We start from the raw sequence: 72,089 nt of genomic DNA, 5'->3' as shown, positions 1-72,089 counted from the left end.
ACTGTTGTGGCGGCGACGCCGGCGAGATCAAAGCCTGTCACAACTCTGTTTTTCAATGGCTCTGACATTAACTGAGGCGATACATCGATCTATTATGCCAAGATCTTAAGAGCATCAAAACACATATTTTGTTTGAATTTCTGATTTAAACGTACAAAATTTAAATGCTGAGACTTAGTTCTGTCTTCCTACACCTAGTATGGCTTGAGGGTAAGTAAATCATGGGGTTATTTTAATTTTTGTGAACTATCCCTTTAAGCAGCAAATAAGCGTATTAGAATGATTTCTGAAGTATCATGTGATGAACACTGAAGACTGGAGAATTATGCTGAAAATTCATGCATTTAAGCGGGTAAATATAGGAGAAACATGGGCGTCGGAAGCAAAAAAAATGTGGTGCGTTCTCTCTCAGAAAATGTTGGCTGCACTAGATGTCATTTATATTAAGTACTAATGAACTGCTTTGTTTACTTAACGTCTGGTTGGGCAAGACAAAAATACGGAAGTCACTAAACCATTAAGAGTGGCAATAGTGCAGGGGTAAAGCGCATGCGTCAAATTTGAATGCAAATCTATCTACGGTTCAAATTCGCCTTTTGCTGAACTCGCTCTACTCCCTTCTCCCATCACATTTCAGATAGGAAAGGCATTTATTTTCAATAAAACTGAAAAATGTCGTGTTCAATAATAAAGTGTTTTTCGGTTAGAGCTAAGCAAACAGACTTGCTGAATTAGACACAATAAAAGTGAGTGGGTCCCATATCATTGGTCGTAAATAGTGGGTGGATCTTGTCCCACCCACATACTGGCATGTAAACGTCTTCAGGCCAGGACTATTATCAAACATGTGAAGCTCACCTTGTCAAGCATCAGGATTGCCTCATTGGTCTTTGGGTCCATTTTAATGCTGAAGTATCCAGCCTCATTGCCTGATGCAATAAAGCAATTGGCCGCCCAGTTGTCCGTGTTCTCAAGATCCAGGTCAGTTGCTTTAAATCTCATCACCTCCACTTGAGCTGTATTTTCCTCAATACTAGCCTCAGACTACGGAGAGTGAAGAAAAATGTAAGTTGCAAAAATTCCAAGGGACCATGTATTCACTACAACAACATGCTAAAACCATGTGGATGTAAACAGAGTGTAGATATATTCTTACTGGGCCTTCCAATTTAGGCACATTATCATTGACATCATTGATCTTGATGGTGACTGTTCCTGTGGCGGCATTGCCGCCTGGGGCACCATTTAGGTCAGATGCTCTGACAAGCAGGATATACTGATCAACAGTCTAAAGAGAGAGACAGTGTGGAAATAAACAGGTGGAATCATTTACATACAACTGAAAGTGCTCAACAAAACCAGTCAATGTCTTTGTTCCTGTATTCATTTAAAAATACAATAACAGCCCACGTAGGGTGGAACATCTGGCACTGACACAGAGGAGCTCATAACTGCTGTCAATGAAGAAGTGCCAGTGCAAAAACATGTTGGATATCATAGCCTACACATCCGATACAGTGATCGTGACCACTCACCTCTCTATCCAGGTTTGGATTGATAACACGGACTGTCCCGTCATTGTCAACTCTGAACATTCTCTGCCCATCTGGTTGCTGCTCAACAATCTCATACTTGATTTGAGAGTTCGGGTTTCCTGGCTCATCAGCATCAAAGCAATTGATCTTCATCACTTGTGTGTCTGTGTCCATGATAAATAAAAGTACATATATTTTAGTTTAAAACAAGGTCTTTAAAAAACCCAAATGTGCTCTTCATAATCATTCTGGTTATGGATTATTTTTTTCAGTCCCCATTCCCCCATATATATATTTTTAGGGACTTACAATTAATTACAATAAATGAATGAAAAACATGCTCAACATAAAAGAGTTGTCTGCAAATCCTTCATGACCCCCTTGTAGAGATGTTATCATAATCAGGGTTTGATATTAACTTTTTCACTCACCAGCCAATTTGGCAACTTAAAATGATCAAAAATAAACCAGATTATCAAAGTCAAAGCTTGGATTTAAATATAACCTATTTATTATTCATCTGATTTTGAATATTTTGAATGATAGTCAATCACTGTTATTGGATAACAGTCAAATAAATAAAAAAATAGAAAAAAAGACAATTATATCACGTCTCTTTTACTTGCCTTGAGTTTACCTACAAATAGCAATAAAGATGCAAGGACACTTTTTTCCCAAAAGTTTAAGACATGCTGCATTTATGAGTTATGATTTATGAACGGTTTAGAAAAAGTGGCCTCTTAATTGTCTCCTAATGTTTGAGGACCCTTTTAGGCAAAGGGCTTATGCAAAAAACATAATTTATCAATCATACCCCACCAAATTGGCTAGAGTGTTGATACGCATTACCCGCCACGGGGAATTTTCACATGCATTCGGCAGGTTGGCGGGTGTTCATTTAAAATCCTGATCATAATCACCATTATGTTTATTGTATAAACAGTCACATTTCTTTAAGCTATAATAACTGCAGGTCACATACCTACTGCACTGAGTTCGTCTACAGCCCCTGCAGTCATCACACCAAAAACAGGAGCATTATCATTCTGATCCCTCACTCTAATTCTTAGCCCAATGTCATTCTCCGCAATTTTGCCATCTGTGAAGGTAGCAACCCCTGTAAGCTATGGAGGAGATGAAGATATGAATCGCAAGATCACTAACACTTATCAATAAGAATAGGTATTAAAGCAAACAGCATTAACAAACTCAGTCCCTTTTGTCATTTTACTTACATTATATTGTGCAATGGACTCTCTGTCGAGGATCCCTGTTATTCTTACGTATCCAGTTTCAGGATTCACCACAAATAAATTGAACGGCTCCATGTTTGCACCGACGCCCTTTAGTGAGTACCTCAAATTTTTCATTTGGGGGTCTTCCTTGTCTGAGCGGATCTAAATCAATTAGAAATACATACATTTTTAAAACAAAACCAACCAAGCCCACAGTGCCCTGACACATTGAAATGAAACATTTGCAAATATGAAATGTTTAAGATATTGATGCAATGTATATCATGTGATGTGTCGACTTCATTGTTGTAATCATGGCTTTATTTCATAATGGTCATTTTGTATACCGTAATCCTCAAAATATAACACAGCCCCCCTTTTTCAAGATGTACATTTTGTAAAAAGCCTTTTTAGTAAAGGAAATGTTTTTATTTGAAAATAATTAATACTGTATATTTTTCATATGTTAAGTTTTGTATTGAAAGATTGCTAAATAGTAATTTGGTGGAAATAGTAAGTTTGACAATAAGGTATGAGTATGTGTAAATCTGTGGAGGGTATGATGAGTGAGAATGGGTTTACCAAGAAGGTTCCTGAGTAAATATCAGGGAATAATGATTAAATTAACGTGTTTGAGAAAGAAATGAAGGAGAGGTGTTCTAATAAAGATGGTACATGTATGTAGGCTGTAAACTGAAGAATGTTTTTTATATATATCAGACCATTATTGTGGATCTGACCATTTTATTTTATTTTATTTTATCTTATTTTTTTATTATTATGTTTTTATTTTATTATTATTATTATCTTTACAACTGTTTTAACTATGCTTGTTTTAAATTTTTTATTCGTCCATATGGTATTCTTTTTTCTCATGCATTTGTTACCACTGTTTTAATTCATTTCTATGTAAAGCACTTTGAATTGCCATTGGGTATGAAATGTGCTATACAAATAAACTTGCCTTGCCTTGCCTTGTCTAAATACTGGTAAAATGAACCAATGATCACATTTAAAATAAACACTTTTATGCATACCATTAAAAATAACCTGTAACCTATCTGAATTATACCTATAACAATTAGGCTATCCATCTCATAGTGAAAACCATGTAACCCACCAAAATTTCATTAACAATAGAAGTGAAATCTTACTTGTTGAAATCCTGGGTACTTTTTAAAGATCACGTACAGGGAAAGTTTGGTCCCGTCAACAAGACACTCAAACGTGACAGTCACGCGGTTCTTAAGACGGTAACTTTTCTTTGACTGTCTTTTTACACTTGCTATCTTCTCTGACGCTGTATTTCTTGCCACACTCGTTTTACGCGCATTTGACAGCACCTATTGTCGTGGGTGTATTATTAAAGTCTAGACGCTGAATATAAGATGTTTTTCAGATGTATTTCTAAAGAAAATCCTTGTCTTTTATCTGGAACAATATGGTATTGGTTATGCAATTTATGCTGTAGTAAAACTGTGTAGTTACTGTGTAGTTGTATGAAGTATTATTACTACGCTGTAATACTACTCAGTACTTAAATATATAATTGCACTGTAACAATGATACAATTCGGTAATAAGTAATATTAATTAACTACATTTACTACTTACTATAGGGTTATGGTAGGATTAAGGTTTGGTTGAGGGTTAGTTGTATGTAATTGTGTGCATTATTAATGGTTATTACTATGTAAGCACATGTAACATTTGTAAAAAGGACACTATAAAATAAAATGTTACCAAACCAGTGTAACCGAGAACTTTTCATTTAATAATGCTTTAGTATTTAATAATATATTATTAAATAATTTGTACATAATGTTAGTTCATTGAAATCCAACTGTTCATTGTTAGTTTATGTTAGCTCAGGGGCATTAAATAATGTTAACAGATACAACTTTATATTTTAATGTAGGAAACATTTGAATTAACCACAACTAAGATTACTTTTGAAGTGTTTTTAATTGTTAGTGCATGTTAACTAATGTAGTTCACTAATATTAACAAATGGAACATTATTGTAAAGTTTTCTTGTACATTGAGTATACAGTAATAATTATGCAAGCATGAACTTGTTTGACGCAGAGAAAATCTCACTCACTTTAGCGATGAACTCTCTCTTGGTGTAATCGACATTCTCCTCTAGGATTTGGGGAGGGACGATCCATTCTCTCTTCTGTCTGTGGAGGGCCACGGAGTTGTGGAATCTGGCTTCAGCCTCAAACACATGCTGCGGGAAAACAGAAATAACTCTTTATGAAAACAGATTTAAGAAAACTTTTTTCAGTTTTTATATTTGTTACCCTTCCTGGTAGGAACGTTCTCATTAGAAGGATTTGTAAATGATTCATTACAAATTAGTTTTGATTTTAAATTATCGAAATTCTGGTTGCAACCTGCATGCATAGTTTGATACTAAAGTCATCCTGCCTGTGCAGGCACAAACAAACTAAAGATAATTATTATGAAATTCAATTGAAATTGGTTGACCGTAATCTAATGATATAAACCTCAAAAGATACGACTGCAGAAAAAGCACTGCAAAGAAGACATTACTTCAATCCACTTCAGTAGACTTTAAATTAAGATAAGATAAAATGAAGAAATACTTGGCAAAAGCTAAATGCATTCCATTTAACTCAAAATCACCTTATTAGACCACACACAACTAAGATAAAGCATGTGTGGTTGAAATTAAAGAAACCCTTGTTCCACTTTATATTAATTGTCTTTAATTAATTTGATACAACACAGGTAGTGTGTAACTTACACTCAATAGCTGCAAAAGTGTAATACATGTACAAAATTAGTACTTTGTACCGAACAAGTACATAATAGAAAAAGACACCGAATATACAGTATGTGGGTTTTTGTGATGAACTCAAGAGAGAGAGAGATGAATTACACCCTTTTCTCTCACTCTCACTTTCCCTCTTTCACACACACACACACACACACACACACACACACACACACACACACACACACACACACACACACACGGGCATAAACAGATATAACATATGCAAAATATTTAAAAAACAAAAGCCGGAACAATCAAGAAGAGCACTTTTTCATCTATAGGGGTTAGTGGTAACACACATGGTTTAAAACTTTCCACTCATGCCAGGAGGACCGAACTCAGTGTATTCACTAGTTGCCATATCAGCATTATTTAGAGGAAAAAAATTGCACAAAAATAAAAATCTTTGGAAGATATCACTGAGCATGTATTTGAGCAATGTAGCAAAAGTAAATTTCTTAGGCTTATTTTTCATCTCTGTTTTTGTTTATTTAAAATAAGACAAATCTGATATTATTCGAATCCTATAAATGTTTTTTTAACCATTGAGATCGTTCTTTAATACAGATCTAACAGCAGAAGACACGAGCCGCATTTTAAATCCCAGTAGCGCAGGTGGGGCATGTTGTCACACTGCTTTTTAATAAGCCTCTATTAGAACTACGCTATTATATTTTATACTTTTATTAATTCTATTGAGCAACCATGAGGAAAAGGGTGAATAATGACTGCGAGTCAATGTTCATTAGTTATTATAATTGTAGTTTAAGTACCGGCATACTGTATAGCTGTTTTATAGTGTTTGTTGTCAAACTTTTAAATATATATATTTTTTAATGATTACACATGCCATTATTTTAGCGGAAAATGTTGATAATTGTATTTTATTGACAATTTGTATTATTATTTTATCAGGTAACATTTTAAGCTCTCATTTGGTCATGTTACAATGTACCCCACCTATGGGGCATGTTGTCACACTTCATTTCCATTCTTTGGGCGTAAACCAAGAAAAAAGTACACACTGCATTAATGAAAGAAAACATTATAATTGTACTAGTTTGAACCCCAAGTGGATTTACACAAACTAAGAAAGTCAAAAAGGTTTAGGTCATGTCCCGCTCTCCCTTATCCACATACTGATCCAAGCAAAAACTATTTCTTCCCTGAGAGTCCCTGAGAGAAAATTTTCATTTTCATAAAACGCACTCATTTAGTAATCAACTGTTTTTTGAACTTATCTTAATAAGAATCTCAGTAAATATTATTTTGAAATTAAAAACAATGAGGTGTGCCAGAGGGAGGGGATTTCAACACTCCTAAAATTGAAAGACTTGCATATCCAGCTTGACTTCTGTATTCTGTCTCTATACCAGACAGAACTTGTTCTTAAATGCCCAAATACATCATGCTAACTATAGATAGGTTTCTGTCATTACAGTGTCCAGCTAAATATTAGTTACCAATATTACTAATTTAAAACCAGAAAATATTTGAAACACAATGTATTTAACATTTTTAATTTCACCACTTAAGTTAACTTACTAATTGACCACATACAATGGAAGCTAATGTCATATCATAGGCACCGTAAAAATTAAGACATTTATTAGACTTAAATTGGTTAATTGTTTATTCAAAGTGATAATATGCGATGTGGAAGTTCAATGCACTATATGTAACGTTACTGCATTCTTTTATGATGAAATGTAACTGTTTACTAAGCAATTTTGTAAATATTTAGTTGCCATGGTAAATTTCTGTAAAGGCCTCTGGCATTTTAAGAGTTAAAGAGAGACACAAGCACAATGAGTAACTTTTTCATATTAACTTTACGAACATACATATAATGAGTGCTATAAACAACAGGCTACCAAACAAACATGCTAAACAAACCCAGTTTCAGTAGTATTATGAGAGAGGCGCACGATTGTTTTGGTTCACAAAACGATACATTCAAAATGGAGAAACACTAAAATTTAGGAACGTTAGCTAGCCTCTGTTAACGTGCTTATCTGTTGAGATATTTAAAAAAACAGGACAAACTTACCGATAATCCAAAGCAAAGCAAAAAAGCGAAAGCAGGCGATATTCGCCGGGCCATGGCCGGAGAAGCACACACGGTATTCCCTGATCACCTGAGATCCACTGCTGACTTATGGAAAAGTTCGAATATATCCCGCGGAGGCAGATGTGAGTTCCGATGTTGTTTGATGCACGATATGCGAATGAGATCGATCCGGAGCGCTTTAGAGATACTCCTTATTCATTCTTTCTCCCACACCCTCACCTTGCGGGTTAAAAGGAGGACCTAACGTCACAAAGATGGGTGGGTGTGTGCGTGAGAGAGAGAGAGAGAGAGAGAGAGAGAGAGAGAGAGAGAGAGAGAGAGAGAGAGAGAGAGAGAGAGAGAGAGAGAGAGAGAGAGAGAGAGAGAGAGAGAGAGAGAGAGAGAGAGAGAGAGAGATATTATAATTTTCATGAGTATAATTTTCGCAATTACATTAGGCTACATGTATCATAAAGGGTGGCATGGGTGTTCTCATTTAGAGAAGTATTAACATATATCCAGAAGACCCATCCTTAACCCTTCATACGGTGTCATATGAGTAACATCACATGGAAAATTAACCTAATAACTGGATTCATTACCATTTGGACAACCACAGTTTTACAACAAATGCAATGGTTAAACTATGGTTAATGTAGCAAAACCATGGTTAATTTCAAGCTAAATAAATCAATTAAAAATATATAATATAGGCCTACTATTAGAAAAAAAAATATTATTAGGCTATTATATTTAAAATTGTTAATCTTGAGCAAAATTAATGCATTTTAATATATAGCCTAGGTAGGCCTTTAAAAAGTGTTATGACAGTGTTATGAAAAAATCGTTTCAGAAAGTAAATCTAATGCTAATTTCTACAAATTATTAATATCTTTTTCAGTAGGTTTTCAGTAATTAGTTGTAATTACTGTAGAGAATAATGGTAAAGGTTAGGTATGGCTATTTCATGAACTAACAAACATAAACAAAATATAAAATAAAGTGATAAAATAGCAAAATAACATTAAAATACTTGTTTTGAGGAGCTTACATGTTTTTAAAGAGTTTAGAAAATTACATTTAAATTTATTTATTCATTTCATTTTATAGATTTATATATATATTATAACATTTTTTTTGTGTGTGTGTGTGTGTGTGTGTGTGCAATTGACCCACCTGTAAATGTCCATGCTTCTATATTGCTCATTGATAGTCATTTTAAATGTGATGGTGTATTATGTCACGTAAATATTTTGACAGCATTAGATTTATGCTGTTTATTTGAAATAATAGCTACATCCTAAAATCCTTCAGAGAACAATTATTTTAATCACAAATAACCATCATTTAACATATCAGATGCCGTTCTTATGATAATCTATTGAGCTGTCCCAGGGATTAGCTCTATTAAAGATCAGAAGCGATGGACTTTGAGGTGTTCTTGATTATTAATCACACCTATATGAACTGATCTCTTCGAAACTCACACCTTAACATGTGCTTATTAAAAGTTGGTCATACTTAAAATGTCTGAACCAAAACGTGTCTGAGGGTTTGTCCCAACTAATCAGCAAATACTTTTCTTTTGTATTGCATGTACAGAATTATTTCCGAGAATAGTTGATCGTGTTTTATTTTGCATGTGAACTTATTTGGCTGTGATAGATGCACTTCTGTAGAAAAGAGAGGGCTTTTTGGGGAGTGGTGAAGTCACGGCATGTCTGCTTGCTTTAAGGAGGTGCAGGAACGGAGTGGGGGAAAAAAGAAGCGATTGGGCGAGACAACTTGTTTATTCTTTTTTCTGTAAATCTCTTTCACTGTCTCACTCCCAGTTACTCTGATTTGATGGTTTGCTTTTCTGACTTTGTCTGAGTTCGAAACGACCATATGAAGTCTTAATATAATACTTTAGAATTAAGTATGTTTTTAGAAATGTTAAAAGGGCCTTGGTGTCTCACTTTAAACCCTAACGCTCAAAATGATTCATTTGAGTTCAATTAAATTAACTCTTATGAGTATTTAGAACTTTCTCTTTTTTGAGTTTTCAAAACTGATACATTTTAAGTAATCTGAATTGTTTCATTGTTTTGGGTTTTATGAACTTAAACGAAACTTAAACTTAGACAAACTTAAATTGAAATGAAGCTGGGATTTCTATACAGCATACTTTGCCATGATACTCAAAAGGGAGAGAAAATGCTAAAATTAAGTGTTATATAATGATTTTGTGCAAGAATAATAATGCAAGAATAATGTAAGTGGGAGATTTAGTCGTGTTTACTGTTTTGCTATGCTAATTTCAAAGAGTGTCGGTTATGTTGGGTTTTGTTGGGGGTTACCATCAAAATTGGTTTGAGAACAGATATACATAATGTTCAATGTTTCAAATTTCTGTATTCATTCAGCAGTTGCTATCCTGCACATTATGTTACACATTTTCTGGGGTGTATTTCCCGAACAGAAAAAAATAAATAAATCTCTTGACAAACTAAAAGACATTAATGACATTTGTAAGCATTCAAAATAAAATATATAGATTGTACTAAATGTCAGCTTGCTTATTTTGCTCAAGATAAGGATTTATTAAGTCCACATGTCATGGAAACAAGAAACTATGCTTATAACCACAGGTCGAGAGCTGTCGTCGCAACCACACAAGTTTGCGATGCCGTTTGCAAATGTTCGTTGGAACTGGGGTTTCGGGAAACACAGACTCGTTGAACTATGTTGATAGCAAATGATTATAGTTGGCTAACGATGCTTTTGGGAAAAGCACCCCAGGTTAACAGTTACTGAATTAGCTAATTAAAGGAGTAGATAAAATGAAAATTACCCCATGATTTACTCACCCTGCAAGCCATCCTAGGTGTTATATGACTTTGTTCTTTCTGATGAACACAATTGAAGTTATACTAATAAATATTCTAAGCATTATAATGGCAGTGACAGGAGCTCAAAAAAGCACATCCATCCAAAATAAATGTTCTCCACACAGCTCACAGGGGTTAATAAAAGCCTTCTGAAGCCAATCAATGGGGGTTTAGTATGAAAAATATCAATATTTAAAAAGTTCATAGTTAAAGTAAAAAAAAGTCAAAGTAAAAAATAGTAAAAGTAGTTAAAAGTGAAATATGTATATCTTTCTTACCAAACCTTAATTTGCTTTAAAAGGTCTTTATACCCAGAGCCATGTGGAGTATGTTTATGAGGGATGGAAGCGCTTTTTTCAGCTCATTTTAAAGTGAACTCCTTTAAAGCTAATCAAGATTCCAACTATTAAAATATTTAAGTTGAGTTTCATGATAATTTTAAGTTAAATAAATGAATTGGTTTACTCAAATATTTTAAAAAGAGCAATTCAAATGTATGAGTACAAAATAAAAATCTGCTAGGGCTGCTTACTTAAACTTTTGAATTTCTTAACTTAATTTTTGTTTTTGTTTTGCCAACTTATTCGGGTTTACGGAGTAGTCTAAGTAGGGATAAGGTTAAGGATCTTCAAGGGTTGTTACAGGGGCCCTGCAGAGAGGGTCTGAATAGCAAGTCTTTGCCACTTGCACACATTTAGAGAATATACTGAATGTGACTTCCATTCGGATAAAGCCTTCACTGTCTGGGCAAGGCCATCATAAATCTGTTCCTCAGACACTACATGCTTAACAAAGACGCTCAAAGAGGAAGAAAAGAAAGAGAGGGATTCTGTGACATTTACTACTGGTCAAACAGTCTAGAAACATGAATCAGAAAAAAAATGGTAATAGTGCTACCATCTTTGTGAAACATTACATTGGTCTAAGGGTTAGCTTAGCAATCATGTAGCAATATAATAATGTTAAAAAATGTTTTCCAGTAAAAATCTAGATTTTTTGTTTTTCACACTAAGTTCACAAGTTTTTAACTTGTACTGAAGTTTAAACTTAAAGCATCACTTTGTCAATGGAGTAAGAGCGAATTCAAGATAAATTCTCACGAAAGTCTTTGTTTCATTTCTTTTTTTGTCTTCTTTTTTTTGACGGTGTTTTTGGATGGGGAAGACACAGTGTAATCAGAAAACCAGTCGCGCAGGAAACTCCCTTGACTTTGGATGGTAAACAGTCACAGGTCTGTATCTGTAGACGATGCATGCACACGCTTGTCACCTGTGCACAACAATTGTATGACTCATGATGAAATCAGTGAGAGCTATTGGGAGTGTCAGGCTGGCTTGTAGGCAGGGTGTGTTTGAGGGAAGGGTTGCGATCGCTCAGCAGACAACGCCCTAGTTTCCAGTGCTCAAACCGCCTAACCTATAGGATGCTCTCATTCTCATCATGTGCAGTGCTGAGATGTTATATCCATGCACTCATTTTTAATTAGCAGTTGTGGAGGCGCAAATCTTTACCCACCCCACTTATGGATGTGGCCAAAATGTTTTAAGTTGATATAGTCCCAGCTCTAGAAGGGGATTGTTTAAGGGTTAGTTTTGGTGTAGACCTGGAGAGGGATCTGGTTAGAATTAGAGTACAGGTTAATATTATGATTAAGTGCAGTACTAAATTAAGGAAAAGCTTAAGGGTGTGTGAACAGTGAGACCAGGTGTTACGCAAACATTTGTGAGGGTTATATGGTTAGGTAGAGGCTGGGTTTCCAGTTCCCAAAATCACTTTCATTCATAGAAGAAGGTGAAGCATTTTAGTCTTTCTTCTTTAATATGAAGGTTTACATGGTTAGGATTCGTTTTCGTTATAGGGTTTTGTTGCAATATAGTTTAATGTTACAGTTAGTTTTTAGTTAAGTTTTCGACTTTTTTATAAGTTATACAAGATACAACTAATTGTTCAGCTCAGTTTAACGTAATTTAAGTTGAAATGACTTAAACATCCAAGTTGATTGTACTTAAAAATTTCCGGCTGTAACTTTTTTCACAGTGTACTGAATTGGATCATCCGTATATATTTTAATTTAATAAATGAACAATCATTTATTCATTATTCAATTAAAATATGCAAGGATTATTCAATTCAAATTGATTTGTACTATTTTATTGTTTATTGTACTATTAAATTTTCATTTTTGAATTTGAATGGGAATGACACGGAGAGGATTTTATGGAATTGTAATTTTTGTATGTGGTGTTCTTCCACCCTGGGCCAAAAAAAAAAAGAAAGAAGTTATTTTATTAAAAATGATCTAATATAATTCCAGTTGTTTTCAAATTTTTCTAAACTTTCAACATCTACAAAGTTGCTTTTATTATCATAAATGAATGCATGAATGAATGAATGAATGAATGAATGAATGAATGAATGAATGAATGAATGAATGAATGAATGAATGAATGAATATTTCTTTAGGAGATTTGGTATGAATTTGATTTGTTCAGAAATGTCAAATTTTCCAAAAAAAAAATTAAATAAGTATGAAGTTCCAAACAAACCACTGTCAGTCTCTTCATAATCATAATAAAATCATAATAAAAGGTTCTATCGGCGCTACGTAGTTGGAACCCCTGAAAGGTTCTCTGCAAAAAAATGCTTTTCTTACTTAGTATTGTTGTCTTGTTTCTAGTCCAAACATTCTTAAAACAAGAAGTATTTACTAGACAAGCAAAAGTAATTGTCTTATTTTGGGAAAAGAGAACTCAAAATTAAGAGAGTTTTTGCTAAGATAAGAAATGCATTTTTTTCATGCATCATTTTTTTTGCAGTGCTCTATATAGAACCCTTTTTAAGTGCCAAAAGGTTCTTTCTTGTCATTATAGAACCCTTTTAGCATAAAATGGTCTTTGGAGTATACTCAACTATATTCTATAGGCTATAGAACCTTTTAAGGGGTTCCAAAAACGTAGTGCCGATAGAACCTTTTCTTCTAAGAGCGATAGGGTGTGAGCAGATTTAAAATTCATATGATTTAGCCACCAATTCACCAAGTGTGAATGAGATTGTGTTGCTACATCCATTTCTTGAATTACATTCTTAAATACAAACTTTTTTCCTTTCTATTTTCTCACCTCAAAATGAATTCCAGCTCAAGAAATATAAAAGGCTTTCTCAGTTGACTGCACGATCCTGCTCTGCTCGACAAATATATTAGTGCCACCTGTTGGCAGTACTAGTGCCACCATTCATATTTAATGCACAACAAACTACTTGTTTTTGTGTGCAGGATTCTTGTCAACCTTTACTGTGTAGCAGTGTTGAGGCGTTTTAACTGAAAAACATAAATAAAATCACATACATAAAAAAGATGAACTTTTAAGTGAGTCTCTGATATCTCTGTGCAGGCTGTGAATGTTTGTCTGGTGTTTACCGATTAATGTTTGGCCTTTGACACGCCCTGCATTTCACTACATTCCTCTGACAGTTTTTTTTTTCCTTCTCTCTTTTCACCCCATAATTAGTTTATTTCTCTCTGTCTCGCTCTGTCACTTCCTCTTGCAAGTTTTCCCATTGTTTGTCTCATAACAGCATTCTGTTAATTCATTTTTCCAAAAGTTTGTTACAGTGCTCCGTGTGCCACAATCCCTATTTCCCTTTCTCTTCCTCCCTCTTTCCTCTCTTTGTGTGAGTGCACTCTTTCCTTTTACCTTCTTTGTCTTTGTGTCGCTTTAAGAGCACTGTCAAAAGAAAACAGCTCCATGGCAACGTCTGAGACTGAAACCTGAGCTAGTGATAAGGCCATAGAGGTGGTAGGCGTGTCTTTCTCTCAAATAAACAACGTTTCCTAGCAATCAGCCATGCTTACTCAGAGATTTAGACAAACTTTTTGCTATTTTTCTTCACCTAAGGCTAGTAAATCTTAATTTGTATTTTCTTTTTCAGAACATGATTTCTGTTCATTTCATATTAGCACAATATTCTTTTTTATTAATTAATTTTATTTTACTTATTTTATTATATATATATATATATATATATATATATATATATATATATATATATATATATATATATATATATATAATATTATATTTGTTTATATATTTATATTATATATTATATATTTTATATATTTATATATTTTATATTTCACATTATATTTGTTTAACTTCACTTTATATGTAATTTTACTGTAGAATATGGTACAATTAATGGTTTTGGAAGTATTTTATTTACATTTTAAATCTATACTATAATATAAAAATAGGCTATATCAACATTTATTGTTAAGATAGTTTTTTGTATGGAAAAATAAAATAATGAGCCAGCAATTAAATTGTACATTTACGGAAAATATATTAAACAGTAAAAAAAAAAAAAAAAAAAGAAAAAAGAAGAAAAAAAGAAAAAAAGGGCAACTGTGTTTTTTTTTGACCCCAAAAAATACAATAAAAGCATAAACATAGGCTATTTACAGAACAATCAGTACAGTTTACAATATATATATATATATATATATATATATATATATATATATATATATATATATATATATATATATATATATATATATATATATATATATAAAATTAGTGTAATTTTAACTGTAAATAACTTTGCAGACAAAATTCCCAGCATAATATTTGTTTTCTTCTTATAATTATATATATATAATTATATAATACCCCAAACAACTTTCCGCTGTAGTCGCAGCAAAAGGTGGCGCAACAAAGTATTAACTTAAGGGGGCCGAATAATTTTGCACGCCCAATTTTTCAGTTTTTGATTTGTTAAAAAAGTTTGAAATATCCAATAAATATCGTTCCACTTCATGATTGTGTCCCACTTGTTGTTGATTCTTCACAAAAAATTACAGTTTCATATCATTATGTTTGAAGCCTGAAATGTGGCAAAAGGTCGCAAAGTTCAAGGGGGCCGGATATTTTCGCAAGGCACTGTGTGTGTGTGTGTATATATATATATATATATATATATATATATATATATACACACACACATATATTAAACAGTAATATTGTATAGTATCATTACAAAATAACTGGTAACACTTTACAATATTAGTTAATTAAGTAACATGAACTAACCATGAGCAATACATATGTTACTGTATATGTTCATCTTTATACACTTTTGTTAATAAAAATACAGCTCTCCATTGGTTCACAGTACATTAACAAATGTCAACAAGATTTTAATAAAGTATTAGTAAAAGTTGAAAGTAACATGGGCAAATATTAATACATGCTTTATAAGTGCAGTTCATTATGCTAACTAATGCAGTTCAATAATGTATGTTTATGTATAATTTTTATTTGTATTACATTTTTCCTCATTATACTACTCCAGTCTTCAGTGTCACATCATTCTAATATGCTTATTTGCTGGCCAAGAAACATTTCTTATTATAATTAATGTTAAAAACAATTGTGCTGCTTAATATTTTTGTGGAAAAAGTGATATTTTTTTTCCAGGATTATCCAGTGAGTTGCTATATTTCTATAATATCGCAAAAGTACATAAAAAGATGTTACAAATTGAGCATCTCAAAAAAAAAAAAAAAAAAAAGTGTGTAAAGAGGCAGAGAGAAAGAATCAGAGAAGTGACGTTAAGACATTGAGTGCTATGAGAAGTCAATGAGGGTGAAACTACTGACTCACTGGCTGACACCTGTCATCACCTGTCACACATCTGCACTTGAATATCACACCCAAAGTACAAGTGACATTTGATGACGACTTCCAGTGCCCACAAACTATATTTTAATGCAACAAAAATGTCATGTACTTTTTTGTACATTCTGATTCTAATGTTCACATTACATGTATGTTTCATTTCATCATTTACTGCAAAGTGGGGGAAAGGAAATGGGAGGGAGAGTCACATACCTACCCTCAGCAACTGAACAAATCGAGCACAGAGTGATATCTGTTACTAGACAGGTATTGAATTACAGCATGCATCAGTACTCATGCAGGCAAAGCGCATTACCATAGACAAAGGGGTGCTACACAATACGGAAGGTTTTATAAGGCAACAAATAAATCTGGAAGTTAACGTGGTTTGTGGTTCATGCTTGGGGTTTTGAGGCATCTGGGACATTCTCTGTCAGCGTTTATCAATACCGTCAACAGTTATCACATCCCATCTCACACTCAGTTTAGTGACTGGTATCTCTCGATTACTCAGCTTCACTCTCTCTCTCTTTTGTCTTTATCTTTCACACTGCACTGTAAAAAAAATCGAACTTATGTTTTGTATGACAAATTCAGCTTTTAAAATGTATTGAACTATTTAACATGAAAAAAGTTGAGAAAACTCAAACATGTTATGCAGCTGGTTGGCTTAAACTTTTATGTTTTCTCAATTTTATTTTTATTTTTTACGGTGTGGTGTTGTGCCCTATTCAGGATTGCAGAATTACATATTCGGAATTACATCAATTTGAGTTCCTCAATTTGAATTCAGGCAGGAAAATGAATGCATAACTTTAAATCTGAATTTAATTTAAGAAAGTATAATTATGAAAAATGGAATGAAAAAGTGTACTTTTTAACAATATATTAATAAAAGATTTATTAACATTTTTACTATTACACATAAACACTCAGCTAATGGAGAGTTTCCAAAAACATTATTCAACAGTTTATTTATATTTATATTAGCTTTCATTATATTGGCCCAAGGACACTTCGATCCCAGAACATTGTAATTTATTTTTGTCAAGTTTGATGAGTTCTGAAAACAGTGTGATGAACTTTCTGTGGTGCTGTATGGCAAAATAAAATCTGTATTAAAGTAAAATATTAAATGTCTAATAAGCTGACAAGTTCAAGCTACAAATATTTTACATTAAACTCCGAAAATTAATAATGTAATTTGTAAAAACAAAACAAAATTAAATTGCTCTGATGTTCCACTTTGAATTTCTGTTCTGCTTTGAATCTGAATTGTTTCCAATTCACAAAGCCCATTTCTATAAGTCCAAATTACAACTCCTAACTGTTCGTGAGCAATTCTTAAATGCACATTTTGCCCAACCTTGATTCACACACTTTTTCTCATGATTCAGCTATAATGACTGATCTTCGTGTGGTTTTCATCTGTCAGTCAGGTGCTGGGCATCAGCAGGTGTGGCAGGTGCACACCCAGATTCAAGAAAAGCTTCAGGGCTTGAACATCACCCAACAAAAAATGTTCATGGCCATATCTACAATATTAGGATTATTGTTTCTTACCACAAACAAAATGGGATTTTTGTCACAGTCGCCCCACGACTATGTATTGTATTTTTAATGAAAAACATACCCTAATAATTATTGTTTTATTTAATAAAATATATTATTAAATGTCCTTTAATGTGGCAATAAAGAGCATATTATTTTAAAGAGATTGTCAAATTGGTGGAGTAAAAAAAAAAAGACAATAAAAATAAATAAATATTAGTATTAAAATAAAATAAAAATAATGCAAGAAAATATTGAATTCACATTTTACAGTTCCACCCAGCTTCCCGCTCCCACCTCGTCTGCCTTTGCCATCAGCTCCTCCTTTGATGATTCCACCTTGGACTTCCAGTTCACCAGCTCTGCCCTGTTGTGTCAATCCCTAGCTCCACCTCAGGCCCCCGAGCACTGCACGCTACCTTATGATGTTTGTCCTCTGCTACATTGTGGCACATCATCCCTCAAGCTCCGCTGGGCTCCCTCGTCTCTCTGGCTCCATTTTGGTCAGTCATCATCCTAAGCCCTCCACCCTTTTGGCTCCTCCAGGCTCTTCTTTCCCTCCGGCTCCACCATTGTCCTTGCTCCTTCTGTCTTCACTTCGCTCCCGCAAACCTCCGGTTCCACTTCGGCCCTCCGGTCCATTGGTGTTGCCCTGGGTCTCCTCAGCTTTGCCTGGGTCTCAACCACACTTGACTACACCTCAGCTGGTTGGGCATCAAAAACAAAGATTTTCATGAAGATTGAAAAAGTATTTTTATGACAAACATACTCTAAGCATCCTCGTTTTAATTACAAATTTAAAAAAAAAAACCCCAACAACTATATTTTGCATTGTATAATAGAATAGAATATTCACCAGCTCTTGGCCCACACCAGGGTGGTGGTCGATCCCTAGCTCCACCTCAGGTCTACAAGCCCTGGACTCCACCTCATCATGTCAACCCGTTGGCTCCACCTTGACTCCATGCTCCCTTTGCTCTATTGTGGCACGTCATCCCTCAAACTCTTCCAGGCTCCCTCATCCCTCCTGCTTCATATTGGTCAGTCATCACCCTGGTTGAGACACGGACTTTCATGCCTCTGGCTACACCTTAGTCCCTCCACCCCTTTGGATCCACTGGGCTCTTTCTTCCCTCTGGCTCCACCAGTGTCCTTGTCCCTTCTGTCGCCACTTTGGTCCCGTGAGCTCGGGTTTCGCCTCTGTCCTTCACTTCATCGATTTTGCCCTAGGACTTTGTCTCCTCAGCTCCACCTGGGTCTCTACCACCCTTGTCTCCATCTGAGTGAGTCGGACACCAAAAACAGAGATTTTTCTAAAGACTGAAAAAGTATTTTGATGAAAAACATACTCCAATAATCCTTGTTTTATTTACAAATTTAAAAAATAATAGTTTACATTGTATAATGGAATAGAATATTACAACATGTCATTCCATGTGGCAATAAAGAGTGCATTATATTATATGGGCTTGGATCCACATTGGGCTTATAGTTCACCAGCTCTTTCCTGGTGTGTCTGGACTCCACCTTGTCATGTCGACCCATCTGCTCCACCATGATTCTATGCTCCCTCTGCTCCATTGTGGCACGATCATCTCTTAAGCTCCCCCGAGCTCCCTCATCCCTCCAGCTCCATCTTGGTCAGTCATCCCCTAGTTGAGCCAGAGACTTCCGGTCCTCTGGCTACACCTGAGTCTTCGGGTGCTTTCACACCTGCCTCATTTAGTTTGGTCAGTTCGTTCCTCTTTGGTGCGGTTCGTTTGGTCAGGTCTGAAAGCAGCAATCGCACTCGGGTGCACACCAAAAGCGGACCAAACAAGCGTACCGAGACCTCCTTGAAGAGGTGGTCTCGGTATCATTTCAAACGAACTCTGGAGCGGTTCGTTTGTGGTGAGAACGTGATCCGACCTCGAACAGAACCAACTGCAAAAGTACAGATCATTTTTGGACTGAACCAGCTGCCGTAGTTAGCTGTGCTGACATTGTGTACATGACATTACCTGATAGATCATTGGCAATATTTTCGGAAGATGAGCATGTCAAGAGTTAATAATTAATGCACGAATCCTCTTGAAGGGACGAGCGATGCGCGGTCGCCGTCTGCAGAGAATAAGAACGTTGTCTTCACGTCGCATCCAGACTTCATTATAGAAAGGTATTTGCATACTGTGGTAAATACACACAGTGTAGTAGATTATGGCCAGGGACAAAACCAGCCCGCGCAGTCGTCTCTTCATAGTGTTATAGTTTGCTGGCTTTGCCTCTTCTGTTGGAATTTTGTCACGTGCTTGCGTTTTGGTTCGTTTCAACTGGTTCGGACCAAAGCAATCAGTGTGGTGTGAAAAGGAACCAAAAAAGCTGAAAAATGCAACAATGTATAATTGTTTGCCCTTGGTTCGGACCAAATGAACCGAACTAGAGATGTGAAAGCACCCTTCGTCTCCTCAGCTCTGCCTGGGTCTCTACCCAATTGGCTACACCCTGGTTCTTACCTCCTTCGGCTTCGCAATGGGCGCCATCTTGATGGCTTTGTCGGAGGTCACTCCCTGGCTCCTTCCACCATCATCTCTTGTGTGGTCCCTTCCGTCCGCTCCTCCTGCTCAGCCCCCTCCAGCCTTCCTCTATTAGACTTTTGTTTATTGGTTGGTTTTGAATTGTTTCCTGTGTCAGTATTTGTTACCGTACACTGTAAACATTTTTGGTTTAACTTAAAAAAATGCAACCAGGTAACTTACTTTTTAAAGATTTTTTTACCGTGTAGTTATTCATTGTTTGATTAATGCACTGCACCTGTTTCTCCTTCCTTTTTTCTTGATCTACATTTGTAAATACAGGGGGGTTTCTAGTGTTCTTTGTCTGTTTTTGTATTTGGATGTTCTGAGAGTGTCATTTTGAGTTAGTTTTCATTAAGATCAGTTGTTGCGTATATCCAGCCTTTATTTAATCCTTGCAGCAACACCTTGCTTCAGTTAGAGTGTTTGCAAAAAATCTACTGCTATGTCATACAAATCTCTGCCGAGAAAAATGTGCTGTTTTGAGCATGAGTGAAGGACAAGAGGAAAAGGGTGGTCAAGGGATGGAGACTGATAACATGCAGTTCACCTTAAGGTGCTTGTGTCGCAATAACACAGTTATTTGGGATTCAGGGTTGGTGAACCAATTAGAAATGGATCGACCTATGCTGTTGTTCCCATGGAAATAGGACATGCTGTGTTCCTTCTGAGAACATTCCCATAATATTTTCTCCAAGCAATTTCTGTTGACTGACTTGAGCTGAATAATGACTTTATTAATGAATTAATTATTATCTTTTTAGAACTGCTTTACAGCAGAAATTGATTTGCATTGATTCTGGTATTGTATAAAGCATTATAAAATAAAGGTGACTTGACGTGTTTCAATAGACATGCATTTTTGAAGGCTCAGAATGCTGTGTTTTAATTATGGGTTGTAGACCGGTTATACTAGTATACAAATTATAAATTAGCATTTATCATTTGATAATTCCGTTACATTAATTCCACTTATTTGATGACAAAAAAGCTGCCTTTTCAGTGACAAATATGCATTTAAAGACATTAAGACTTAATGAATGAACATACTGTCAGTGATTCAGAACCAAATAGGCCAATCATCCTTTGATCAGTTCTAATTCCCTTACACAAAACAACACAAGTTAGTATTCTTCATAAAGTGGATTTGCATAAATTAGTCACCTACAAGATGCAGTCACCAATGGTTTCACTCTCTCAGCAAACTCTCTCTTTATCATGTCATTGCACTTGTACAACAGGCATCTATGTGCTGTAGTAAAATGAAGGTTGTAAATGTGTAACAGTTCAGTGAACTGTTTGGCTGTGTGCACAGTAGTACAGACTCAACACTGCTTACTGACAGGACTCTGCCAAATTCCTTTCCACCCAACCCGGCCCATCCTCCACCTCTCCTCCCCACAAACACCATCATATTGCAACATGCTCATCTCCAGGCTGTTGTGCTTCCACACATAGGGTCTGAAAACTTTAAAAAATGCCTCCAGAAACAAGAAATACTACTTTTTTATGTGTGTGGAGAAAACCCGGCCTCTGTCCATTGTTTGTTTCAGCACATATCACTAATCCCCCTTCTTTTTTCTTTTCTTTTCTTTTCTTTTCTTTTCTTTTCTTTTCTTTTCTGTTCTTTTCTTTTCTTTTCTTTTCTTTTCTTTTCTTTTCTTTTCTTTTCTTTTCTTTTCTTTTCTTTAATTTGCAATTCATTTTATATTAGATCTGCCAATTTTGCAGCTTTATTGAAATAAAAAAATAAATGTATTTGTGTGATTTTTTTTCTTCAAGATTGTGCACATTTTGGGGGACAGCTGTTTTATTTATTTTTTTGGTCTTTGCAATTATGTTAATAAAATAATTTTGTTTTCTATTGCAATTAGTTTACATTTAATTCAACAGACAGCTTGTGTGATTTAAATGATTTGGAAAAAAGAAGGTGTGACCCACAGTTTACTTTTCATGCTAAATTAATGTTGTGGTATAATAGCTTATCTCACTCATCTTATCGTTTGTACAACAAAAACATGTATTTGAGCAGAGGCGTACAGTAGTGGAGTACTTTTACTTTCTACTCAAGTACATTTTATCAGTTTGTCTTTGGAAAACTTTTACTTCACTACATTCCAAAGCATAATATATATTGTCATACTTTGTATTGCACTACATTTAATAAATACAAGTTTTAGTTTTTTCTACCTTTAACTCTTAATTACATTAAGTACTTTCTTACTTGTACTCAAGTAACGTTTTAATTACTTTTACTTGAGTTAAAGTATACAGAACTAAATTTTTAATGTAATTAAGTATTAAATGATATTCAGTATGAAACACAGCGCAGTAAAAAGTACATCATGTTTTGGAATGTTGTGAAGTAAAAGTTTTCCAAAGAAGAACACAGATAAAGTACATATATCTGAAAAATTAAATTACTTACAAAGTAAAAATACTCCACTACTGTCCGCCTCTGTATTTGAGCCTCTAAACTGCACCATAATGAAAGCACGTAATAGTATCATTATTAGGCCTCTTTCTGTGTTTTAAGATGTTTTTGTAGCTCTCATGAGTCTCTCTCTTTCATTTGTCTGAGTCCCTTTCTTATCAGTGTTTCAAAAGTTTGGTGAAGCGAAGCATGTGTACTGTCCTTTCCTGTTGTTCTCATTTTCTACTTAGACATGTACACCGGCCTATCACCACAGTATCAGACATTGAATATCAGGAGCCAGTGACATAGAGAGCTACACAAACATGACCATGTGTCCAAGTAAAAAAGGCATGCACAAGTAAATAGTTTCAAGTAAAAAAAAAAAAAAAAAGATCATTAACTTTTTTAATGGACTTAACTGGCGATTAAAGCAAAACTTAAAAAAAGATTACTTTCTTTGCTGAATGTGTAAATGTGATGACTGTCTGTATAATCATGAGCACCTCCTGCACCCCACCCAAAAAGATGGAGATGGATTGTGTCATACATGAATCATGTCTGAAAAGTCAGAAACAACAGGTGAAAGTCTGACTCTGTTAAAATATAACCTCCCTCCCTCTCGGTCACCCTCTCTCCTACACACACACACACAAACAGAGGGAGTTTCAAGGGGCAGTTTGGGGTGGAGTTTAAGCCTCAGAGCTTCCCAAGCTAAGGAAGTCGGGGACAACGCATAGTTTAACCTGTTTAGTGTACTCAAGACTCCCATTCAGCCCAATTGATACATAAAGTAAGAGGCTGATACGAGACCACACCCATATTAAAGACATCAATGGCATGAGAGCCGCACCGCGCCCAGAGGACTTTATCCGAGCACGTCTGTGGGATACACGCAGTGTGGTGGAGTCCAGAGAAATTCAACTAACTTACCACTGATCACACACACACACAGCAGGATGTATGAACGTGCGCTGTTCGCGGTCTTGCTGCTTACTTTGGTAAGTTACATTTTATTGTGTAAAAGTTAATGTCGTCAGTTGTTTTTTGCTCTGTCTTTTATATATTTTTGGCCTTATAAATCTATTATAGGCCTACCTGAAGTCCTACCGTATTCTTGCCGCTACCTACCTCAAAATGCTGTCATAGGTTTTATTAGCCTGCATTACCACACTGAAAAAACATTTTCTTTCGACATTTTGTCTCCCCACCCTTTTTTAAAAACATTTAAATTAAATATTATATACTGAGAAACAAAATAATTTAACTTTATAAACTGATACTTGTCAGCATACACATCAGTAAAATAACCAGAAAAGGTATCCTTAAAACAAGATAGATATTTAGCCTACTTGTTGCCAAGATGGTTAGCTAATATATCTTACATATTTTTTTTCTTCTCGAGTTCATGTATTTTACAAAATTAATTAATAAAATAACGATTTCTTCTGTTTTTATAATATTTCTGTCATTATAATTTCATTATTTTTTTCATGAGAGTTGTGGTTAATTCCATGTGATCAGTTGTAGTGGCCTTGAGTAACTGTAGTATTATGGTAATTTGGTTGAAACGTTACCATGGTTTATAAAAAAAAAAAAAAAAAAAAAAAAAAAGTTCTCTCCAGTGATAATAAGTGATAATTTCCTACTAAATAAATAATTAAGTTCTTACTGTATTATAATGACATATTCACTAATTAGTTATTTGCATTTGAATAGTCAAGATTTATTTTCCTCCACTAAACGGTTGTGCATAGTATCATCCATAACTTAAAATATATAGCTTTAACTACTTTGCTTTGAAGACACAGTAGTGTTATTGCAATGCCATTCATTCATTCATTCATTCATTCATTCATTCATTCATTCATTCATTCATTCATTCATTCATTCATTCATTCATTCATTCACTGACCACTACACTGTAAAAAAAGGCAAATTTTGAACTTTTGCAGTACAATCGACTTGGATGTTTAAGTTATTTCAACTTAAATGATGTTAAATGACTTTAAAAAATAAGTTACATCTTGTATAACTAATAAAAACAAGTTTAACATTGCTTAACTTATTTTGATGAGTTAAAACAATGTAAAAACATATGTTGTCATAACTTATTGAACGTATAATTTTTTACAGTGTAATGTTGATTAATGAGAATAGTGATTTAAAGATTATTTAATGTTTCTCATTCATTTAACTGTAAACAACATTTTTATTTTATGCATGTCATAACTGCCTTTTGTATTGCCTCTATGGCCGGCATCAGTAAAAGACACGCAGTAAAAGACACAATGACAGTAAAATAAATGTTTTACTTATTTTACGTATCAACCTGTAGGTCTACAGGTTCCACTGGAAGGATTACACTGGTTTCAAGATAAGATAAAACTGATACGTATATCAGTCAGAAACCCATAACATTACACCATTAAATATACCATTGAGAAGCATATAGAGTGCTTGACAACTGCTGTCAATTCTGTTTCCTTTATACTAGTGCTGTTCTCAATTGTTCAGCTCTTTCTATTTCTATTTGTATAAGTTACAATGATGTCATTCTTACTTAATGCTTGTGATTGTTTCGGGGTATCACTCCATTTGCCGCACATGCAATGTTATGTAGCTTTATACCTTTATACCATGTAAATGTTTAGGTATGAATATAACAAGAAGCAACTTATATTCAGAAGTGGTAATTCATATGGTGAGAAATTATACATTTGCTTGCTGTGTAAAACAAGAGAATAAGATAGAAGAATATTCTTCTTTTTTTTGTTGCTGTTTTATCCCAATCATTCCAATACACTATATTATATGACAACCTAGTTCCTTTTTGTGATCTTAAGTTTTATTTACAATTAAAATGATCCGGCTGTATTTGGACTGGAAGTCATGTTTTAAGCTTCATAATTGTTGTTTATACATGAGCCATTTGCTCATTTACTCTATGGAATGTGACGCTTGCTCGCTTTTATTTTTTCTCTCACCCTCTTTCAATTCTACCCTCAGGTGCTGTTTCAGAACGCGGAGTCTTGTGAGCTGAGGCCTGTGCTCGCTCAAGTTCCTAAGAGACTGCCCGCCGGCTATGTCATCTCCGAAGGCACGGAAGAATGTACGATTTGTGGTTTCACTAAACCTTTTCATCGGTCGAGTGACCTGAATTTACCTTGTCTGACTCTATAGACATAAATATTTTCCTTCATGTTAAAATGATTTACTCACCAAACCCGTAGGACTCTCTATATTCATTTGAACAAAAAAGGACCTTCAAATCGACACAAAGTCACATGAAAATGAAAGGTCTTCTAAATGGGAAGATTATCAGTAAATAATGATGAAATGTCGTCTTGTTCTCTCACAAAACTATCATGTTGCTTCAGAAGACTTGAAATACTGTTTTATGATAGTGTTATTACTAAAGAGGCCATCTTTTAGTGCAGCTCCTATCTCTTTGAATGGGGAAACATTAAATTCTCCAAAACTCTTCTCCAAGATTACGGTTAAATGTCATATTTGAAATCACAGATGAAATCTGACTGTGTCATAAATTGTTTCTAAATGCTCGAATCATGAAAAAAAATAAAAACTGAATCTTTCAGCTTGGAGAAAGCTATTGCACATTGTGCAATCCTTAAACGCATGTCTCAGAACACTGCCTGTTTCTATAGCAATCGCTGCTGCTAATGGAGGCTGCAGTGACTTTACTAATCAACGATTGGCTCTTTCATTTAGAAGGCGGGGCTTATTCGCCATATTGGTCGGCACACTTTCTACCCATTCATAAGTAATATGAGTGCACCGTCCTCCTATATATAAAGTCTTTGTTATTACTTATATACTATTTATTCATATTTTGAATTAGATTTATTTTTTTGTTTCAATTAAAATTTTAAAGTATCAGAATTGTTTATGTGCTTTTGTCATTTTGAATAATTTTTGTTTGTTTCTAATAAGCTTTGTTTTTAGTTCAGTAATTGTATTATTAGTCTGTCGCCATGGCAACATTTCTTTTGAATATCTAATATTTATTTTATTGTATTTAACTTTATTTAGGCCTAAATGAACAAAAACATGCTTTATTTAAATCAACGAATATTAACAACAGTGGCGATGATTTTATGGTGCAACCTTTTTGAAGCTTGAAAGCACTTAAGCTCATTGATATTAAGTGAAAAACAACCGACTACTTATGTTTTTAGAAAGACTAGTTACCTGATGTTAATATTTCTTCACAGTGACCCTTAAAGGCTGTGCTGCCAAGCCCATGTCCTTTACTTCCAGTGACCCTGACTTCGCTGTAAATACAGACGGATCCATTATCACAGTTCGCGGTTTGGTGATTACAACAAAGCGGTTTTCTGTGCTGGTGCATGATGAGCGCGGTTTGGATTGGAGGGTGGACATTGTCCTGTCCTGTAAAGATGAGGTAAAACCACTGTCTGTAATTCTTAACCGTAAAGCATATGATCCGGATCAGCATCATAAGTACTGTTTTTCCATACGTCCTGCCTCCAGGCATCTCAGAAGTCCAGCGGTGCGGCTCGCAAGCGCATTAAGAGAAGATGGAGGCCGTTACCTTTCTCTGTTATAGAGCATGACAGCCCTCCATTCCCAAAAGACGTGGAGATGGTGAGACTGAGTAGCATTGGCTAGAACTTTAGTCATTCTATTACTCCCTGCCCATTTTATCCTCCCTTCCTTGATAACAATGTGACCTTTTGTAATGCTTCCTGTTTTCTTTCTCTTACTGTGCATTGGTGTGTGTCTCTTCACAGATAGCGTCTGATTCCTCTGCAAATTACACAGTGTATTATGAGATCAGTGGGCAGGGTGTTACGACAGATCCTGTGGGCCTATTTCAGCTCAACAAGAACACTGGAATGATATTTGTAACCAGGGCCGTCGACCGTGAGCAGTACCCAGAAATCAATGTGAGGCTTTAAATTCCAGGCCTTAAGCAGCAGCTAATATTTTGGAGTATGATTAAAGCATCAGTACAACTGAATATGCTTCTCTTATCCCTCTTGTTGTAGTTTATAGCTCGTGTGTATGACCAAAGTGGCAGGGAAGTTGATGAATATCTGCCCATCACTGTGAATGTGGAAGACAAGAATGACAACGCCCCTGAGTTTGCAGGAAACAGAGTATTCTCTGTAGAAGAACGATGCAGGGCAGGTAGAGATACATTTTCACCTTTCAAGTCCAGGCCATACAGTATATCACAAATTCAAAATATTACTATTATAAATGATAGTAATATGTATTAGTGGGTAAAATTATTTTAATAGTCCTGAAAATAATGACACGATCAGTTGTTTAGTATACTTTATATACTATTATAGTCTTCATTTCTTCATATTTTGAATATTCATTAAGTTCTAGTAACTTAATGTGATTTCGTAATATTTCGCTTTTTAATTTTTACTTAGAAAATATATATATATATATATATATATATATAAATATAAAAAAAATAATAATAATAATAATATGTATTATTATTATAATCATTTATATATATATATATATATATATATATATATATATATATATATATATATATATATATATATATATATATATATATATATAATTATAATAATACATATTATTATTATTATTATTATTATTATTATTATTATTATTTTTTAATATATATATATATATATATATATACACACACACACACACAAATGTTACTTGGCATCTAACTGAAATAACGTAAGAACTGCAAATATATATATATATATATATATATATATATATATATATATATATATATATATATATATATATATATATAATTATACATATTATTATTATTTTTTAATGATATCTTGGGGTGAAATATGACACAGGCTTTGTAAAATTTACCCATATGTTTAAAGTTAACCTTTGTGCTAACTGATAAAATACAGAACCAAACCTGAATATACTGATGTATATAATGACGTATATATGACAAATATTATGAATATTATGACGTATATACGATGTATTCTGTTTTTCAGGTACTTTAATAGGACGAGTGAATGCCACAGATAAAGATCTGGCAAACACCCCCCACACCGCAATCAGGTTTTCTCTCTTCAACGCCACAGACATGTTCTCTATTAATTCTTTAACTGGAGAATTGACTGCTAAAACCAACACCTTAGACAGAGAGGTATTTCTTAACAGATCCATATTGTATTGTTTTATAGTCTGTAATGTCTTTCTGTGTTGTATTTACAGTCTGGGAATAATGTACTTTAAATGCTGATATTTTTTCCCCTCCCTCTCAGGCTCAGGACAAAGTCTACGTTGGCATAGAGATCAGAGATATGGCCGGCGCTCCTAGTGGGCTCTTCACCAGAGGAACAGTTATGATTAATATCACGGACGTTAATGATAATCCTCCTACCTTCAAAGAGAAGCTGGTAGGGCCCCTTTATTGTCTATACAATATAACAAAACGAGTTAACTACTTAACAAATCAGGACATGAATACTACTGTATAGTTATCATTCTGAGGTATTTTCATGCTTAACATCTACAGCTGGAAGGCTGTATGTTGTAAAGTATGGGATCTGATGTTTAAAGTTTTAATGTTTATTTTAACAGTACAAAGCCAATGTCCAGGAGAACACAGAAAACGTGCTAGTTACTAGGATTCCAGTGGAAGACAAGGATTTGGTGAACACCCCCGCCTGGAAGGCCATCTTTGAGGTCACCAAAGGAAATGAGAGTGGACAATTCAGGATGGAGACAGACCCCAAAACCAACGAGGGGCTTCTGTATGTCGTAAAGGTGAATGTTTTTAAAGGAATTTAAATAATAAAGTTACTGGCATCTGAAAATAACCTTTTTGGCGAGAAATAAACCCCAGATGTCCTTGATGAATCAATTTTTGTAGAATTTGCACTCTGCTAGTAAGTTCATATCACGGTAGCTTCCGCTGAGGGTCATAGTCATTATCTTGACAGCTCTTCTTCACTCTCTGACAGGGTTGTGTTGGTTTTATTTATAGCAGCTTTACAGGGTTAGCTCACCATTCTAGGGCTGTGTGTGAAAATGCTTTTGTGTTGGATATGCATGCGCAGTCCAACCACACCCTGTTATACAAAGTACATCCACCAGGCAGGCAAACACAGGTTATGAGCTTTTGACAGCTCTTCACTGTATTGATGTTTCTGAGAATAAGTTGGTTTTGTGTATAGGCTTGGGTAGGTTCTCAATGTTCTTATTTCTCTTCTACTCTTCTATCAGGGATTGGATTTTGAAAAAACCCCGGTGATAAATCTGGTAATAACTGCCCGTAATGAGGTTCCACTGGTTGGAACTAACAGCGGCTGGCTCTCTGTGCCATTAGAGCTCAGTGTGGGAAATGAAGATGAAGGACCAGAGTTCAACCCTGGCATTCTATATCTCAAAGTCAAGGAGAACGTTCCTAATGGAACCGTCATTGGAACCTATGTAGCTCTGGACCCAGAGACCAAGAACAGCAAAGGAATAAAGTATGTTCTCTGACTATCTGAATTTTTTTTTTTTTTTTTATAATTCTCTTTAAAGCGCCACCATACACATCCAGATGGTCTTTGATCTTCTGTTCTGTTAAACATGCCTAAGATAAATGCTTCTAAAAAAACGTATATTTATAGGGTCTCTATAGAGTGTAACACCAGTGTTGTATGGTCATGTAACTGTATGAAGAAACTTTTTATAATAATTTTCAATGCACTTTCTCACTTTTCTATTCTATCTATTTGTAAGGTACTATAAGTTGACTGACCCAGGTAACTGGATCACTGTGGTGGAGAACACTGGAGAACTGAAAACTGCCAATACTATAGACCGAGAATCACCTCTGGTCCACCAGGACAAGTACAACATAACCATCAGAGCAGTGGATGAGAGTGAGTCTGAACTTTGTCACATACTTGAATGAAACTTAGGTCATTAACTGAACAATCTGTGGACAGCACAACACACATGCAGAACTTAAATGTTTGTCTACTTGTGAGTACACACTGTACCCTTTTGTTCCATGAATAGGCGTGTATGCTTTCCCTGGCTGTTAATGAAAGATCATTTGGTTGGGTGTGGTTGGGTAGAAATAGCTTGAGGCATCTGAGAAGAATTTTGTCTGGATTTTGGGGTGTGACGTAACATTTTTTTCTTTCGGAACATCAACATGTCCTACCTGACACTACATGTTCTGAACACTGAATTGTTGAATGGCATTCCAGGAAGTGCCGGAGTACATTTGTGTCGCTCAAACTCTTATGTAACATTTATCTCTGGACGTCATCAGGTTGCTTTTTTGTAGGTTGCTGCTTGATGACCTAATTTTATTGGTGGGCTGCGAAACTGGTCATAGCGTTTTAGAAACTGATAAGAAAATTATTCATGTATGTATAACCTGTTTTTTTAAAAAAGGGGGTGGTGGTGTTAAGAAATAGACACTTTAAAAAGTTGCAGCTAGTCAAAATTTTGAGATGTGAAGTCTCAATTGTGAGATATAAAGTTACAATTATGAGACAGAAAGTCGCAATTGTGAGACGTGAAGCTGTATTCTTTAAAAAAAAATCTCAAATGTGATATATAAAATAAGGTTACATCTGTGAGATATAAAGTCATAGATATGACAGTCCCATTTGTGAGATGTGAAGCTGTCCTTACAGGAGGGTCAACTAGTTTATTCTGACAATGCACCCCTAAAGTCACACGAGACTCACTGGAATGTCTTTTTCCTCAGGTAAGAAGGTTGGAAAGGGGATGGTTGTAATCCAGATTGCAGACGATAATGACAACATGCCTACGATTCCGGGTAATGACCTGGTCATCTGTGGTAAGGATGATGCTCTGAGCTCAGTTCTGGTTGAAGCTGTGGACCTCGACAAGTATCCGTTCTCCAGTCCTTTCATTTTCGAACTTGGAGGAGAGCAAGATGGGAAGTGGAAATTGAAGGATAAAACAGGTAAGGGTAGATGGTAGTGACGTTATAGTGGCTGGGAGTATAGATTTAAAATTTGATTTATCAGCATTTTCTATGTTATTATGTCTCAATATTGCAAAACTTGACAAACAAAGGCTGAAAGTGTTAAGGCTGCAGAATGATCACAGACATCATGTCCTCCTCTGATTTAGATTCCTCCGTGGTGCTGGAACAGGCAGTGGCCATGCCAAACGGTCTCTACACTGTCCCACTTTTGGTGAAAGATATGCAGGGATTCGGGAAAGAGCAGACCGTGAATGTGCGAGTGTGCACTTGTGAGAGGGAGGACAATGGAGCGGGAATATGTGGGGCTCGAAGTGCCTCTACTTCTTTGGGCAGTTTGGGCATCCTTGCCTTAGTGCTCTCTAGCCTGCTGCTGCTACTGTTATGTGAGTGCCCCCTTCTGGCAATGACCACCATATATCACATGCTTTTATTTAATATATTTGATAGACATATATTTGTATACATTTACAAAAACATATCTTTATATATAGACAATATTTGTGCAATGTTTTTGAAAGAATGGCTCATCAAGGCTGCATTTATTATAAAAAATATGGAAAAAATTCATATTTTAAAATGTTTTTGCAATTTAAAATATCTGCTTTCTATGTGAAATATGTTTTAAAATGTAGTTTATTCCTGTGACGGCAAAGCTGAATTTTCAGCATCATTACTCCAGTCTTCAGTGTCACATGATCCTTCAGAAATCATTCTAATATGCTGATTTGCTGAAAAAAGAATTTTGAAAAAATTCTTATTGTAATCAATGTTAAAACAGTTGTGCTGCAGTGAAACAGTGATGTCTTTTTCAGTAATCTTTGATGAACAGATTGTATTTTAAATATTTTCCAGCATTATAATGTCTAGTATAATGTTATAACATTAGTAGGTCTTTACTGTCACTTTAGATCAATTGATAGATAAAACATCCCCAAACTTTTGTATATATATGGTACAACATAGAAATGCTGTTTGTTTTTGTGAAATGTGGGGACATTCCATAGGCGTAATGTTTTTTTTACACTGTATAAACCTTATTTTCTATCCCCCTACACTGCCCCTGCCCCTAAACCTACCCATCACAGGAAACATTCTGCATTTTTACTTTCTAAAAAAACCTCATCCTGTATGATTTATAATCATTTTGAAAAGTGGGGACATGGCCAATGTCCTCATATTTCACCCTCTCCTTGTAATAGCTGTCATACCCATGTCATTATACACACCTGTGTCCTCATATTTCATAAAAACATACCCCCATATGTTATATATACAGTATATATATATATATATATATATATATATATATATATATATATATATATATATATATAATATATATATATATATATATATATATAATAAGTGTAAAGTTGACATTTCAGAATTTCTTGATTTTAACCTCAAAACTGATAAACTTTTGGTTTCAGGCTTAAATAAAAACATTGATCAGATTTGTAATGCATTCTTAGACTTTTGGATCTCTCTCTAAACCTCTCTGCCCTCTGTTTGTTCTTGTCATATCAGGTCTGTTACTCATCTTCATATGCAGTACTAAGAGAGAAAAGCTGTACATTAATGATGATACTGGAACGGGAGGAATGCTGCTGAAGTCCAACACTGAGGCTCCTGGTGAAGAAGTGGTAAGAAAAACACTCCTTTTAAATGGTTTAATTAATCAAAGAAAGGATACTTTAACCATATTTGTGTGAAATGCCTTTCTCTCTTTAGAAGGATGGAACTTTGATGATGCTTCCTGGGACAGATGTAGTGGACCCTCCAGGGTCCCTCCAGGGCCCCATTGTCACTAAAAACGTGTCCTCAGCTGCAGGAAATATTGGGCAGCAGTTTTTCCAGGGAGGCGGCGTGTACAACACCACCACTCAAGATTTTGGGACAGAAAAGTACTACTCATCCGGACGCTACGATAACAACCTGTATGGCAACGCCGGGTTCCAGAAATTCTCAAATACGAATACTCTCGACACATGGAAAACCAATGGCCGCTACTTGGACAGAGTGAGCTAAACTTACACCACATTTTTAATCAAGTTAACAATAATATCTGAAGAAATTTTCAACAACACCTGTACATATTAAGGCTCCCCCAATTAATGATTTTGAGTCATTCACTCATTTCATGTTTATGATATTAATTGAATTACTTAAATATATACAGGGGTGACATTGAAAGAATGTCATAAGTAACATTGCTACAACATTGCGATCAAGTGCACGCATAAAGCTTGCTACAATGATTATGAATGTCTGAAAAAACAAAAGAGATTTAACTTTTAAATAATGTATCAATAAGCTACATTTGGCCAACTATTAGGGGGCAGCTTGAAAAGGAATTATAGTATTGTCAAAAATGGTCAAAAACCTCACTTATAGTTTGACTAGAAAAGTAATGTTATTTACACATTCATTCACACAGGGAAGTCATATTTGACATTTTGCTCTGCTTTTCTATCATGCCCCACTGAAGACGTTTTCATGTGACCTAATTTTGACCCTTGTTTTGTGACAGAAGCTGGCTTACTTTGGAGGGGAGGAGGAGGGGAGGTATGCGGATGACCTGCTGAAGACTTATGGGAATGAAGGGGCAGGCTCTCTTGCAGGCTCTGTAGGATGTTGCAGTATTTTGGGTGAACAGGATTCACTGGACTTTTTGAACACTCTTGGCCCCAAATTCAGACCACTGGCTGATGTCTGCTACACGACAAATAAAAGCGGGATCTAAAACAAGAGGTGACTGAAATGAGAGAGTGCCGCGACAGGAGCTGTCAAACCACACCGAAAAAAGAAATAATGTTCTTAATCTGTATTTTTGTCTTATTTTCCAGTAATATATCTATACATCCTTAAAACAAGAGGAATTTGAATATTAAGGCTGTTTTTTGTAACTGTTTGAATGTAAATCTTGTGAAATATGATTAGATTTATGCAACAAAAAACAAACAAAAACAATGTGTCCCTGGACCACAAAACCAGTCATAAGGGTCAATCTTTTGAAATTGAGATATTTACATCACGTGAATAAATAAGCTTTCCACTGATGTATGGTTTGTTAGGATAGGACAATATTTGTCCAAAACGCAACTATTTAAAAAACCTGGAATCTGAGGGTGCAAAAATCTAAATATTGAGACAATCGCCTCAAAAAGTTGTCCAAATGAAGGCCATGGCAATGCATATTACTACTAATAATACATTTATTTGATATATTTATGGTAGGAAATTTACAAAATGTCTTCATGGAACATGATCTTTACAAATCGATCATTTTGACCCATACAGTGTATTGTTGGCTATTGCCACAAATATAACTGTGCGACTTAGGACTGGTTTTGTGGTCCAGGGTCACGAATGAGCATTTGAAAATAACCTTAACTCCATAACATATATGGAGGGACTTTTAGTTATTTTTACTGGGAAAAAAAGACAAAAATACTGATTTAGAAAACTCATATTGCAGTGAATGTCTTTCTGCTGGATTAATCAAGTGCCTGTGTGTATCTGTTAACTTTTTGTACGTTTTAGAGTGTGTGTGAATGATGCAAATAAGCTTTTCTGTAATTGTTTGCTATGTGTTTGCAACCGTCTTGCTTACAGAGCTGAGGAGGGACAGTTTAAATATTAGTATATAGAAGAGACATTATTGTCTGCCAGATCAATTGCAATTCTCAGCCATGTGAAGTATTAACTGAGTCTATATTTACAAGACCATGATGAAGTGTGCTCATAAACATTTATTTTTTTTGGCAATGTGTGGAATTTCAAGCGCTCTTCAGCTCCAAAAGCACCTGACATGAACTCTGGACGCTAAAGTTATTCTTAGGCCATAATGTATTACTGGAGTTTTTGTGTTATTTTCTTACAGCCTGCTTAGGGTTTTTATTTTGAATTTCATTGAAAAGAAACCAAATATGTTATATATAAGTCACTTTATGCTTTAAATGAAGATGTAGGTGAAAGAATAGTTAAACATAAAAATAAAATAAAAACACACTTAGAAGTAACTTTTTTTTAGCTCTTTGGTATTTCAGTTTTGTTCTGACAGCACATGAAAAGTATTTTTTTTTTGTATTTGTGGTAAACAACATATATTTAGAGGGTTGTTCTCATTTTAGATTAAAGGGATGTTCTTTGTAAATATTTTAATAAAATTCATTAAATACCTTATATTATTGTCTAATGCTGTCTTTACGGCACAGAAACTTCAACTATGGCAGCATTTACAAAAGGCACAGTTACACATTGTTTAAGGCTGAACAAAGATGGCATAAATGTAATTACACTGGAATTATGCAATGAAAAGAATGTGTTAAATATGAAATTTTGAAGATCAAGATAAACACTTCGTTATAAATTATGCAATTACACTGGAATTATGCAATGAAAAGAATGTGTTAAATATGAAATTTTGAAGATCAAGATAAACACTTGGTTATACAAAAACATGAACTTACTGTGTATCTACTTTAAGTGTCAGTGTATGTTGCTTTTGGAAACCTTTGCTAAATTACTAAGACTAATATAATAAAGTAATAAAAACATATTGTTCCTCACTATTTCGAACTGAAGAAATCCTGACCCATTCCGAGACGTAATTACAATGTCTGGCTCATGAACAAATAATTTTTATGACATAACTTAATGAATTATTTATTTGAGAAATAGACTAAAGCTCTTCTTGAGTCAAAAACACACTGAAGCGGTTATCCGGTCAGAGCATCCAGTTAACTTCGCATGACTGATTAAATATGAGTCAAGAAGAAGATCAAGTAAACGTAACGGAACTGTATGTAAGAAATGTATTTAAATGAATCATAAAAATGGCCCTGATATGTCACTAGACATTAAGAAATCATGTTCATTTCAAATACTTATATCACTGTAGTCCAGCCAGGATATTGTCATTTAAAAGTTGTTGTCACAGCCCTCAACTGATGTTGAAGTTGACATGTTGTGTTTTGGCCTGAAGCTCCGCCCTCCACCTATCTACCAATCATGAAGTCAGTAGTGTTTCGGCATCTGGGTTGCAAGATCTGCTCTGGTTACCACAGCTACAAACGTTCCAGCTGGATCCTGCAGCTTATCTGGCAACCTCGAGTCAGGGGGTAGGAGGAGAGGGGATACACTGCTCTACAGTCATTTAAAAATAATTGCAGAACCACTTTAGGCCACAATCTTACATACAATTCCATTTAACGATGGCATGAATGATTTACTAATGCTAACTTTTAATCATGTGTATTGTATTCATTGTTTATTTTGTTATACAAGTATACATGTCCACAATTGTGTATCACCACCTTTACAGGGTATGTAAAAACTGTAAATTACAAACCCGTGCACAATCAATCTTCCCCACTGTCATACACGTTTCAAATATATAAATACTATGTTTGCATAAAGTTCTTAAAATGTTATCAAATGCATTCAAGCTTTAAAAAAGGACACATAGCAAGACTTGCGTGTTTTCAAGTCTGCTGAAGTCATTTATTAGCTTTATGTGTTGAGGAACAAGCTGACATTTCACAATTCACTGATTGTGTGTGGTATGTATGGAAGCTTGTTTCCACCAAAGAATAAAACAAAAGTAATTGTGACTTTTTATCCCACAAATCCATCCTTTTTTCTTGCAATTGCATGTTTGTATCTCACAATCTCACAAAAAAAGGTCAGAAATACAAGTTAATATTATTTCATAATATTGCTAGTTTTTACTGCATTTTTGGATCAAATTAATGCAGCCAGCCCAGTCAAAAACATTTAATGAAATCTCATATAACCTTTATATATATATATATATATATATATATATATATATATATATATATATATATATATATATATATATATATATATATATATATATATATATATATATATATATATATATATATATATATATATATATATATATATATATATATATATATATATATATATGTGTGTGAAGTGAATAACACTGATTGTCTTTTCATCTCGGAACATTTCATCCTCAAAGTCGATGTGTTAGAAGCAGGAAAAATGGTAAACGTAAGGATTTGAACGAGTTTGACAAGAACCAAATTGTGATGGCTAGACGACAGAGCATCTCCACAACTGCAGCTCTTGTGGGGTGTTCCTGGTCTGCAGTGGTCAGTCTCTATCAAAAATGGTCCAAGGAAGGAAGAGTGGTGAACTCTGGCGATAGTGTCATGGGCGACCAAGGCTCATTGATACCCGTTGGGAGTGAAGGCTGGCTCGTGTGGTCTGATCAAACAGATGAGCTACTGTAGCTCAAATTGCTCAAGAAGTTAATGCTGGTTCTGAAAGAAAGGTGTCAGAATACACAGCGCATCACAGTGCAAGAAAAAAGGAGGAATTCGCATTTAATTGTACATTTAAATCTCACAGTTTTGACTTTTCTTGCAATTTTATATCTCACAATTCTGAGAAAAAAAGTCAGAAATGTAATATAAGTTTAAGCAATTACTTTTTTTAATTCTGTGGTAGAAACAAGCTTCCATAGTAGTGCATTGCAGCTCATTTTTATTTAGCAGTTAGAGGATGTAATAATATTAAGTGTATTACTTTTATTTCTGCTCTGTAGGTTAAGTGAGATCAATAATCCAGGATTGGATTTCGTCCCATTGCTCTCTGATCTGAAGCCCTTTGCTTTGTGCGAGACAGGGCTGTTAACACACGGTGACTGAGGTGGTGTTGCTGAGTGCGTATGCCTGTTGTTACTTAGTGTGTCATCCTCAATGTCCCTGAAGTCCAAACCTAATATCAGTGCCAGTGCCCTGTGAAGTACCTCGCCAAGGTCTCGGCCTTAGAAAATGGAAGAATTGATTTAACATTCAATGAAAAGTCTCAGTCAGGCAGATTGCCAAAGAGTTCATTCTTTATTCAAGGAAACATCCACATTCTGAATACAAAGAAGCCTCCTTCAATCTGACATAAAGAGTTTAAAGCAGAAAGGAATCATGTTAAGTCTCAGATTTCATACAGCAGGTAACCAGAGAAGGAACTGAAACGGCTTTGCGAGTCCCTTTTGCTTACTTCACTGTTGTTCAGCCGAGCATACACACGGTCTCCGGCTGAAAGCTGGAGTACTACACTGCTGCTTGCAGTATCTGTATGCAGGACATCCACTGCCACTGCACTCGCCACAATCTAGAACACACAACATCGGAAATGATCAGATTTATTACACTGCACAAAGAGTGTGTCCTTAATATTTTATTACGTAGCAGGCATTTAAGAAACCAACAAGGCATGAGTTTTTAGACTGGTTTTTAGAACCCTAAGGCTATGAGTCAGCAGAAAATTTGAGATTTGTACGGATGTCAAACTAAATTTAATTTAAATTGTCAGCTTAACCATTTTACATTAACCAAATCTGAGATTTGTAGTGGTTAATTTTTCATTCTGGCTTGAAATCAAGTGAGTTTTCTTTTGTGTGACCAATTGAAGTGTGCAAAACTGATTTTGAAATCTGAAAAGTCCCACCCCCTATGCCAAAACCAGGTGGTTGAGCAATAGAGCTGTAGAAGAATTTTGTCTCCTTCTTTGGACAGATTTTTTTTTTTTTTAAGGTTTACCGTCCGGTTGAGAAATCAGTTAAAGGGTTTTAATAAGGTAAACTCACCGTTTGGTCATTAAGAACCAGGTCCACTCGTAGGTTTTGTCCAGTCTTCATAATGTGAAAGATGAAGTAGTACACTCCTGCGGTTTTACAGGTGAAAGCTCCTGTTGACGAGTCATAACCATCTCCCAGATTAGTCATCACATCGTTAAACTTCAACACATCATTCTTGCTGAAGGCATCCTTCAGCGCAGCACTGAACGCTACACCTTTCTGACTTGAGGAACCAATAGCTATGGATCCAGGTGGGCCAGGAGGACCTGCTTTACCGGGAGGTCCAGCTGGACCAGGAGGTCCTGCTGCAGATGAGGTGAGAGGGATGACAAACCCATTGCTCCGGTCATGCGAACGTTCTGAGGAAGGGTCACACACAATTCTGCAGGATCCAGGGAGGGTCTCACAGACGCCCTCTTTGGTCAACGACAGAAACGTGAGGAGGGCCGCTATCCACTGCTTGGCCATGATGAAGTATGAGTGAAATGAGATGATGGGACTCCAATGTAAAGCCCATGGAAGAAATTCATGGAGATTTGCGGCTGTTATTGGTTGAGTTAGCTGGTCACGTGATGGAGTTGAGAAATTGTTTGTCATCTGACATTTTTTAACATCAGCAAAAAACATTTTTATGCCGCATTAAGTTCCCTACAAGTCTTACGAAACTTATGCTTATGCAACAATGCTTTCAAATGCTCAGACCACAGAAATGTATTTTAGTTGTACAAGTCATAACCAGTATTACAATTTGGGCAAATACCAATAATTATTTGAATGTTTTGGCTGATAACTAATGGTCGACATTAACATTTTAGTTTCAATGGTATTATTAAAAAGTGGAAGTGATTAGGAACAGCAAATGCTGGGGCACATGGTGTGTTAAAGGGTTAAAGTCACCAATGCTCTGAGGATTCTATAGCTGAAGAGTTCCAAACTTCCACGGGCATTCGTTTTTCTCAGTCGCTTTGGTGCATTTCTCACATCACTATTTACATTTGCACAACAGTTAGTTCAACCTCCAAAATATTTAGTCATTTGTGCACATCATAGTAGCAGTTTCTCATTCTTTCCAACAAATTGCAGATGCTTTTGGACATGCATCAACTGCCTTCATTCAACTCTCTGCTGGTTTATTATCGTTTGCTTATGTCATGTCAGTCAAAATGAACTAAACTTGTGAATACTGAATAATCATTCCATATAAAACCAACAGTCCTCGAGTCATTACATACATAAATGTTGAACTAGTTGTCAAAATCTCTCAAGCTAATTTTACACATATTTTTTAAAATCTTGTTTTTCCCTGAAAATTTCTCTCAGGTGAATCTCAACTTTCACTGATGAGAAGGGGAGTGTTTAGCATTAGTTCTATGTATTTTGTATGTTCAGTTCCAATATATACTGCAATATCGTTTACAGTTGTGCACAGCTCTACCTAAAGGGAGTTTATGTTTGTTGTAAATAAGAGTGTATTTTTTCTTTTGCTCAATGCTGTGAACAAATTAGAATAGCAAAGATCATTTGCAGTAAAAATGTGAAACATCCATAGTCAGTGTCTTGTACTCAGTAACCTCACTAAATACAGTAATGTGAAACTTGACTGTGTTTTTCAAATGGTTGTGCAAATAGTATAGAGGCTAGTGCTGTCTGAGCAGATTAATTTTCAGTGTCACCAAAATCTGACTTTTTTTGCATTGGAAAACATTTACAGTAAAGTAAACTGTCATAATGAAAACATGACAAAGCCATTGGATTCATGCATCTTATTAATAAACAATGGTGTCAGGACTTTTCATCTTGATGCAGTGACACTTTCATTGGCATGAATACTTGCTTTTGAGGAATGAGCTATCCATTTTGAGCAAGTGGCACGCTTTTGCAGGTTATCAACTAGGTTTTGCAGTTTGTACTAATTGTTTTTGAGAACTGCATTAACTGTTGAGCAAACATAAATAGTGATGTGAGAAATGCACCAAAGTGACTGAGAAAAACTGTAATATCAGCACAAAAACTGAGCTGGGAGATTTGTGGAAATGGGTTTCCGTGGCTGAGCAGCTGCAGGCCTCACATCTACAAGTGCAATCCAAATAAATCAGATGGAGTGGAGTAGAACAAAACGCCACTGGACTCTGGAGCAGTGCGACGTGTTCTGTGGAGTGATGAATCATGTTTCTTTGTTTGGCAGTCAGTAGGGTGATTCTTGGTTTGGCGGTTGCCAGCCGATGTTACTTGTTTGACTGCACTGTGCCAACTGTAATGTTTGGTGAAGGAGGGAATGGTATAAGGGTGTTTTTAAGGTTTGGGTAAAGCCCTTACTTCCAGTGAATAGAAATCTTAATGCTTCTGATATTTTGTGAAAAGTTTAGGGAAGGACCTTTTCTATTGCAGCATGACTGCGCACCACTGCACTAATCGAGGTCCATGAGTTTGATGTGCAATTAACAAATTAATGAATACATAAATAAAAGTGCATTGACTTGACATAAACAAATAAAGTTATTTCACAAAAAATAAACATAAATAAATTGTTCAGTATGTATAGGCTATACACTTTTTAAACATACATACACACAACAATCAGGCATAATAATAGTGTTGATCCCTCTTTTGCTGCCAAAACAGCCCTGACCTGTCGAGGAATTTTCTCCACTAGACCTGTAAAGGTGTGCTGTGGTATCTGGCACAAAGGTGTTAGCAGCAGATCCTTTAAGTCCTGTAAGTTGTTAGGTGGGGCCTCCATGGATCGGAGTTGTTTGTTCAGCACATCCCACAGGTGCTAGATTGGATTGAGATCTGGGGAATTTGGAGACCAGGTCAACACCTCAAACTCGTTGTTGTGCTCCTCAAACCATTCCTCAGCCATTTTTTGCTTTGTGGCAGTGGTCATTGCTTTGTGGACCAGGCCACGTCAGACTAGTGTAACGTTATAAATAGAACAACAATGGAGTAACGTTAGCACATTTGAATGACGAAGCACGCGATCGTGTCGTTTACTGATGTTTACTCACGCGACGAGCCAACACCATAGATATTTGAAGCAGTTTTACTCACCGGCTGCTTCCAAAGCAGGACCGAACCTTTATCGCTGGGACCGCTCCGTCAAAAACACACTTCTTTGGTATGATTTGGTGAAGTCCTGTGACAGCAGTGGCGTGGAAATCCGATGTTGTGAAGCTTCCCGTCATTTCTGCGTCCAAATCGGTTCAAATGCAGCGCTGCCTTCCCGGAATGCTGTGCTGAAGCGTTGAAGTCGCTTGATGTCACCCATAGGAATAAAGTGGAGCGCGGCGCGCGACATAAGTGTTCAAGGACGACTGGATCTGCAGCTGAGTGAGTGTTTATGGGCATGCACTTCCTCTCTCAAACTAGTCACGCGCGCGCGCACCCTACCGGGAGAAGAGCTCGTACGGCCCATACAAGGACCTTCCGCTCTTATTAACATCAAGCCAAGCCATACTCGAAAAAAACTCTCCGAAACTTGTGAGAAACCGGAAGGAGTATTTTTGACACAGAAATACTCCATATACTTGAAGAAATACTTGAAACTTTGTCTATGTTTAGGATGGGAATCCAACTCTTTAAAAGTATAAAAAGCTCAGAATGCATGAAACAGCATTTCACCCCCCCCCTTTAACTTCTTGAGCAATCTGAGCTACAGTAGCTCGTCTGTTTGATCGGGCCACACAGTATCTGGCACAAAGGTGTTAGCAGCAGATCCTTTAAGTCCTGTAAGTTGTTAGGTGGGGCCTCCATGGATCGGAGTTGTTTGTTCAGCACATCCCACATATGCTAGATTGGATTGAGATCTGGGGAATTTGGAGACCAGGTCAACACCTCAAACTCGTTGTTGTGCTCCTCAAACCATTCCTCAGCCATTTTTTGCTTTGTGGCAGTGGTCATTATCCTGCTAAAAGAGCCACAGCCACCAGGGAATATCTTTTCAATGAAAGGGTTACATGGTCTGCAACAGTGCAAAGTAACTGTGGTACGTGTCAAAGTAACATCCACATGGACGGCAAGACCCAAAAAAGAAGATTATTGCCCAAAGCATCTCACTGCCTCTGCCGGCTTGCCTTCTTCCCATAGTGTATAATGGTGCCGATATGTTCCCCAGGTAAATAACACACATGCACTCGGCCATCCATGTGATGTAAAAAACAGCGCGATTGATTAGACCAGGCCACCTTCTTCCATTGCTCCGCTTTCGGTGGTGGACAGGGGTCAGCATGATACAGCCTATACTGGTCTGTGGCTATGCAGCTCCATACGCAACAAACTGCAATGCGTGGTGTATCCTGACACCTTTTTATAAGAACCATCATTAAAGGGGGGGTGAAACACTCAGTTTCAGTCAATCTCATGTCAATCTTGAGTACCTATAGAGTAGTATTGCATCCTTCATATCTCCGAAAAGTCTTTAGTTTTATTATATTTATAAAAGAAATATAGGCTGTACCGAGTCTTTCCGGAAAAAACCGAGCGCCTGGAGGCGTATCGTGTGGGCGGAGCTAAAGAATGACGAGCGCGCAAAGCGGTGACGTCCTAAAGCGTGGAGAAGCCCATGGCTATCTCAGCTAATAGATATATGATCCAGAATCAAATCTGAAATGAGGCTGAAATAAATTGAACAGGAAAAACAGCAACATCAGGATGTCCGTCTCTGTGGTATGTCCTGTATTTAGTGGCCTGTCAACATTTGCGCTTGTTTACTCGCAGTTTATTAGGACATTATTCGGTTTATGGACTATTGTATGCGACTAAACCTTAGCAGTAGCAAGCGAAACGGTTTTGCACGTCAGACTAGTGTAACGTTATACATAGAAGAACAATGGAGTAATGTTAGCGCATTTGAATGACGAAGCACGCGATCGTGTCGTTTACTGATGTTTACTCACGCGACAAGCCAACAGCATAGACATTTGAAGCAGTTTTACTCACCGGCTGCTTCCAAAGCAGGACTGAACCTTTATTGCTGGGACCGCTCCGTCAAAAACACACTTCTTTGGTATGATTTGGTGAAGTCCTGTGACAGCAGTGGCGTGGAAATCCGATGTTGTGAAGCTTCCCGTCATTTCTGCGTTCAAATCGGTTCAAATGCAGCGCTGCCTTCCCAGAATGCTGTGCAGAAGCGTTGAAGTCGCTTGATGTCACCCATAGGAATAAAGTGCAGCGCAGTGCGACATAAGTGTTCGCGGACGACTGGATCTGCAGCTGAGTGAGTGTTTATGGGCGTGCATTTCCTCTCTCGCTCCTGTCACGTGCGCGCACCCTACTGGGAGAAGAGCCCGTACGGCCCATACAAGGACCTTCCGCTCTTATTAACGTCAAGCCGAGCCATACTCGAAAAAAAACTCTCCGAAACTTGTGAGAAACCGGAAGGAGTATTTTTGACACAGAAATGCTCCAAACGTCCAACATTAGTTTTTGAATCTTTGTCTATGTTTAGGATGGGAATCCAAGTCTTTAACAGTGTAAAAAGCTCAGTATGCATGAAACAGCATTTCACCCCCCCTTTAACTTGAGCAATCTGAGCTACAGTAGCTCGTCTGTTTGATCGGACCACACGAGCCAGCCTTCGCTCCCCACAGGCATCAATGAGCCTTGGTCGCCCATAACCCTTTTGCCGGTTCACCACTGTTCCTTCCTTGGACCACTTTTGATAGATACTGACCACATCAGACCAGGAACACCCCACAAGAGCTGCAGTTTTGGAGATTCTCTGACCCAGTTATCTGCCATCACAATCTGGCTCTTGTCATACTCATTCAAATCCTTACATTTGTTCCTGCCTCTAGCACTTGCTGCCTAATATATCAAACCCACTAACAGATACCATGATGAAAAGATAAATCAGAGTTATTCACTTCACATAATGTTCATAATGTTATGCCTGATTGGTGTTTTATACCCTATTGGCATTTTTTTTGTAGCCTGACAAGTCAGACCCACATCAAGATGTTTGGTCTGGAAACTCACCATAGACAGGGCTCAATCCGAGGGGCGGGATAAACGGTTGTCTTTCAAACTCCCTCTGCACGCGATAGGATAGCGCTACAACCAACCAGAGCAACGTAAAGCGTGGCTCGAAGATAGATTAAACATTCGCCGTATCCGGTCGGCAAAACTCAGAACACATCTTCCCTTTTTAAGAATGACTTCAGTGCTGTTCTTTGTTCTTTTCTCAGAGAAAAGCTTAACTTCAAGTCTTCCAGAGTCGCGGTCAAAGCTGATTCGAAAGGCCGCCGTTCGCCAGTTTCTGTGTTTACTAGTAGCACGCAAGCACCATCATTATATATATATATAATTGTTTTGAATAATTAAACATTATATCGTTACAGCTTAAGACCAGAAACAACAACAATATTTGCAATGGGGTAAAAAAAAAGTTATTTGAAATGTATGTAATTTTTTTTTTTGCAGTACTGACTGTTACAATGAGATTGCTTCCTATCACAAAACCCCCTCAAGCTTTCAGTTCTGTAATTCAATTGAATTTTAGATGTTAAGCAACTTCTCTTTGTGAGTGTGATATAAGTAAAAGGATCTGCAAGAGCACCCACAATTTAATATTTTCACAGTTACTGTGGTCTAAATACTGTTTAAACCTAGCAATCTCTATGTGTCTGCATATAACAATCATAGTAATTTTTTATTTAATTTTTTACAGAATTTCCCCATAAGATTTAATTAGTTGCCATCGATTAAAGGCAGTTTGTGCAAAGAGTGCTTTAGGAAGGACGAATTAAACATGATCATTTTAACAAAACAGATCTTTAGTGAGGAAGAATTTTCTGCTCTTTTAGACTCCCAAAGGATCTCATTAAGAGCTTGAATAAGGTACTTTTAACATTCACTAAAACATCCAGAGAGAATATGGCAGGAAAAGGAAAGTAAAAGAAAGGGATCTGTAACAGAGGGATCTGTGTTGTTTGCACAAAATTTGTTGCCACATTTCTTAAAAGATGTCTATCAATCAAATGTGAAATAATTTTGGATCTTAAAGGGATCAGTTCAACTGAAAATGTAAATTCTGTCTTCATTTACTCATGTACCTTCGTGTTTGGACAATGTCACCAAAGAAGTGTGTTTTTGGTTGCTAGGGCAAGACAACCCTGTACAGATTCCCAAATAACCCAGCATTAAGGGACCAGTGGATGGAGTTTGTTTTTCCAGAGCATCAACGGAGTTGTGAAAGTGTTTTTGTTTGTTTCCTACATTTTGGCGGTAATTGATTTACTAACAAGGGTACAGTTTGACAGCGGATTTGTAGATCATCTTGTAGACAGTAGGCGGTGAGTAAAACTGCTTCCTTGGTTATTGGCGCATACGTGCAGCAAGTACAACATGATCACATATAGTTCATTTATCTATAGAACATGCGATGTGTATGATGTGTGTGTTTAAATACATTCGTTTAGCTGGCCACTGTTTCAGACGCTCTCAACGCAATAGCTGCGTGCGCTCGTCATTCTTTAGCTCCACCCACACGACACGCCTCCATCGACTCCATTTTTTCCCCCCGGAAAGACTCTGTATCTTTTTCAAGAGCATATCTTTATTTTATAAATATAATAAAACTAAAAACTTTTCGGAGATATGAAGGATACAATACTAGGCACTCAAGATTGACATGAGATTGATTGAAACTGAGTGTGTCAACCCCCCCTAAATATTTGCTTAGTTATTGCCAAAGCTCTCTCTATTTTGATGTAAATCATTAAATGTTATGCTCTCTCCTCAGAAGTCTGTCCGAAATCAGTTACATGAGGTTCCTTCATGCGCAAACGCTGCCTTTAAAGCCATTGCCTGATAAGGCAGCGAGGCAACAAGTCAGCTGGCAAAGTTTCCGGACACAGCCACTACTAACGCAACCTGACCAGACCTCACCCCTTTATTTTGTTTATGCCTTGGGCGGGAATTATTTAAATCAAGGATATTGTGACGTGTACGTTCTCAGGCGAAAACTCAAGACTACAGAGGCATTTCAGGGATTTTGGAAACAGTGATATGGAGAATAACTCCCTTTGGAGTGTCTTTGTGCTTAGTAGCTTTGCAGACCTCTTTTCATGTCCAAACAGAAAAACACTAGAGAGCTTTGAAGCTAAGTTTCTCAAAAAAGGCTACCCTCTTTTTTGTTGTTTTAAATAGTCATTACACCTCAGTTTGTCAATTGGCTTGGTGGTATGTACATATCGCATTGAAATGGCCCTGTAAATGTCCCCTCAGCAGGATGCTTTTAAATCCCTCGGTGGGTCTGCTTGATTTCTCTATAAATCTGATTTAATCACGTTCCTCTCTATCCACCCTTAACACAGTGAGACACATCATTTTCTTTTTACTGCCATGTGCAAACATTCAAAACGTCTCCGATGGCTTCTGTTCATGCCAAAGAAATATCTGCTTCATTGAGATGATTTACGCAGACACTGGGAATAAAGCCGTGCGGGTTGGCAACTAACTAGCATTTTATTCTCTAAAGAAGATCGTTTTTGCGGTCCATAATAAAAATGATGCAATCCATGAAACCCTTATTTAATGTGCTATTTCCGCCCCTAATGTCTAAAGAGTCTTCACGACAGCGATGTGCCTTATTAAAACAGAAACGTTACCAGAAATCTTTATTGCTCTGAGACTATGAGAGATGTTTCTCTGCATTAAAGAGAGCGAGAGAGGCTGGTGTGAGTGTACGGGGGTCTCATCAGATGAAGATCAGATTATCTCTCTGCTAGTTTGTAGAGTGTGGATCAGCCTGCAGGCTACAATCTTTGGATAAATGCAAATGTTTAACAAGATTTTGCAGTCTCAGGTGTAAAGAAAGTTTTTATAATCTCACATCTTGTTCTATATATTGGGCAATCCTTCATAAATGCTTTATTTGCACCTGAGACTCAAAAATCTTATTGAACATTACAGTAAACATGAAGTAATGTGGGTTTTTTGTGTGAACATTAAACAAGTAAACTAACAGAATCAAAATAATGGTATGTTACATGTAGCAGTGTGTCACAGATACATTCAGCTATGCTGCCTTCACTTGCTATAGTACATTTCCTACTTCAGTCGTGATTACAAGCTCATCACATTACAATTTTGACTCGAAAGAACGTTTATTTCTATTCTTTTTTAACTTGCAAATGTCTCGGTTACGTATAACCCTCGTTCCCTGAAGGAGGGAACGGAGATGTACGTTGGACGTGACCGTTGAACGTGACCGATTGAAAGGGAACATCTCGGATACAAATGACCCTCGTTCCCTGAAGGAAGGAATGGAGTCGTCCAACGTATGTCGAATGTGGCCGACTGTATTGACACGTTCTGTATTGATATCTTCTCATGGACTTTTAGTTTGTTTTTCTTCATTCACATGATTCCTTTGTTCTCCTTACCGACTGAGTTTGTCACTATGGTTACTCATATGATTAGTCATTCTGCCATATACATTAGTCATTAGCTGTCATTAATCACCCTTGTTTGCCTTACTAGTCAAGTTACTATGTTTTCAGTTTTCATTTCTCATTTTTTGTTACAACCTTGTTTGGATTAACCTTTAATAACCTGTGTGAGTTATTAAAGTCTTTTGAACCTGATCTTCATCTACCTGTACCTTGTGTCCATCAACATTGCCCTAATGAGGAGCAATATACTTTGGATGAGTATTTCGGCTTGGTTCTGACGGCTTGTTACAACAGTGTTTTTTGTTAATCTATTCTTAGGCAACAGGAACAGCAAGTTCCTTAAAAGAAAAAAAAAACTTGTATGCATTCCTGTATGGTAAAATAAATATAAAGCTTAACACTGGCAGCTTAGAGCAGTACAGCAGCATTCAAGTATGACATTGAATGAATAAATGTAAAAATAAAGCACTACATAGATGTCACGATAAAATATAGGCTACATTGATTCTTATTAAAGCTATTCAACTTTTTTCAGTCAAGAGATGTGATTTTCTCGTTGTCTTTTGTTGTTGAAGGGATGGTTCTGTCACTCAAAAATGAAAATTCTGTCATTGATTACTCAAGCTCAAGTAGTTTTAAACCGAAATAATGATTTTTCTTCTGTTGAGCATAAAATGTATTTTGTAGAATGTTGTTAACCACATAGTTGCTAGACCCCATTGACTTCCATTGTAGGAAAAACTATGGAAAACGCTTTGGTGGACACACAAGGATTTCAGCGGTGACTCAGAGACCATTTGTGCACGTTTAAGGTACCTAAACAATGACTGCTGCAACATTGTCCTTTACTGGAAATTATTTTCACACTTTCACAAGCTACATCTGATTTTGAACCTCACTGTCTGCTAAACTTGCGCACAATGCGCAGAAACATCAAAACAGACATAACCAACTTGTCAAATTTTTTTGAAAACATTTACACTATTATAGCACAAATTATGAGCTTATTTGCCATAATTTTTTATAATTCTTGACAAAATTGTACATTTTTTGGGTGGGCCTGTTGAAAAGTAACGCCATGCCTGCCTCTAAGCCTACAGTCACCAGCTTCATCCGAGCCAGTGGATTCCCTGGCTCTGCCTCCAACTGCTTGTCCCTTCACTCCACCTCAGCTCGTCGACCTTTTGGCTTCGCCCTGGCTCCTTCCTTCAGCTCCACCAGAGAACACCAGCCTTACAGCTTCCCTGGGCTCCCTCGTCCCTGTGGCCAGCTGTCACCCTGCCTGCGCTGTGAATTTATGAGCCATCTTTTGTACTACGTCTCTCCACCCCTTCGGCTCCAGCTGGCCCCGGCCTACGGTCGCCAGCCTTGTCGGGGAAGGAGTGTAATGTCACAGTTATGTTCGGTTACCTTTTTCATGGACTTTTAAGCCTATTACAGACTGTGCTTGTCGCTTTCAAATTCGTCGGGTCACTGCTATTTTCACACTGCACAATGGATTGGAGACAGAGGAAATACACGCAAACTACGTTTCCCAGCATTCCTTAACCAAACACGTGTGCGATGTGACAAGTAAACAATGCAAGATCACTCGTGCGTCAGACCGGAGTTCTCGCGCGAGACTTGGAATTGTTATTAAAAATAATCAACTGCACAAAGTTTGCTCCAAATTGTCTGTGTGCTGATATGTGGAGAAAAAGAAAAAAGAAGTATATTGCGGAGGAAATTGTTGGAGAGACAGAGGGAGCAAGGATTGTGTTCTGCAAAGAGAGTTTGAGGTAAATAAATATTTTTGCTGCTGCTGCGGCTGGACGTGCAAATGTTTGGGCTTTGTTTCTGTTTGAAAGAATTGTAAACATATCTATTAAAATACTGATATTCTGGTCTATAACTCCTCCCTGAACCTTCTTCTGCCCCGTATCTCACTCTTTCATTTGCTGTCGGCCATCGCCAATGTCATTTTCAGTCAGAACACATTTCACACAGCAGGAGTTTGAATCGCAGACAGGTCCAGATATTTAGCATGCCAAATATCTCACAGGCTTCGGCGACTCGTCTGCGATTCTCTCTGATCGTGTCTTTGATCATTCACACTGTGTGATTGTTACCTGCATGCACGAGCACCGATTTGCCTATGATCTCAGGCATTTGTCTGCGAGTCAAAATCAGGGCTAAAATCGGGCAGTGTGAACTCAGCTTTACTTTGTTTCTAGTTTTTCACCTGAGTCTTTTACTGACATGATTAGTCAAGACTTTCTGTCAGCTGTTCATCATTAATCACACTTGAGTGCCTGCCTTGTTTGGATTAAAGCTACACACTATGTAACTTTTCCATCCGTTAGAGGGTGCCTATTCAAAACAAAGGCGTAGTTTGATGACACCAAGTTTGAGCGCAGAATCTTGGGACGTCAGTACAGTTCACCTCAAAGTAGGTGAAAAAGAATCGGATAGGACTCGAACAGAAATCATGTTCATTCATGTGATTATTAACGTTACTGTAGCATGAAGCAGAGCAGGCTGAGTGTTGAGGGAGCTGAGCAAGGCCGCTGGAGCGATTGTTACTCAAACACACGGCTTGCGAGCAGCGGGACTTTTATTATGACGGGACACGGACGCCAGCGCTATTTACACTTTTGCTGTCATGAGGATGAGGTAACGCAGCTCTGTTTATCATATTAGATACATTTAAGTGTGCTTAAAATGATGTTATGATGTTAGTCTGTGCGTTCTCGTAGCGGCTGCTGTGACACTTGTTGCACACAGCTAAGAGTAAAGCATTTCTAACCAAATAAAACCAAGAGTGAAACACAGATATGAAGCAATTGACAGGCGACTCCCTCAGATGTCCCAGTTCATTGGTTAAAATAGCAATTTTCTCAGATTTTAACATTTGGGATAAGAAATCAAATGAACAAAATATATAACAATAGCCTAGTTGTTTTTGGATATTTTACTGCAAAAATACTACAAAGTGCACCTTTAACCATTGTGTGGATTATTAAAGTCTTTTGAATCTGGGCTACGTTCAGCCCCGACAAAACTTTGCAAAATGTTTTTTAAATGGAAACGGACGAGTTGCAACTATGGCAGCTGAAAAGACCATTCTTTGTGTGTTTTTTTTTTTTGAAGACTATTACAAGCCTGATGAAATCGGTATAAATACATGTTTAATACTACAAAACACACATGTTACATTCACTCATCTTGCTGTGCAGAATAAAAGAGTGAAGGGATTTGTGGAAACTGTTTCCTAATTATTGTGATCCAACATTTGCCTCACATTTCAGGATGAAAAGACATCAGTTGTTGCATATACCCCAGCTGCAGCGGATACATTTGTAAACTGCTTTACTTTGACCCATTGTGCGAGCTGTCTCTTTAAGGAAGTTTATGTAAGATTGTGGCCAAAACTGGTACTGCAATAACTATCCCTCTCCCCCTCCCCCCTGACTGGAGGTTGCCAGATAGGGTGTAGAAACATTGTAGCTGCAGCTGTGGTAACTAGAGCAGATTTGGCAACCCGGATGCTGAAACACTACCGACTTTGTGATTGGTAGATAGGTGGAGGGCGGAGCTTCAGGCGCAAACACAACATGTCAACATCAACATCAGTTGAGGGCTGCAACAACAACTTTTAAATGACAATATCCTGGCTGGACTACTGTTGTCAGTGATATAAGTATTTGAAATGAACATGATTCCTATATCAGGGCCATTTTATGATTAATTGAAATACATTTCTTACATACAGTTCCTTTAACACTGCACGGTTTATATACATGTTGCAGCTGATTGGGCTGACCTTGACACACCCCCAAACAAGAGAAAACCTCTCAAACCCTGTTGCACACTGAAACATGACGTTCACCCTGGAAACCAGCAAAATGTTTGAGCTTGAACATGGTTGCAACTGCAACTGGTTGCAGAATAAACAGGAAGATCAGAGGGATATTCCTGTTCACTGTTTTAGTAGCATTGATAGAACATTATTGGTTTTGTTAATTTTGTGAATTAGATTTCAATGTTATATTTCCTGTTTTCATTTTAAATTGTTAAAGTTTGAGTAATTTTGTTATGTTTTTGTAATTTTTTATATTATTTAAAATGTATATCTATAGGTTTTAATATCTATAGAAATGTTGCCTTTTCAAGTATCTGAAATAACCATTTATTTGATATCAGTTTTTTATTTCAAATAATGTAGTGTTTTTTTATTTTATTTTGATTTAACCTTAAGGCAAATGGACACGCTATGTACTGTCAGTTGTACACTGTTAAAAGGTTAGTTCACCCAAAAATGAAAAATCCCTGATCTTGCTTATAATGTCAAGAACCAAATGTGTTTTTTGGATAGACTTTTTTTTATGGCCACCGGGTGGCACTGTTGTTCCTTCATGCACACTTTGTAAAAACAGGGACTGCTATGAAAAAACAGATCAGATGTGTCATGGTATGATATATTTTCACAAATAGCTGCTATACACTGTTTATTTGATTGTAAATGAGGCTGACATGCAGCAATGATGAAATCTAAAACCAAACCCCTCTTCTCAACATACACACCATCCCATTTTCATTCTCTTATCATGCATTTCATAATATAGCTACTGGGTAAAATATTAAACATATACATTTTAAAGATTTATATTAGTTAACTTTCTTTTATCAGAACACAACTAAGCACTTCTGATTAGAAAACAACATGTGCAATTATTAGCAATGGATTTAATATGTCCTGTGATATACTATTTGGTCGGTTTGTCATACCATACAACATTCAATCGTGAAATTACACAAATCAGTGTGGTATCACTTTTATTTCTAAACTGACATCTTAAATAAGATTATGCAAAATCCATCACTGACCAATGGCTTAAGTTAGATATTTCCATTTTAATTTTCTTAAACTGAGAAGAAAAAAAGGATAAAGTTTGCTGCAATATATCCTTGTCTGTCTTCTTTAAATGACTAAACATTACATTTTAAACGTTACATAGCTCAAACAGTAGTTCATAAAAGGAATGACCCATATGACTTCATTCTCTACCTCATAAATGTAATTCTCTGTCTATGTCTCGCCTCTCTCTTTTGCCATTGTTTGATCTAGTACTCACATTAAGAATACTGTGATGAATCTTTACCTATATGTCTGTTTAAACACAGTCATATATTAAAATCAATGGGACTGAATATGTTATTAAATGATATCAATCAACATGACACCAATACAGTCTGAAACCATGGTTCCTCTGATGCTCTGTCAAGACGGTACGATCTCTGCATGCGGTATTAGGAACGAGAAAGACAGTTGGCACACTCGGACTGCTGGGTGTTCACACACCATCGTTGTACATCAGATGCTTGAGAAACTCAGGGAGTTTATCCCTCTCACTGGCTGTTCTTTTGTTTGTGTATATATGTGTGTGTGTGTGTGTGTGTGTGGCAGTGAGAGAATGAGACCATGCAAGGGCTCGAAGTCACACAGTACAGAATCTGTTTACTTGAATGTGGATTTTCACAATGACCCTTTATGGCAAGAATCCACTGAAAGAAATACAAACCGAAAGAGACCAGCTTCAGTCTGTGCCTGTGAACACTGGGAACAAGGTCATGTCCTGGAAAACACGTCTCTCTCTCTCTCTCTCTCTCTCTCTCTCTCTCTCTCTCTCTCTCTCTCTCTCTCTCTCTCTCTCTCTCTCTCTCTCTCTCTCTCTCTCGTGTGTAAGTATGCATGTATGTATATTCCACACCCTAACTTAATTTAGTTCACCTGTTTATTCACTTTAATTTCTGTATATATCTTATCTTATTAAACCCACATGGGCTATACAGGATGTGTCTGAATGACATACTCGAACCACTTATAATAGAACCACTATATAACCACCAACCATAGTGGAAGCGATTGCTTACAAAGAAACATGTTCAGATTACTCTACAGCAAATTAAATACCTTTAAGACTTGCATCTCGACTGCTGTGTCAGGGATTATTTTGCGATAATGACTGGTCGACGTCACATTATCCTGACTAACCCCAAACCCAAATGAAAAACCACACATTTTCACAGTTATTAAGCATTTGTCGTGTATATACCCTTACGAAACAAAAATATATTGCAATGTACTAGAATTTATATTGCAATACATTAGAAAATATATTTCAATGTATCAGAAACTTCCTCATATATTTGAAAATATATAGCAATATATGGATGGACAACCTATTGCTATATATTGATTCATATATTAAAATACATTGATATGCAAACAAAACTGAATTATTTCATGTATGTTTATTGAAACAAAGTATTTTTTGTGAGTTAAGCAAGCTCCTGCATATGTTTACAGAGGTTGATTAACAATAGCCCAAATCAGATGGTGCATGACATTCAATATATTTTCTATATTTAGAAAATATGATGGTGCATGACATTCAATATATTTTCTATATTTAGAAAATATTTCTATTAGGGCCGGGACTTTAACGCGTTAATTAAGATTAATTAATTACGTGACTTTAACGCGTTAATTACGTGACTTTAACGCGTTAATTAATTACGCAAAAAAAATAAAAAATAAAAATTACCACACTTATTTTTGCTGCGCGGAACGTTTTTCAATGAATGAGTTTCGACGGACCAATTATACTGGAACACCAACTAGCGCTCCGGAGTCACGACAACAACGAACCATTGCTAGCTGTGTCCCAAAGTGAAGTGCGCGCACTTCGAAGGCCGCATTTGAAGTGCGATTACGTCATACCTGCACTACGAAGACTGTCCCAAAGTGAAGGCTGCACCCTCTGAAGGCCGCATTTGAAGTGCGATTACGTCACAGCGGCACTACGTAGGCTGTCCCAAAGGGAGAGCTGCACCTCTGAAGGCCGCATTTGAAGTGCGATTGCGTCACAGTGGTGCGACGAAGGCTGCCGCAATTCATGAGCGACTTCAAAATGCGCCCTTCGGTTCTCAGGCAAAGGAAGGGTACAGCAGATGGGACCTTCCCATAACTTCGCAGTCTTCCCTATCCCAGAATTCATAGCACACTGGTGACTACAGGATTTGACTGGTCCGCATTCCCGCGGCACTCGATCAGATTCCAGTTAAAGACGGTAGCGGTCGGTAACTCAAGTGTAGCCTGGGTACTATTGAACACAACAGCGCAAGCGCTTGAAGTAAATAAAACGTCCAACGTTAGTGCATTCACACAGTTCCCAGTTCCCTGCCCTGAGCAAGATAAACTTTAATTTCCCCAATTTTTAAATGCTATTTATTTCTCAACCATTATCTCAAGAAGATGAATCAGTCCATTATCACCCTTTTCGCTGTTTCTTTCTTTTTTCCCATACACTTTCTTTAAATAGCCTTCAAAATATAATCTGCGCGGCGCTGTATTTTCGTCCTGCTCCCGCTATTCCGCACCGCACGATCCGCTCGCGCAAAATTCACTCCGTGCTCACCCGCTATAAATTATTTTATTCCCGACCCGACTGATCCAGCTAAATTTAGATTTTGTTTCCAGAATCTATCTTTTAAATTTCCCTTACAGAAAGAGAGACACTGGATAGGAATTGTCTCTAGAAAAATAGGCTAAATCAAATGTGACATCTGTCACTCAGAATTATAAGAAAAAATACAAACAAACGAAAACTGCTGACTTAGATGCTAAAATAAAGTTTATATATATATATATATATGAATGAATGTTCACTGACGACGGTCAACATCGATTCTCCAAAGGCTGAATGCGTGGCCGACACAGAACAATTTAAATGGCTATCTTATTATTTTTTATGCTAAATTAAGTTATTTGTAAATTAAATGAACTGCTGTCTATTGTTCATTTTCGTTAACTTCAAACGAAGGCTAAATTAAAGAGAAGTGGTTTTTCTATAGCCTATTGTTTATTTTTGTAATGCACGTTATAATTTGTAGCTACATTAAACACATTTATGTTAATGCATATATTTTCTTGTCATGTAATTAAAATGTGTAAATGAAAATAAATTGGTCTATTAGCCTACGTAGGCTTTTTACAATATAGCCTATTTATAGACCAATAAAATAACTTAAGTTTAACATTAGAAACAACAAATTTTTATTATCAGCCAAACCAGAAGAAAACACTTTTCAACACTTTCATTGCGCTGAGCGGGAGAAGCTGGAGCTGGACCGGGATGGGGAATAATGCACAATAGAGACTCTGGTAAGGCCTGAGCGGGACATCATCTTCTGGGATGAGTGCATATTTCCACTGTCCGCAGCTTTGCGGGGCCGAATCGGTCGACGGCTGCATGGCATGCCATAAAAAATGCATCTGAGATGATGAGTTGAATAAAAATAAGTAGGCCTACTTAAAAAAAAAACAAAAAAACTTGGACGTATATAGGCTAAATGTTTAAAATATATTGTAACAGTTACATTTAACATAATAAATAAACTGTTAACTAATATTTGCAATTTGACAATATTTAACCGGCTACATATTTACATGCTTATGGTCCAGCCCATCGTCGCAGGCTTTGAAGCATGTCAAAACCATAGACCGTAAAAAAATTGGTCAAAACCCAAAAGAAAGCTCAAAAAAAGTATATATATATATATATATATATATATATATATATATATATATATATATATATATATATATATATATATATATATATATATAAGTAGTAGTATATGCTCCATTTCTCTTTTTAAAATCTCCTCACGAACGTCCGCTGTCAGTTAGAACCTGCTCCATTAACGGCGCTTTGGTTCATTGTTGCCAAGTCTGGAATGGGGTTGCATTTAGGCTACTGTTGCTTTGGGGTGTTGGTAGCCTATAGTCCACAGGTTAAGTTGTCTTTACTTAAGCAATATTTCTACTGCCCGCGCCCCGCATTTTGGGATATTTTGGCCCATTCTGGCTGTGATTCCGATACTTTTGGCAGCAGCAGCTGTGTCCCAAAGTGAAGGGTGCGCACTTCGAAGGCCATGCACTTCGAAGGCCAGACCAGGCCACGCCTTCAAAGTGCACGAAGCGGCACGAAGGGCGAACCGAGGGACCGGGTTGCCAGGTCTGAATAATAAAACCCCTCCAATTGTTATTCAAAAGTATCGGAATCACAGCCAGAATGGACCGAAATATCCCAAAATGCGGGGCGCGGGCAGTAGAAATATTGCTTAAGTAAAGACAACTTAACCTGTGGACTATAGGCTACAAACACCCCAAAGCAACAGTAGCCTAAATGCAAGCCCATTCCAGACTTGGCAACAATGAACCAAAGCGCCGTTAATGGACTAGCAGGTTGTGACAACTGACAGCGGACGTTCGTGAGGAGATTTTAAAAAGAGAAATGGAGCATATACTACTTATATATATATATATATATATATATATATATATATATATATATATATATATATATATATATATATATATATATATATATATATATATATATACTTTTTTGAGCTTTCTATTGGGTTTTGACATGCTTCAAAGCCTGCGACGATGGGCTGGACCATAAGCATGTAAATCTGTAGCCGGTTAAATATTGTCAAATTGCATTAGTTAACAGTTTATTTCTTATGTTAAATGTAACTGTTACAATATATTTAATTTAGCCTATATACGTCCAAGTTTTTTTTTTTAAAGTAGGCCTACTTATTTTTATTCAACTCATCATCTCAGATGCATTTTTTATGGCATGCCATGCAGCCGTCGACCGATTCGGCCCCGCAAAGCTGCGGACAGTGGAAATACGCACTCATCCCAGAAGATGATGTCCCGCTCAGGCCTTACCAGAGTCTCTATTGTGCATTATTCCCCATCCCGGTCCAGCTCCAGCTTCTCCCGCTAAGTGCAATGAAAGTGTTGAAAAGTGTTTTCTTCTGGTTTGGCTGATAATAAAAATTTGTTGTTTCTAATGTTAAACTTAAGTTATTTTATTGGTCTATAAATAGGCTATAGTTGTAAAAAGCCTACGTAGGCTAATAGACCAATTTATTTTCATTTACACATTTTAAATTACATGACAAGAAAATATATGTATAGCCTAAATATAAATGCGTTTAATGTAGCTACAAATTATAACGTGCATTACAAAAATAAACAATGCTAGGCTATAGAAAAACCACTTCTCTTTAATTTAGCCTAAGTTTGAAGTTAACGAAAATAGACATCAGTTCGTTTAATTTACAAATAACTTGCATAAAAAATAATAAGCTAGCCATTTAAATTGTTCTGTGTCGGCCACGCATTCAGCCTTTGGAGGATCGATGTTTCGTTGACCGTCGTCAGTGAACATTCATTCATTCATATAATAAAAAAAAACTTTATTTTAGCATCTAAGTCAGCAGTTTTCGTTTGTTTGTATTTTTTTCTTATAATTCTGAGTGACAGATGTCACATTTGATTTAGCCTATTTTTCTGTGATATTTGTTTTAGTTACGGTGTTGACATAGGCTACAGCCTAGGCTGTAAGAAAAATAAATGATTGCACGGACAATTCCTATCCAGTGTCTCTCTTTCTGTAAGGGAAATTTAAAAGATAGATTCTGGAAACAAAATCTAAATTTAGCTGGATCAGTCGGGTCGGGAATAAAATAATTTATAGTGGGTGAGCACGGAGTGAATTTTGCGCGAGCGGAATGGTGCGGTGCGGAATAGCGGGAGCAGGACGAAAATGCAGCGCCGCGCAGATTATATTTTGAAGGCTATTTAAAGAAAGTGTATTGGAAAAAAGAAAGAAACAGCGAAAAGGGTGATAATGGACTGATTCATCTTCTTGAGATAATGGTTGAGAAATAAATAGCATTTAAAAATTGGGAAATTATGTTTATCTTGCTCAGGGCAGGGAACTGGGAACTGTTGAACGTTTTATTTACTCCTAGCGCTTGCGCTGTTGTGTTCAATAGTACCCAGGCTACACTTGAGTTACCGACCGCTACCGTCTTTAACTGGAATCTGATCGAGTGCCGCGGGAATGCGGACCAGTCAAATCCTGTAGTCACCAGTGTGCTATGAATTCTGCGATAGGGAAGGCTGCGAAGTTATGAGAAGGTCCCATCTGCTGTACCCTTCCTTTGCCTGAGAGCCGAAGGGCGCATTTTGAAGTCGCTCATGAATTGCGGCAGCCTTCGTCGCACCGCTGTGACGCAATCGCACTTCAAATGCGGCCTTCAGAGGTGCAGCTCTCCCTTTGGGACACAAGGGGGTAATCTAGCGCTCGGAAAGCGTTCCACCCCTAGGGGCTGCCATTGCTAACCCAGCCATCACCTGCTGTTAGCATCCCATTGACTCCCATTCATTTTTGAGTCACTTTGACAGTGAATAACTTTACATCTGAGACGTTTAAAGACTCCATTTGTCCATTGTTTATTTCTAAAGAAACACGACAATGTATAAAAGGCTCCATTACCTTGTATCTTACACTATCGCCCCGCAGAAGCTGTTTTTGTAAAAATAGGCTAATGATTGCGTCATAACCAACGCGACCCTGTCGCACAGTTGAGAAATTACCGTATAGACCCGAGGAGACGCTCCCAGGCAATCTTTTACTGTCTATGAGGCAGTCGGGGGGACGTGGAGACATGTCCTGGAGACTAGTCTGATAAAGTCAAGGGGGAAGAATGGGGAGAAGCCCATAGTGAGCCAAAAGCAACGGGAGAAAATATTTAAACAACGTGATTCAGATTTCGCTTTCCACATCTACTAGAAGACTCACAGCTGTCAGACAGGAGGCTCACGTCACATCTACGTCCTCAAGCTCAGTCTGAGCCTGCGCAGTTCACTCAGCCATCAGGAAGTGAGTGCCCCTAGGTTGACTTCATTATTTCGCCGTAGACGTCAATGGGGTCGCTGTGTCCATTTCTTTTACTGTCTATGTTGGGACAGCCTACGTAGTGCCGCTGTGACGTAATCGCACTTCAAATGCGGCCTTCAGAGGGTGCAACCTTCACATTGGGACAGTCTTCGTAGTGCAGGTATGACGTAATCGCACTTCAAATGCGGCCTTCGAAGTGCGCGCACTTCACTTTGGGACACAGCTCATGTGAACATGAACGAAGCTATGGAACGAAGAAGCTGATGAGACTGCTTTGCTTGGCCCCGTGGATGGGAAATTTTGTTTTAAAAACCGAAAGAATGGAAGCGTCGTCAAGAGCATGGTTGTGTGCAAGCTATACAACAAGGAATTCGCGTATCACCGCAGCACATTGAGCCTCAAATATCACAAAAATGCTTTTGCTAAACTGGCAAACATGCACTGGGGCTTATTGCACAAAACTAGGATAAGGGATTAAGCCAGGATATCTTGGTGATCCTGGCTCAATTTATCTGCTAATATACAGTTATCTTTCTTTATTTGAATCGTTCTTGGTGTGAGTGTGCCTTGAGGGAAGTTTACACGACAGCGGTGTACTAAATTGTGCATACAAATGACAACATCACCAAGATATCCCGGCTTAATCCTTTATCCTAGCTTTGTGCAATAGGCCCCTGGTCTGCTGGACTGAAATAAATAAACAATATTTTGTTGATTAAGCTTATGTATTCAGTCATTATTCAATGGTATACTAAAAATACATGTGAAAAATTACTTCTCATTGTTCTCAGGTCAAATATTTATATGCAATTAAAATGCGATTAATTAATTACAAAGCCTCTAATTAATTAGATTAATTTTTTTAATCAAGTCGCGGCCCTAATTTCTATATTATATTAATCTGTTATATTTTAAAATATATGACAGACAGTGTACATTAGATTATTTCATATTTACCATGTATACAATATATATGATAATTATATACTATGTAATATAAATCAATATATTTAAGACATATGTTCCCATATAAATCTGATTATATTATCCAGTACATTGAGGTATATTATCTCATATAATTTTACATATATATTTACATATATATACAATGACTCTTCCAATATATAATTTCATATATTGTAGGATATATTTCAATATACATAGCAATATATTGAATAGTATAATGAAATGTATTTAGTCAATATATGAAAACGGCAATAATTGCAGTATTGTCCCATATATTGCAATATATGACTTGCATATATAATATATTATTATATAATATATCATATGATATATTACCATGTAAATTTCACAATATATGGAGACACATGAAATATATTGTCAACTAATATATTGAGAAATATATTGTCAACTAATATATTGAGAAATATATTTTTGTTGCGTAAGGGTATGAATCTATGTTACAATTGGAAGACATCATCAAATATCCCCAAAAGTAGGTTTTGACAGATTTAGCTGACTTATAGGGACAATTTTGTCTCCATTATAGCTAGGTAAATTCGCCCATACACACAAATCAGCCCCACTCCACTCCTGAAAAAGCTGGCTGCCACTAGGATAACACTAGACAGGTCTTCAGGGACACATCTCAGAAACTGCACTACAAACACTTAAGGGCATATTTAACCAGCGGAAGCTTGAACTTGGAGATCCATTTGGAAATAGCACATGTTGGGACTACTTTGGAAACAGTGAGTGAGTCTATCTATACACTTGCCAAGTATATGTTAAATTAGAGCTTTACGGTTCTTGGATAAATTGAGAATAATGTTTTTATTTTATTTTTGTCTGTGTGTGTGTGTGTGTGTGTGTGTGTGTGTGTGTGTGTGTGCCCTTGTTTATATTACATTGTGGGGACCAAATGTCCCCATAAAGATAGTTAAATCCCCAGCCAGCGGTCCCCTCTTTTCAAAAGGCTTATAAATCAAAGTTTTTTAAAGTTTTTTTTTAGAAAGTAAAAATGCAGAATGTTGATGGGTGGTGGGTGGTTTAGGGGCAGGGGCAGTGAAGGGGGATAGATAGAAAATACAGTTTTTACAGTCTATGGAGAGTCCCCACAAAGATAGTGAACCAGACGTGTGTGTGTGTGTGTGTGTGTGTGTGTGTGTGTGTGTGTGTGTGTGTGTGTGTGTGTGTGTGCTTCAAATAGATAGCATGATTCTCCCATGATTTTGAACATCTAAATAAATTAAATAACATGTAAATAAATTAAATAACATGTAAATAAATTAAATAACTTTACATCTTTACATGTGTCTCAAACACACACGCGCACACAAGTTCTTCTTCGTACTTTGCTTTGAGGTAAAAACAACTTCGAAATGAAATAACAGAAATTTCTATGAGTCTTCCAGGCCCAAACATAAGAAACCCCAATTCTACAAACCAGGTTTGTTGTCTGTTCACATCGATTTAACAGCGATTGAAAAACACAGTGAACATCTGACGCCGTTCACTCTGCTGAGAGCACCATTTAAATGAATAGTCTATGAGAAGTGCTGTATGCTTTTAACAAAAAACAAAAACAGCTCAATAACAAAACCACACAACAAATATGACAGCGGTGAAAAAAATAATAATAAGAAAGCATCTGATCTGATCATATCGATATGGATATGTTTGCCCCAGCACTCTTACACCCCTGGATACAATATGAAGCATCATATGAATATTTGTAGGCCTAATGTGTTGAAAAATATGTACACAGTTGTTTTTTTTGTTTTGTTTTGTTTGTTTTTTATGAGTAGCTATTGTTATTCAATGGTTAAATTGTGGTATTTCCTTATGCAATGGTGATGTTTAAATTAACAATGTATATGGATTTACATCGACAGAATGAAAAAAAGGACTCTTATTTTGTTATTCTGGGTAGTTGCGAACAGAACAGTGTACTGCGCATGCCCACTCATATCAGCAGGAGCACCAGACGCAACTCTCCTGTTATTTTCTTTTTATCCTGTTTTACAGGTAAGAAAAACGGGATTAAAAAAAAAAAAACATTAAAAATGTAACAGTTTGTACTGTCATAACGTACAGTGAATGTAAATTGTTATTTGTGAAAGATTTTGTTGTTGTTTTTTTATACATTATATTAATGCTAATGTGCCAAAGAGTAATTTAAGTGTTCTCCATTGGCCACAACATTTATTTTATAGTGTTGTACATATTTCGGTTCACAAAATGTTTATTTGTTCATGTTAGAGAGTTAAGGCATTAAGTACCTGGTTGAAGCTTTTACCGCATTTGCTGCTTAAAGGGGTACTTCAGCGCTGGGAAGATGAATCTGTATTTAAACTGGGTCATTAATGTAGTAGAAATGTGAAATTATTTTTTAATTTGGTGCTTTCTAGACTGAGAAAAGACAGAAAATGCATTTTTGTCTCATGGGGATGAAAGACTACAATTCCCAGAATGCTTCGCTGCCCTGTTAGGCCATTCCCAAAGCCACCGCTACTGGATTACAGAGACTGAGTTCCTACAATTAAATACTGAACGTGTGTGTTCAATATAACGATCGAGTTGCCGCGTGAGTTTCACAGCAGACTCAGATTAGGAGTCAGATTACATTTAACGTCATAAATGAGTTGATGAGCTCTCGTGATGAGAGCTGAGGTAATCGCGACCACATTCACGGCATACATTCACAACGCGTTTTCAGTTCATGCCTTTGGAAGCTAAACTTTCATAGAAATTAATTTGAGAAGTTAAAACACTTACATTGCTTAGCATCTGTTTAAATGAATGCCTGTATGCCTGTAGCTGAGCTGTGCTGTAAGTGTGATCTCCATTCCCCATGCACGAGTTGAAAACATGCGGAAATGGCTCCCTCTGCTGGCTGTAGTCTTTAGCCTTTGGGCAATCATTCCTCTCGTGACGCAAATATCGTCAATTTGCGTCACGAGAGGAATTTTTCCAGAAATAAAATGCATAAATCTCTCGTCTCAGGGGGATATAAGAGGGGGGAGCACGATCATTTGAATATACTCCAGGGTTTCTACTGATACAAAGCCATATGCTAATCGCTGAAGTAACCCTTTAATGTAGGTAGGCTATCATTACTGGTCACATGATCAGACAGGGAAAAAAGCATGGAAAGCCTGTGATTCAGTGTACATGAATTATAAATTCACTCCTATGGGAGGATGAAGAGACGAGTTAATTGTTTACAACAATAGCTTTAATAAGCAAGTAGTTAAGTACAAGCATTGTAGTTCATATAATGCAGAAACACATTAGGCTACATCTCATGTTGGTGAACATTAATATTGTTAATAAAATGGAAGTAAAGATTTTTTTACATGTTAACCTAAAAAAAAAAATAGAAATTACACAAAAGTAGTTTTTATATAAAAATAAATGACATCGGAAGTTTCGATAAACAGTGCGGGCTCGGCAGAAGTGCGCATTGAGGGCGCATATCTACCTCAAAGGGGGCTTGTGAGTACCCTTCTGAGACCTAAAATGACAAATGGGACACCCTGCGGTTGTCACCGTCATCCCTCGTTAGTTTAGTCCAGTTCAGCTGTGTTTAGTTAATTATCATCTGTCACCTGTCCCCCTCATTATGTCTGTCATCAATGTGTGTATTTTGTTCCTCAGTTTCACTTTGTCTTTGTCCATCGATGTCTATGTATACTGGTGTGTGAGTGTTATCTGTAAGAGTTGTATATTAAAGTCCTGTTCCAAGTTCTTTTTCACCTTTGTGAGTTGTTATCTACATAGGTTTGTGACAGCGGTCTCGTGGACTTAACAGACTCAGCGGAAAATTGTAAGTCCGCAAGACTGAAAGTGCACATGAAGTGTGACATTTGGGACAGGGCCTCAGTGGAGAGGAACTGGTCCTGACTGCGGAATTCGTCATAGCCGCCTCACTGTCGAAAGGGTTTCTTGGCAACTAATTTGGCCTACTGCCTCTTTTCTTTCTTTTAATAAAATATTTTAATTATATTATTGCCATTTTAATTATTATTACCTCTGCACTAAAGTGGCAATTCCAAAATTCTGCATTCAAAAATAAATAGATCATAAATCATGAATGGTTAGTCTTGACTGGCAACGCTACGAGTCAGCTTGAACTCTGCGTGTCCACACCGGTTCAAACTGAGTAATAATCAGTGTGACAGACTCGAGGAAGCAAATAAGGGAAATAAAGCAAAATTACTGACCTCTTCAGGGCTTCAAATGCAGGTGCAAAATGCAACACCTGTAAAAGGCTACTGTGGTTTTGTCTTTTTTAACATAGCTAAGTATTAAACTGCTAGCAAATGTTAGCAGTAGAAATCCATTACTCTCATTCAAAAAACTATGCTAAAATAATCGTCTATTGTTAAGTTACAGTAGTATTTTAGCAGACCGACTGGGCAGACAACAAAAAATATTATTAATAATGTAATAACTTGTTCAGTATTATGAGTTTTTCTATACCTATATGGTAAGGATGTATTTATTATTGTTCACATTTTGACATTTAAAGGGGTACTTCAGCGCTGGGAAGATGAATCTGGATTTAAAGGTGCACTATGTAGTATTTTTGCAGTAAAATATCCAAAAACCACTAGGCCAGTGTTACATATTTTGTTCAGTTGAGTACCTACAATATCCCAGATGTTTCCAACTATTTGTAAATTGTGAGAAAATTGCTATTTTAACTAAGGACAGGGACGTTTCAGCATTGCATTTGAGGGAGTCGCCTGTCAATTGCGTCATATCTGCGCTACCCTGGGATTTGGCTTTTATTTGGCAGGAGCGCTTTACTCTTAGCAGTGGGAACAAGTGAACGCACGGAGTAACGTCATAACATCATTTTAAACACACTTAAATGTATCTAATATGATAAACAGAGCAGCATTACCTCAAAATCATAACCGGAAGAGCGGATCTGTGCAGGCGCCCGGCGACTGTGTCCCGTCCCGTCATAATAAAAGTCCCGGTATTCGCAAGGCGGGTATTTGTTTAACAATCGCTCCAGCAGCTGTGATCAGGTCCATAACACTCGGTCCTGCTCTGCTTTAGACTACAGTAACGTTAATAACCGCATGCATGAACGTGATTTCTGCCCGAGTCCTATTTTCCACCGGCTGTGATGAGAAGACCACATCTCCCAAGATGCTGCGCTCCCACTTTGCGTCATTAAACTACGCATTTGTTTTGAATAGGCGCCCTCCAGTGGACGGAAAGTTCCATAGTGCACCTTTAAACTGGGTCATTAATGTTTTGAATTTGGTGCTTTCTAGACTGAGAAAAGACAGAAAATGTATTTTTGTCTCATGGGGATGAAAGACTACAATTCCCAGAATGCTTCTCTGCCCTGTGAGGCCATTCCCAAAGCCACCGCTACTGGATTACAGTGACTGAGTTCAGAAAGTAAAATTAAATACTGAACGTGTGTGTTCAATATAACGATCGAGTTGCCGCGTGAGTCTCACAGCACTAACTCAGATTAGGAGTCAGATTACATTTAATGTCATAAATGAGCTGTTGGTAATCGCGACCACATTAAAGCTTAACTTTCATAGAAATTAATTTGAGAAGTTAAAACACTTACATTGCTCAGCATCCGTTTAAATTAATGCCTGTAGTGGCCTCTGGGCAAACATTCCAAAGATGACGCAAATATCGTCAATTTGCGTCACGAGAGGAATTTTTCCAGAAATAAAATGCATAAATCTCTCGTCTCAGGGTTATTGGATCGAGGATATAAGAGGGGGGAGCACGATCATTTGAATATACTCCAGGGTTTCTACTGATACAAAGCCATATGCTAATCGCTGAAGTAACCCTTTAAGCAATTAAGAGTTCTGTTCCTAACAGTAGACCTGCTGAAGAAGAAGTGACAAAGTAGCAAAGTAGGAAAAAAGTAAGCACACACAAGGGAGAGAGTCGAGACAGGGATATGAAGATAATGAAAAGGAAAAGGGAAGTGAAGTGAAGGTGCAGTTCAAGAAGGAACCTTTAATTATATTGCACGACCTCAGCCTAAGGATTTAAACCTTTTTTATCTGATAGGCATACAAAAAAAAAAAAAGATCTCTTTGGTTGCAAAATTTGTTGTGGGTGTATTGGATCGCCTGGTTGGGTGTGACATTTCCTGGCCTGAAATGTTCTCCCAGTCCGGCCCTGTCATTTAAAAAAACAAGGCACCACTGTGCTGCTACCGTCAAAGCAGGCATAACATTATGACAATTATGAAGGTTAAGTGAATAACACTGATTATATCTTTATCACGGCACCTGTTAGTAGGTAGGATATATTAGGCAGCAAGTAAATATTTTGTCCTCAGAGTTGATGTGTTGGAAAAATGGGCAAGCGTAAGGATTTAAATGAGTTTGACAAGAGACAAATTGTGATGGCTAGACATTTGGGTCAGAGCCTCTCCAAAACTGCAGCTCTTGTGGCGTGTTCCCAGTCTGCAGTGATCAGTATCTATTAAAACAGTGGTGAACCTGCAACAAGGTCAAGGCTCACTGATGCACATAGGGAGTGAAGGCTGGCCTGTGTGGTCCGATCAAACACACAAGCTACTGTATGCATTTAGTTTTCACAATGCCATTGTCGTATTATAAATGGAGAATGAACAGACAAAAGGCATGAAAAGTTTTCAGTTTTTAGTTGAAATGCCCCCTAAAACACTTGGCATCTGGGAGTCATCCTATTGGGCCTGGATTTATCTGGACTATAACAATGGACAATGACCCGAAAAATTATTCTAACTATTGCCAGAACTACCTGAGACAGAAAGAACCTACACTCTTAGAGGAAAATGTTCTATTGGCGCTATGTATTTGGAACCCTTAAAAGGATATAGAAGTATAGTTGAGTATACTCCAAAGACCCTTTTATGCCAAAGGGTTCTATAATGACAAGAAAGAACCCTTTTGGCACTTAAAAGGGTTCTATATAGAACACTGCAAAAAAAAAAAAAAAAATGCATTTCTTATCAAAGAAAAAAATGCATTTCTTATCTTAGCAAAAACTCTCAAATAACTGAGAAATAAGATATAACTCCCAAAATAAGACAATTACTTTTGCTTGTCTAGTAAATACTTCTTGTTTTAAGAATGTTTAGATGTTTGGACTAGAAACAAGACAACAATACTAAGTAAGAAAAGCATTTTTTTGCAGTGAACTTTTTAGGGGTTCCAACTACGGTTCTATATAGTACCTTTTTTCTAAAAGTGTAATGGAAAATTGAAAATGATGGACTGGCTTAAAGTCTGAACCTCTACCCTATTGAGCACACTGGGGCGAGAAGGAAAATAACCTGGACAGATCTAATGTACATTCAAAGGAAAGCCTTTGGTTTTACTTGCAGAAGGAATGGAATAACATTAATATTGAAGTTCTCAGAGGAAATATATTGACACTATGCCATCGAGATGTGCTGCTGTAATTGCTGCCATCTAAAATTTGATGGCCAGAGCAACTATCTGCAGGTTTCATGAACATTATAAAATTAAATCATGTTTTGGAGGCAAACAAGGTTAATATTTTCAGATCCGTCAGGTGTTCAAGTAATTTTGGCCACCACTGTAAAAGTTCACAAAAAGTGAGATTTGAAGAAATATCAGTTATCAGTAAATAATAACATTTTTCATATTTTCCTAATGCACAAAATGAATTAACTAGTTTTATAATGCATTAAAGACCTTTACAGCTTTTTGGAAAACAGCAGAATGAACATTGTGCTAAATGTCACGTTTTGTATTACACAAAAGACAGAAGTCATTTAGGTTTAAAACAACATGTTGCTGATTAAATGAGGACAAACAGAAGCATTTTAATTTGTGGTCTCAGAATTTTGGACCTTGCAGCATGCATACACGCACAAACAAACACAGGTAAACCATGAAATCTCTTCATAAAAAAAAAAACCTGACTGCAATAATCAGCAAACAAGCACATCCTCATATCCAGGGTCTACATTTAAAAAAAATAATTATTTTATCTTCCCACATTGTGTTAGTCCAATAAGCAATGTCCACACTAGCGATTGCAGCTGCCTCTTTCCATTCCCACACCCACATGACAATAGGCTGACTAAATTGATTGCATTGTAAACAAGTGAACTTAATGAAAAATCTCTTATCAGGGCCAATGCACTTGCCAGCGGGGACCACGCACCCTTAATATAGCAATTACATTTTTGCAAATGAATTATTCCCGGCAATATTTTCTCCCATTAGCACAGCACTACATCCATTATGTGTCTGATAGCAGCAATGCTGATGTCGAGGCCACTACCTCTCTCAGTGTAGAAAAGTAAGAAAGAGCCGGCACAAATTAACACAATGTGAGATTAATTAGTCAAATGTAGTCCTAAACACACAAAATGAAAAAGGTTTGAAACTGAAGTAAATGTCCACAAGCTCAGATACAAGATAGCCTACTGGATTTGCCCAAACACGGTCCAGCAAAAAATGCTAAATATGTACACTGATGAGCCAAATCATGACCAGTCACAGGGAAAGTTAATATTGTTGATCATCTCCTAATGAGGCCGCATATTAATGTAGATTAGAGTGTAAGCAAACAGTCAGTTGTCATAATCAATGTGTTGGATGGGCATGAATAAAGATCTAAATGACTTTGACAAGGAACAATTTATTATGGCAAGGCAACTAGGTCAAAGCTAGGCAGCCTTGTGGTGGATTGCTCCTGGTCAGCAGTGGAGAGAATTTGCCAACAGTGTTCTGAGAAAGGACAAACCGATGACAGGGTGTTGGGCACTTAAGGCTTGGTACATACTCCACAAGAACAAAGACATTTTTTTTTCATTTTCTCGAGGTGGCAAGAACAAGAACAAAGTTTGTTCTGGCCAGGACATTTCACACTTCATGAGAAAAGCAGGTGCCAAACATGTCCGTTTCGCAGCATTAACTCCATCCACTTATAATGTACAATCAATCACATAATAGGCCTAGGTCTCAGACACCCACAAGGAAAAAGTTCTGCTCAGTGGAAGAATATTAATGTATTTATGTCAAAGTAAACATTCAACTTAACTGATTTGGTTTATTGGTCTTTCCTCCAGGTTCTTAAAACATATTACCAATAATACACTATGACATTGTCACAAGTTTCACAATCATACATATTTAGTAAAATGATTAATTATGCTAGCCTGACAAGTCAGATCCACATCGAGATGTTAGGTCTGGGAACTCACCTTTGACAGGGCTCAATCCGAGGGGCGGGATAAACGGTTGTCTTTCAAATTCCCTCTGCACGCAATTGGATAGCGCTTTTACCAACCAGAGCAATGTCAAGAGGAGCTAGTTGATAATTAAACTTTTGTCGTATCTGGTCGGCAAAAATCCGAACACATCTTCCCTCCCTAAGAATGATTTTAGTTCTGTCCTTTATTCTTTTCTCAAAGAAAAGTTTAACTCTAAGTCTTCCAGAGTCACCACCAAAGCCAATTCGAAAGACCGCCGTTCGCCATGCATCTTCTTCATTTACAAGTGGCACGCCGCGGTACCTCTGTGACTCTGTCGACTTTATGTTAAGCCTGTCCACTGACTCTATACATGATGTGATTGGCCTCACCAGAGTTTGGTTTTTCCAGCTCGCAAGTCTATGGAGAGTTGCTAGACGACACTCGCTGCAAATTAGATTTGCTGCCGCTAAGGCGTGTCTAGATTTCAAGGCTTTAATTATGCTGTTCTAGATATGAACATTATAACAAATACACTTAGACTGCAAATGGACTAATTTGAGTCTGGGTTACATGTGTGCTGTTTACCTGGGAAAGTAATGGAACCAGGATGAAGAATACAGCCCAATTTTCAGCACAACAGTACATGCGCAAAAAAGACAGAAGAGTCCAATATTGGCAATTCGCACAGTACTGTGCACAGTGTGCAGTCATTGAAGAAGAGTGCAAAAAAATAAATTAATAAAACAACATGCTTGAAACAGGAGGAAAGCACTACAATTGCCGGCAAACTTGTTACAGTCCTGGTTGAAGTGGCCTCTTTCATCAGGATAATGCATACTGCCATACTGCACGCATTATCCAGGAAAGGTTTGAGGAACTTGAATCTGGCCTCCAAATTCTTTAGATCTCAATCCAATTGAGCATCTGTGGCATGTGCTGTATCAACAAGTTCAAACCACAGTTGTTCCTCCTCACAACCTACATGACTTGAAGAATCTGCTGCTAACGTCTTCATGCCAACTATTACAGGACACCTTAAGGGGTCTTGTAGAGTACATTCTTCTTTGCTGTTTTAGCAGCACACAGACCTGAAACATATTAGGCAGCTGGTCATAATGTTATGGCTCATCTGTGTAGGTAAAAGCATTTTTCCCCACTTGTTTGTACACAGATGTAGAAATTTTGAGTTTGAGGTACCTAGCAAGTTTCTAAGTTTCATGTTTAAAATAATGAGCACCTTTGGAAGAATAGAAATTCTGAGCTAAAAGTCTACAAACATTTTACACTCCTTTTTTTATTTGTTTTATCTTACGCACATGTGTGCTGTGCCATTATTTGATTAATTTAGTTTACCTATTATGGTAATCCTAATTTCAAATAAACCAGTCTC

General features: G+C 36.8%; 3 protein-coding genes across 4 annotated transcripts in view; 1 reads left to right on the top strand and 2 right to left on the bottom strand.

Annotated features, from left to right (window-relative positions):
• dsg2.1 (desmoglein 2, tandem duplicate 1) overlaps positions 1–7,891 on the bottom strand; it is a 16,335-nt gene extending 8,444 nt beyond the window's left edge. Inside the window, exons 1-7 of the mRNA XM_067417114.1 lie at positions 7,626–7,891; positions 4,874–5,002; positions 2,771–2,932; positions 2,518–2,659; positions 1,536–1,699; positions 1,157–1,288; positions 859–1,044 (exon numbers count right to left, since the gene is read on the bottom strand). Coding sequence (XP_067273215.1) covers positions 859–1,044; positions 1,157–1,288; positions 1,536–1,699; positions 2,518–2,659; positions 2,771–2,932; positions 4,874–5,002; positions 7,626–7,679 — 969 coding nt within the window. The 5' untranslated portion in view covers positions 7,680–7,891. The remainder of the gene's footprint in view (positions 1–858; positions 1,045–1,156; positions 1,289–1,535; positions 1,700–2,517; positions 2,660–2,770; positions 2,933–4,873; positions 5,003–7,625) is intronic.
• Positions 7,892–23,376: 15,485 nt separating this feature from the next.
• On the top strand, positions 23,377–36,136 carry dsc2l (desmocollin 2 like). Of its 2 annotated transcripts, none has more exons than XM_067417113.1 (16): positions 23,377–23,693; positions 25,702–25,804; positions 26,928–27,118; positions 27,208–27,321; positions 27,468–27,623; positions 27,726–27,867; positions 28,704–28,858; positions 28,977–29,111; positions 29,296–29,481; positions 29,941–30,188; positions 30,445–30,587; positions 31,430–31,651; positions 31,822–32,058; positions 33,203–33,318; positions 33,407–33,694; positions 34,209–36,136. In XM_067417113.1, the coding sequence occupies exons 1-16, from the start codon at positions 23,652–23,654 to the stop codon at positions 34,416–34,418; spliced, it is 2,688 nt and encodes an 895-aa protein (XP_067273214.1). In that variant the 5' UTR covers positions 23,377–23,651; the 3' UTR covers positions 34,419–36,136. The 2 variants fall into 2 exon arrangements, with proteins under 2 accessions (XP_067273214.1, XP_067273212.1); XM_067417111.1 differs by having other exon boundaries at positions 34,206–36,136.
• A 2,419-nt stretch (positions 36,137–38,555) lies between these two features.
• c1ql1 (complement C1q like 1) lies at positions 38,556–39,818 on the bottom strand. The gene is made up of 2 exons (XM_067418511.1): positions 39,321–39,818; positions 38,556–38,845 (listed from the first exon to the last, which is right to left on the bottom strand). Exons 1-2 carry the CDS (start codon positions 39,777–39,779, stop codon positions 38,666–38,668), a joined length of 639 nt encoding a protein of 212 aa, XP_067274612.1. The 5' UTR covers positions 39,780–39,818; the 3' UTR covers positions 38,556–38,665.
• Positions 39,819–72,089: the final 32,271 nt, after the last annotated feature.

This window comes from Pseudorasbora parva, chromosome 15, assembly GCF_024679245.1.
Source record: "Pseudorasbora parva isolate DD20220531a chromosome 15, ASM2467924v1, whole genome shotgun sequence".
Lineage (NCBI taxonomy): Eukaryota > Metazoa > Chordata > Actinopteri > Cypriniformes > Gobionidae > Pseudorasbora > Pseudorasbora parva.
The sequence above is the reverse complement of the archived record's forward strand: the minus strand, read 5'-3'. Positions and strand labels throughout refer to the sequence as shown.

Bases quoted from the DNA above. Each gene is read 5' to 3' on its own strand.
- c1ql1 (XM_067418511.1), bottom strand. From the start codon at position 39,779: ATGGCCAAGCAGTGGATAGCGGCCCTCCTCACGTTTCTGTCGTTGACC. The intron at 38,846-39,320 runs GTGAGTTTACCT...TGTGTGTTCTAG, and splicing joins TGGTTCTTAATGACCAAACG to ATTGTGGCGAGTGCAGTGGC.
- dsc2l (XM_067417111.1), top strand. From the start codon at position 23,652: ATGTATGAACGTGCGCTGTTCGCGGTCTTGCTGCTTACTTTG. The intron at 23,694-25,701 runs GTAAGTTACATT...TTCTACCCTCAG, and splicing joins CGGTCTTGCTGCTTACTTTG to GTGCTGTTTCAGAACGCGGA. The intron at 25,805-26,927 runs GTACGATTTGTG...ATTTCTTCACAG, and splicing joins CTCCGAAGGCACGGAAGAAT to TGACCCTTAAAGGCTGTGCT.